Genomic DNA, 72,089 nt, shown 5'->3' on the forward strand with positions numbered 1-72,089 from the left:
TATGAACATATAGGAATACAAGTGGAATGTATATTAATGTAGCAGTAACATCTCCATCACCAACTTTTCTAAGGTTACATACAGGGAACTGTACTAATACATGTAGGGGATATATATCTGCATCTAGTAGGAATGTACAGTATACGTTTAGGTATTTTAAGTTGTTAATGTAATATTTTACCACCCTACGTTATGTTCACAAATGATGCCATTCCACACCAAACTGGGTATGTGTATTCACAATTAATTCCTATGGATATTTGTTCTGTTGGTTTATACATATCTGCATGTACGTTGATGCATGTGCCCTGTTCACATATCAAAACCTGATGGCCTGTTGCCACCAATCAACCCTGCATGCTGTTGGAATGTCCACTGTTGTTCTAAATATGCATGTGTTATGCTTGCTGTTCAACGTTTGGAATTCATGTGTGTTTGGTTAATGGGAATACTAATGCATGCTGTTACAACTAATTTGGAATGGTGTTGTTTGTTACTAACCCAAAATGCCATTAAATACTGCTAAACATAGGACAACTGGGAAGGCGGGTCCCAGCGGACCCACCTCTCCCACCTCAGCTGGTGATTGCACCTGGCACCAGTGCCCAGCCCGGGACCTCCTCCTCTGGTTGCCCTGTGCCACCTTTGGGTGGAAGCACTGCAGGGGATGGGGCTCACCCTCCTGTCTGCAAGCGTGTCCGGAGGAGAGCCTCCACTCACCCTCCAAAGGGTCCGGTCTGTGGTGCATAGAGAGATCAAGCGTTCCGTGACTGAACCCTTAGGCCAGCTTGAGGCGAGAGTGGCACAACTCATGGGTGTGCCTGCCCCTCCTATCCAGCCCACAGCACAGCCCCGGCCTGGGCTGTGAAGGTGCATCGGTAACTGCCCATGGTTGGGGATCCAGTTCCACTGTTGCCATCTGTGGGCTCATGGGCTTGCGATATCCAAACATCCATCCCTATCAATTGTGTGTACCCACCACATGTCATACTCCGCCCCTATGCTTCTTGTTTGTCTTGTCTGTTAACCTCCCCAACCCACCTCCCCCAATATTCCTACTTCCTTTACCTCACATTCTACTCTTACCTGAAAAAAAAAAAGAAAAAGGGCAATCTGTATCCGCAAAAAAATTACGCCCCATACATAGCTTCCCTTTTCGCACACATGTCTGCTGGATATGTAAACTGATAATTACAATTGGCTGTACAACATACTTTGTTGTTCTCACTTCTCTTTCAGAGGTGGAAGGTTTCAAATCTCACTCTAAATTTCTAACATGTGCACAGCTGTTGCTAGTAAAGAATTGGGCAGCTATGGGCCTTCCCTACATCCTGAGCTTGTTTTCATACTGTCTTACCCTCTTTGTGCCCCCTTTTTCACCACTTTCCTATTTCCCCATTTTATTTTCTTTAAAAGAAATTAGCACGGATGTTAGCGGGACTAAGCACTTTTAAGCAGTAGTCAGCGGGTGTGCGCTTGTGTGCGCTTAGCCAAACGTAGATAAGCATAACTAAGCATCACGCAAACCCACGCAAACCCGCTTACAACTACTTAAAAGTGCCTTAGTCACTCTGTATGACAAGGCCTGTAGTCTGTTCATCAGCAAAATAAAATACCCCTGTCAGTCTCGAACCCCGGACCTTGGACACACTAGACTGCATGAATTACCACTGAGCCTTAGCAGATACACAATAGCTTGGTGCTGTAATAAATATATCATGTATTACTATGAGGGAATGTAAAGGGAAAATAGGAATGCCATAACACAAATCTTGTTCTGTGGGTCTTTACCAGCAGGTTATGTGGAATGGTATGATATGACCATTTTGATTTGATATAAGGATTTAAGCAGTGCTTTACCTAGCTAAATACAGTTGCCCAGAGTTTAGCAGAACTTTACCCAGCTAAATAAAGTTGCCTAGAGTTTAGCAGCGCTTTACCCAGCTAAATAAAGTTGCCCAGAGTTTAGCAGTGCTTTACCCAGCTAAATAAAGTTGCCCAGAGTTTAGCAGCACTTTACCCAGCTAAATAACGTTGCCCAGAGTTTGGCAGTGCTTTACGTGAGTGCATGAGTGTGAGCTTGTGTGCGCTTAGCTAAGCATCGCTAAGCGTCACGCAAACCCACGCAAACCCACTTACAACTGCTTAAAAGTGCCTTAGTCACTCTGTAGGACAAGGCCCTTGTACTGCTCAGCAGCTAAATAAAATATCCTTGTCAGTCTCAAACCCCACACCTTGGACTCACCAGTCTGCATGACATACCACTAAGCCACACCAGATTTACAATAACGTGGTGCTGCAAGAAATAGAACATGCATTAAAAGGAGTGAATGTAAAGGGAAAATAGGGAAGCCAGAGCAATACATTCCAAGAAAGAAATGTAACATGCATTAAAAGGAGTGGATGTAAAGGGAAAATAGGAAAGCCAGAGCAATACATTTCAAGACAGACATATAACATGCATTACAAGGAGTGAATGTAAAGGGAATATAGGAAAGCCAGAGCAATACATTGCAAGAAAGAAATGTAACATGCATTAAAAGAAGTGGATGTAAAGGGAAAATAGGAAAGCCAGAGCAATACATTTCAAGACAGACATATAACATGCATTACAAGGAGTGAATGTAAAGGGAATATAGGAAAGCCAGAGCAATACATTTCAAGACAGAAATATAACATGCATTACAAGGAGTGAATGTAAAGGGAAAATAGGAAAGCCAGAGCAATACACTGCAATAACCAATGTTGTATGCTAGTTAATTCTCTAATTCCAAAAGAAAGTACATACTCCCATGTATCCAGTGTTAGCATTAGGAGGTGTGAGTAAACTGACACACTGAGAAGAGTGTACTGGAAGAAGCAACAGTCAGGTTTCAGTACAACATGCATTTCACTGGCTACAACCCAGCTTCAGATATGAGACATATACCAACCTTCTGACTCACACAACAGTGTCCACAGCAAACAAGCATGGTCCCCACCTTACAAAACTGAAAGGCCTATGCCTACCTAACCTATCATTTCATAGCAGTGTCCTGAAATCACAGTGAGAACTGCAATTAGCACACAGCAGGCTGCATGCAATTACTAAATGGTGGGCACCAATTGGTGCAGAGGCCATCACATGCACATGTGCAGATACTTACAAAAGCAGCCTGTACTTGCTGTCCACACATGCAATAATATCATTGCAGCATATGGAGAGAGAGAGAGCAAGCGAGAGAGAGAGACAGACAGACAGACAGAATAAACAGACAAACAAACGAACAAACAGAGGTGTTTGGAGACACCAAAAAAAAATATTTAAAAAGAAAAATAAACGTCAACAGGTACAACAGACAGAAGTAAGAAATACAAAGGTAAGGTATGTAATAGATATGTATTTGCTGGCATCCGAATTATGTGTCTGAAGGGTACTGTACATACTGTGAACCCTCCATATGTGGGCGCAGTCCGTATCTATATGTAAATGCAGATGTGCATAGGGCAAGGGACATACTGCAACTGTTAGTGAAGGCTAGACATATATATGTAGTTGAAGATTGCTATGTGCACATATCTATGTAGGTTGTAGTGTGTGGCATTGAAAACAGCAAGCAGTGTGGGTATATGTCATGTGGTGGTTAAATGCTGTGAGACTGAGCCAGTAAGTCCTACTATAGCAATACGGCCTGAAGACAGCAAAATGCATTCCGCACAACACTGAGCAATATTATTACATAATTGTATGTCTCACAACTGTTTAATGATTGATATTCCCAACATGAAAGGTGGCCAGTATATGTGCCTATATGTGCATGTATATGTACAGCAATGGATGTTTACAAGTATGTCTATATATACCTGTATATATGTATATATATATATATATATATATATATATATATATATATATATATATAGATATATATATATATATATATATATATATATATATATATATATATATATATATATATACACATACACATATATATATATATATATATATATATATATATATATATATATATATATATACATATATACAGATATATAGATATGTACATATATAGATATGTAGATATATAGATATATAGATATATAGATATATAGATATATGTAGATATATAGATATATAGATATATGTAGATATATAGATCTATACATATATAGATATATACATTTATAGATATATACAGATATATATGGATATATCCGTATATATATAGGTATGTATATATATATATATATATATATATATATATATATATATATATAGAGAGAGAGAGAGAGATACATATATATATATATATATATATATATATATATATATATATATATATATATATATATATATATATATATATATATAGGGAGACATGGGGTCAGACATACTGCAACAGGTGCCTGGTGACCAACGCATTGACTGAACACCAGTGTTGATACTGCAGTACCATACCCCATTCCAAAACACTTTACCCACTAACTACCAGATAGGTGGTTGCCTGTCTAACACTGAAGGTGTCAGAAGGGAACATGGGACACAGGTGTACAGTAGCCTCCCCTCTGATATTTACAGTTCCACACTAGTCTTGTAATCCCTCTACGTGGTACGTGTCATCATAAAAGGTGTGTCATCTAGGGAAATATAGGTCAGTGTACCCCCTACTCCTCACAATGCCCCATGTGGCATGTACCTCACATGACAACCACAGCAAGTGGAAAGGCCACAGACATACCTAACAAAGTGTGACACTGCCCCAAACACATGCCCTATGCAGTCTGACTCACAAAACCACAGCTAGAGTGCATTGCATATGTCCTACACAGAGGTTACCACTGCCTGGCATACAGAGGTATGTCACACCTATAGCAGTCGGCCAACCACCATGACAACACCTCACAGTCCCTCCGGGCTACATGACCTAGGGCCCTAATCCTTGTCAACGCACTAAACAGCACATGCTGGAGGTACAGGTTCCTATACACAAATATGCCATACTCTGGACTAAACTACCCAGCATTAACAAACAAGGCTCCTCATTAGTAGATGTCATACATACCCCTGATGAATGTTATGGAGATAGGTAATATGCCCTGGGAGTCACCTCTGTGTATCCGTTTGACAGGAGCAAGTGTAATCACATTACATATGTGTCAAATGGCAGGGTAGCATAAGGCTAGGCTGCTGTAGGCCCCGGGCCAATAGCGTAGTACCTACCTATGACACAATGCGCACACACATGTACTCAGTGCAATACCAGCTATGTGAGGTGGAATGAGTGTGATACTGACTGTGCGCAAGGTCTGTACAGGTGTGATAGCTTAATGTGAGGTTGTGTCTGTCATTGTGTCCTAGGTGTGAGGGCAGAGAAAGATGTGTCAGTTATTGGGATGCAGACATAGTAGGATGGCATATGTTGTGATGTAGTACCTTATGTACGACTGTGGTGTCCCATTGTAGGCTGAAGCAATACATGTATGCTCAGTAAGTGGTACTGCTGGTGAATCGAGATCACATATGAACTGTTGTACGACCTGAAGCTGTAGACCTAAACACCACAGTATGGTGTATGTTCACATTCCCTGGTATTACTGTCTTGTGTGTTTCCTGTAGTCTGCACAGATTACATTCCTCAGACAGAGGTATCTGTAAGTAGGGGCACACAGCACTATAAGGTACACAGGTAATGCTCATCTGTGTTGGCATACATTTGTGTGTTGTATGTATGTCTAATGTGTGTGTAATGATGCCTGTACCATGGCCGCAATCACATGTGTGTTACAGGGTATGTGTGTGTACCTAGCAACATGTATACTCTGTTACAGCAGTATGCCAGCTATATTAACAACCATGCACATATGTTAGGTAGGGGTATGGCATCAAAGACTAGGGTGGTTTACTGTTAATACTGTAACTGTACATTACATTCATTGCATTGGATGACAATATACATCATGCATTAGCTTGATATATACCCCCAGTGTGAGGTTGTGCATTCTATCCCATACAGTGTGCCAAGTACTGGTGTATACTGGTTTGTTGTATGGAGTGCGGCAGCCACTGTCAGGCAGTTGTGGGCTGAGCACTGATATGTGGTATTGAAACGTGTGTATCCTCTGATAGACAGACAGATGCTATATCTGGCAGTTAAGTGATATCTGTACTTCATAATGTTAAGTGTGCCCCATGACTTGCTCACACATATTGTTTAATTGTCTTCCAGGGCTATGGCTCATCAACGCAATCCTGCATATACAGCTGCAGAGGAGGAGGTCATACAGGCCAGCCTGTATCAGCACTATGCCCTGCTTTTTTCCAGGGCCAGCCAGCACCAGCATGAGCGTACTGCACTGTGGCAAGATCTTGTTCGCCAGGTAAATGACATAGGCATGCATAACTGGACATATGAGCAGGTACGCCATCACTGCAGTGATTTAATTAGACATGTCAGGTGGCATGCATCTGATATCCATAGGCAACAGCTTGCCACAGGTGGTGGGGTGCCCATACACCCCCCCCCCTCACCAGAGTGGAGGAGCTTCTCCTAAGCATGGTGGTTCCTGGCCTACAGCAGCAACAACATCATGCATGTGTCATCATGGAGGCCGGAGCTACCCAGCAGGACAACATGGAGCATGCAGGTAATATGCCCTAGCTGTAGACTACCGTTACCTGTATTGTTAGAATATGCTTATGTGAGATGTGTACTGTGTGTTTAGCAGTTGTGCTGCCTCTTGTGTGCAATACTGATATTCAGAATAGTATCTCCACACCTGTGACTGTTGATTGTTGTTCCACTGTAGATTAGCGCACTCACTCACGGTAGCAATGCCACAGTTGTGGCCACTGATAAACTGTGTCATATTCTTGTAGGTCCCTCTGGTGTGACAGCAGGGCAGACGGTACATGCTGGTGAGTGTGTTAACACTTTAATATTGGTAATGAAATGTGCATGTCATAGGTGAGGTGTAGGCCATGTACACATAACACACCTACGCATAATGCATGCTGTCCATGTTTGCTGTGAGACATTAATCATCTCATTTTAAGTCAGTAGCTGCCTCAATCACATACACTGCACAGTGCAGCAGACACAAGTGTGGCAACAAAGTACTGCACCTTAGATATGCATAGTTGCTACAGCTGTACACAACAGAACACGTTTATCATACGCAGTACATGAAAACATGCTACATTTCCCATCACACCCGCTGTAAGGTCACACGTCAGTATCCCACATGTCTTGCACACATACATGCTGCACCTCAGGGGTAGAGTCCTATCATGGGTGTGTGCAACACTCTGCAACACATAACACAGTCATGTTAGGCAATGCTCCCTATTGGTCACCTCACACACCCATGTACAAGGTGTCTTTGTAATTGTGAATGTAGCCACGGCACTGCAGTTCAGGTACAGCATGCTAGGCTGTGGTCTTGCACACATTAGTAGCTGTGAGTGACCACAGGATGCATGTTGATGATGGCACAGGGTACTACATCCCATCCAGTTACAGTGACCACAGTACTACTCATAGCAGTCATTGCTTTGCACCTCAATGTTGTGCGTGTGCAAACATATGCACCTATACACAATATGCATAGCATGTTGTGTGTGTGTGCTTACATATGCCAGTATACACAATATGCACAGCAGTCACCATCCAAACAAAGTGTCACATATATGTCCTGGAATGCTAGTGGGTGTATAGGTCACTTGACACACATTGGGCATGTGTGGTTTTTAATTTTGTAGTCGTGTAGCATGCCATGCCATATCTGCGATATGTCCCACAATCACCATAGCCACTGTACACTGGCCATGTAGAGCATTGGGTTACCTTCACGTCAACATGCAGCAATTGTCCCATGTGTGTACATAGCATGCATGTGCTACACCCATGCCCACTATTATCTGCTTTGGACACAGACACTGTACTCAGACATTGATATCTATGTGTCACACAGATAACACATGCAGCCATGGCATGTATACTTGTGAGTGATGGTGCACAGGGCATTGCAGAGCTGATAATACCTGCACAGCAATGTTGTGTTCATGTACAAATTGTGTTCCAGGGTGTAGCCAATCACTGAACAATGACACAGTTGCAACAAAGCCATGTATACTGCCATTACATTGGGGCATCTACACTTGCACTGTATGGTCTTGTGCAACACATATTCTGCATGCTGATATGTGTGTGGGGACTGTTTACCTTGTGATACTGACACCCACCTTCACCCACTATAGAGTATGCGTTGGATTGCTTGTGTGTGTGTGTATGTGCTGTAGTGAAAAGTGTATTACTGTTCATGTGTGCATGTGTTCATGTGTGCATGTGTGCATGTGTTCATGTGTTCACGTGTTCATGTGTGCATGTGCTCATGTTTTCATGTGTGCATGTGTTCATGTGTCCATGTGCAGACCGTAAAGTGTGTTTCCTGTCTTCTTCTCACAGGTGCTGAGTTAGGGCTGGCCAAATGCAGAAGGGAACCTGAAGCCACTGCCATGAATAGTGCTGATGATGAGACATGTATTTTGACACAGGAAGGTTTGACAGGGTCTGTCGTTGGTCCACCAATTGACAGTACACAGCGTTCAACCCCATCTATGAGCACACTCATACTGCCAATACATCCCTCACCACCAATGGCTATAGGCAAGGGACAGCATACAGTTGGCACTGACCAGGAGAGTGTGGTACTTATGGCACTTGCATCCCCTCACAGCAGCCATAGCCATATTCCTGGAATGGTACCACATAGGCGGAGGTCCAGGGGTTCTCAGGGGAGCACCGCTGGTCATATTGCCCCTGGCAGCTGTGCCCTCACTGGTCTTATGACATCCAGTATGTTCCGGGCTGTAATGCAGGCTCAGGCACGTATGGAACGGTACACCAGGCAGGGACTTAGGGCGCAGAGGGCACATTACACTGCTATCAATGACAGCATCCATGACCTTGCCGGTGCCATCCGGACTTACACCGAGGTCATTGATAGACGTTGGGGGGAGACATTAGATGCCCTCCACAATATGTCATCCATGAGCCAGGACCATGCGGGACGGTTGCGACGTTGACGCGGATGCATGCCAGTAACAGCAACAGCTGGCAGTGGTCGCGGATGGCCCCCGGTTCACAGCCGCTCCCGTAGTGGCAGTACCAGCCCCAGCAATGTTGGGGCTGGCCTGTCCATTGACCATCCCAGTAGAACATGTGCACGTGGCTCTGGACATTCCCAGCAGGGACATGGGTCCAGTCGTCCCACCTCTGCCTCTGAGGACAGTACCCAGTCAGGGTTGATACCCGATACTGTCCGTAGCACCCCTGCCAGGCACAGGTACTGTGTCCATGGCCAGAGACAGTGATCTGTACAGCCTAGCAGGTACAGTCTGTGGCTGTCCCACAAGCTACTGTATATGGCAGGCACATGGTGGAGCTGTGTGCATGCAGACACACACACATTAACCAAACAACTAGGGCTCACACATACACACACACATTACATCAACATTAGCCCATGCTGTACTGTTGTCCCTCACACACACACACACACACACACACACACACACACACACACACACACACACACACACACACACACACACACACACACACACACACACACAGACATGTCGATTGGATGGGTCAATGACAGGCTCTGGCAAACAACAAAACGCCCTGTACATATGATGATACCTGTGTCGCCTCCTGTCATCTGTAACATTGATGGAGGAACAGGCTAACATGGTGCTGATGCACAGGGTGACACTATAGCAGTGTAGAATATTAGCAAGTTGTCAACAGGAAAGTGTAATGACATCCTTGTAGGTATGTCTCAGCAGACATTATTCATCAAAGCTCTGATTGTCAATGTAGCATTGCTTACACCACTATTAGTTCTGACTATGTATTGTCCACCCATGTGCCACTTGGCTGACATGTAATGTGTTGCCAGCATGTGTTAGTGAGTGGACAGTATGTGTGTGATGTGTGCAGTACAGACTAGCAAGTGTACATCTGTGAACATGGTGGGTGCACACTGTCTGTATGTACGTGCATAGTGGACACATGGGACATGTGGCATACCCTGTTGTACACATTGTTAACATGTCATAGTATCTTTCAATGGCCAGTATGCATTCTACTACAGTTATGTATTAACATGGGTAGACATGTGTGTATGACATGGGTAGACACCATGCTGTGGGTGATACTGTTAGTATCTGTCGATGATTTTCAGTCTGGTAGTATACATAACCTCAACAGCATGACTATAAGCAATCATTGGATGATGTCCTGACAAAACTCAGTAACAGTTGTATCCTTCATGTGCTACACTATAACACTAACCAGTGGTAATTACCGCTACCCATTCCTGTGTCCACACCTGTTTGGCATATAGCCCCCTTAGGTACATGCAAACACACTAGGGATGTGTCCATCCACATCTATTAATGCATGCAGTGGCCTACAATCCATTCCCTGGATGGGACACATATCCTACACAAGGGTATCATACAGACAGATGCCTGTCATGTGACACATGCTGTATAGCAGTAAGCCGACTATGGTATAGTCATCCACATGTACTATACTTACTATCCTGTCAGTACCACATAGCTGGTAGCCCTCAACATGTATGTTGGGTACCAATGTGTACATACAGCCTCATGTTATGTCATGTGTCCCTTAGTATCCACATATCCATAGGTATTGTGGAGTCCCAAGGTGTGTCACATGACATATTGGAGGCCTGGATGCATATCCACAAGGCGGTTGTACACCTATAAGGACTGTCCATTATTGGCAGTCATTGTTGTGTATGAACATGCCTGACATATACCCCAGGCATATACCCTCACTCACACTACTGTAAAGTAACTGTCATGGGTGTGTGTGGCACAGATGACCTTGGCCACGGATCATGACAGTGGATGGGCCTGTCACATACATACATATGTGACCTACGATCTGAGAAGCTGCGGCACAACTTGTCAATGACAACAAATGTATTCATGTAGTATGAAAGCTTCACACCTATGTACTGATTAAGGGAACATGTACACATATATATTTGCAACGCATATACCTGATGTGTTCAATGCACTTACTGTTGTAATCATAATATGCCTTAACATAGTAAAAGAAAGACCCACACCGCATTGACCAAGAGGGACACACACACAGTCAGCACTTGCAGGATTCAAACCCCTACCTATCTATGTTATGATACTAGAGAGGGGCGCATTAGCACAGCACGCTATTTGCTTTACTGGGTGGTTTCCCTTCTCTGTCTGTATTTCTAGGGTGGTGACATCATCAGACTGGACATGGTAATGTGTGTACACTTTATTTTATGCCATTCCAGGAATGGTCCATGTGGGTCATCAGGTGTCAACAGCTGTAACAGGAACTCATAATCCTTACCTTGTGTGATCTATCTGTGGACACATCGACATTCCTTCATATGTCAACACATATTTATGCACAGCTTGTTGGTTTTGTGGGTACTACATGTGTCTGGGATGTTGATAAAGGGATATTCAAAGTGTATGTGAGACATGTGTAGCTGTGTTCAGTGATGTATGTCCTGTGTGGCTGCCTTGCAAACAGTCTAGCATGTTTGGGAACCATGATCTGCACATGAACATACCACGGTTAGTAGAGTTGTGTGTATGTCAGCTTCCAATAGCTCAGTTTATGACTTCAACCATGATGGACTCCATGGCCTTGCAGATCATACTTCATAGGCATACTGGACTGTACTTCCCATGGTGTGTTGTGCATCAACACTTGTGTGGAGTGCCATATGTTGCCATAACACATGCAACGGTTCCACATCCTGTGTAGGGGGGGAGGTTCAGCTGACTGTTCAGGTGCAGGATCTGTTTGTTCTGTAGTTTATGCATGACACATATTGGGAATCAATGTAGTCCACTTGATGCCATGCTTTTAGCATTGGGGGTAGTTGTTCATCCATTCTACATGTGATATCTCCTGGTATGATGATATGGACTATCGTCGGTGGGAGGTGGGTATGTATATATGGGCCTGTCTGTCAGGATGTCGGCATTGTCAGTCAGGTACAGTTGGCCCTGAGTCATGACATATATGTGTGTACATTGCTATATATGACATAGCTGTCGGAGGTGTCGTCATTCAGTCTGGACTCCTTCCCAGCTACTCTTTACAGAACACCAACTAACCTGAGCACTAATCCCTGTTATACTCCTTTACACACTTAACACCCTACTGATCCTTTGTCATCTGGCTACAGAGTATGTCATGGTGATATCCCGGCATGTCCAGGGGTCATCTTTGTGTGCACTCTCCAGTCCAGTTGGTGAATATTGTGATGTAGACACAATGTCACATCTGCCTCATGTACACAGACAAAACTCTCCTCCTCACAACAAACCCAGATATGTGTGAGACATACAGGGTGCTGAACTCTCTCGACCCATGACTGGCATAGTCTATCAGGTGGTGAGGATAACCACACACACCACATATCAGTCTCACATATCCTCTGGCGACAGCACTCAAACTACATTATCACACATACACATACTCGGATGCTGTAAATGAACTCTGCCTAACAGCAGAGACCTCCACAGCAGGCACACACACAACTGCTACCCCACTACAATACCCACATCTCACATAGTTCACAATGTCAGTGTGCCACACAGTCACTTGCCTTCAGGCTAAACAACACACATAATACACTTGTGATAGGCGACACTTATTGTCAGACACACTGACGTACCACTCACCAGCCCATACAAGGGAATAGTCCCTTTGTGCTGTCTGTCATGTGCCAGGATCTGCCACATAGCACATGCAGTCAGGTCACTACAAAGCAAGTACAGGACTGGCACCATCATTGTCCATGCTGGTGCGTAAAACCTCAGACGTTACTCCCTGGACCACATGACATGGTACATGGAGGAACAGTGTCATCATATAGCCCAGGCCAGTATGGCCTTGACCTTGTCTAGCATCTTACACCCACCAAGTATGATGTCACAGTATACAGACAAACATATCATGTTTAACACTTGGCTAACAGATTGGTGTCATTCATAGGGGATACAGTGTCTGTCAGCCTGTGGTGACATGCTCAACATGCCACGTAGCTTCACTATGGACAGCTTGCATCTGTCACCCTTGGACCTTTGAATGCTGGCTAAGGCTCTTGCTACCACCATAGTGCATTTGTTGATCAGGGCTCAAAAGACAAACCCACCTACATAGACATTACAGGTTAAATAACGCTAAGGGTAATGCTGCTCAACACCAGATGTGTTACCCTCATATTGCGGCCACTCAGGACTCCCCTCAGTATGGGGGATAGCAATATATGTGCACTAACAGACGCCTAGTTCAGGGTCACATATGCACAACAGCACTACCAGGTTATGTTTCATACCATGCTTTCTGACCACAGGACTTGGAACGGACAACACAACTAGGGGGTGTATCCATATACATCAGAGATACACACACCTCCGGGTTAGTGGCACTGCACTAAGCATCACAGACCATACATATACAACTACCATTGTGCGAAGCTGCCTTTCAATTTGTTACCTACTACAGACCACCCTCCCATACTCAGGAACCACACTCGGCTTTCCTGGGAACAGTGAAGGATATGATGGTCTCCACAAACACCATTATATTGGGTGACATCAGATACACGAATATTGACTGGGGATACTACTCAAGCCACAACAACCTCGCCCTACAGTCGCTACAATTTGTAAATTCATATGCTATGGCACAACCAGTCACCACAGCCACAAGGGGGAATACATATTGGACCTGATCATCACCAACATGGGGACTCTATGTTCCACACCAGCAATATACCCCTCATTGGTAAGGTCGGAACATACATCTATCTCACTGGACATACATATATACTCCACACACCCATCCTGGGTAATCTTGGTGAACTTCTGATGAGCCAACGTCTCAGTTCGCCAAAGCAAGGTGGTATCCTTCAGAGACCCTGAGACAGTGTCAAATACAGCTCCGACTGCTGAATCCTTTACATACACATTCTATGGACTCCTAGTGGACTGCATGGATTGTGCTACCCCAAATAACAACAAGACTCACTCCTCCAATGGCAGGGGACCTGTCTGGTAGACACCAGCCATTAATAAGCTGTACAATGTCAGGAGGAAGCTACTACATGAGAGAGCACAATCCCAGACGGGGAAAGCATCTGTGATCTGTACTGGCAGACAGCTATGATCACTCATGTACTTATCTAAGGTCTTCTTCTCACGGACAATTGCACCAGACACGTAGGACTATCACAAGGCCTTTGTCAGTTATGTCAGGAACCTGGGTGGACACTCACTGATATGCTATGAGTTACTGCATACTGACTACACTTACCCTGAACCCACTGGCATAGCCAACATCCTGGCAAACAGGTTCAGTGCAGATGTCTCCCCCCATCCCCCCTAGGGAGCAACTATCCATCCCAACAGAGTGTAACCTCCCTGACACCACACAGTAACAGGTGAGTGCTGCCCTCCCCAAAGCATACATTACAGCATCAATGGGACCAGTTGGTGTCCCGGCCTGCATCTTACACGAGCTTCATGACAGACGTAACCCTCACATTACATCACTGTGTAATATCGGAGTTACTACAGGATATGTACCCACGGAATGGCGTACAGCAACAGTGGTCCCACTCCACATAGTTGGTGCCAGAACGGACTACAGACAATATTGCCCTATAAGCCTGACTATCCTGTTATGCAAAGCTATGGAGCGTATTGTCATGGGACTCTTAAACATAGACATCAGGAACCTACAGACACTATGTCCTACACATTTTAGCATTGTTGTGGGCAGATCTTGCCTCTTGAGCATGTTTGTATTCTTTAGACGGTTAACAGGTCCTTCGACATAGGGACAGTTGTACATGCAGCCTACCTGAAGCTTGCTAAACCCTTCCACACTATAACCCACTGGGCCATTATGCATAGGCTCACCAGCATCGATATGGACACATATCTCACATGATGGATTGCTACCTGGATCAGGGATAGCACCCACATGGTCAGAATTACAGGTGCCATGTCTGACTATACACCAGTTACACGTGGCATCTCACACGGCTCGGTCCTGGGACCTCTCTTGTTCAGTATATATTTGTCTGATGTACAGGCTACCACAGGGGGAATATGGCTGACCTTTGTCACACTTGACTGCAAACTGGGTGCTATAATCACCTCTCCAGCTGCCACATGCATACTCCAACAGGGTCTCACAGAGATGGATGACTGGTGCCTGAGCCATGGCCTACAGCTAAATGCCATTAGTTGCATAGTCATCCCCTTTGGGAATAACAACATACCCACACATTAACACATAGGTAGTACTCCATTACATACGGTAGGTGTTGTTAGGTGATTGGGGACATGACTTATTTGTACTGTCGCCTTTGACATTCATGTTGCCACAGTGCTTGGACAGACCTTCTATATAAGCAACCTTATCCCATATGGTTTCACATCTAGATCGAGTGATGTCATTGTGCCCCTATACTAATAACAACTGTGCTTGGTTACAATGCCACCTTTGGGGTGTACCTTACCCAACACCTGCAGCAACTGTACTGGCCACAGATACCCAAGCAACAGCCACCCCTCAACAATACCCATGAATCACATATCTCACAAGATCAGTGAGCCTCACAGTCACAGCCCTTAAGGCCAAACAACACACCAAATACACTTGTTATAGGGGACTCTATTGTCCGGTACACTGACGTCCCGCTCAACTGACTGAACAAGGAGAAGGTCACTGTAAGCTGCCTGTCAGGTGCCAGGATCCACCACATAATGCAAGCACTCAGGTCACTCCAAAGCAAGTACAAGTATGACTCCATCATTGTCCATGCAGGTGTGAATGACATGAGACGTACCTCCCTGGACTACAAGAAAAGAGACATAGAGGAGCTCTCTGATCATGTAGTCCAGGCTGGTATGACCCTGACCTTGAGTAGCATCTTGCCCTCACCAAGAATGATGCCAGAGTATAAAGACAAAATGATCAGTTTCAACAATTGTCTAAAGTATTGGTGTCATTCAATGGGGATCCAGTGTCTGTCAGCCTGGGATGACATGCCCGACAGTCCATGTTGCTTCGCTAGGGATGGCTTGCACCTGTCACCCTTAGGCTTTCGTATACTGGCCATGCCTCTTGCCACCCCCATAGTGCATTTTTTAGGCGAGGCTCAAAGGACAAACCCACCTCTATAGACAACCCAAGGATACAAAATCTAAAGGTAATGCAACTCAATGCCAGAAGTCTAAACCTCAAGATGCACGCACTCGAGGCTCTCCTCAGTATGGAGAATATCGATGTCTGTGCAGTAACAGAAACCTGGTTCAAGGCTCCTGAGAGCACCCCAGCACTACCAGGTTATAACTCATACCATGCGTTTCAGACACAAAACTCGGACCGAAGAAGAAAAGGAGGGGTAGTATCGATATTCATCAAAGATACCTACACCTCCAGGTTAGTGGCACTGCGCGAAGCATCAGAAACCTTCCATGTGCAACTAACAGTGTGCCAAACTGCCTTTCAGTTTGTAGCCTGCTACAGAACACCCTCCCTATTACAGGAACCCCACTTGGCATTCCTGAGAACACTGGAGAATATGAAGGTCTCCCCTAAAACTATGTTATTGGGTGACTTCAACTACCCAAACATTGACTGCGGCAACTACTCATGCCCAAACACACTCGCCCAATGGTTCCTTGAAGTTATAAACTGTAATGTGATGGAACAACTGGTCAGCACTCCCACAAGAGGGAATAACATATTGGACCTGGTCATCACCAACATGGGGACTCTATGTTCCACACCAGAGGTAAACCCCTCATTGGTAAGATCAGACCATTAACAAATTTCCATGGACATCCATATCCCGTCCCCACCCCCAGCCAAGGAAATCACTGTAAAGAATTTCTCAAAAGTCAACTTTGCACTTCTCAAGACTGAGGTGGAATCCTTCAAAGCCCACTGGCCAGACGATAATACAGGACAATCCGCAGAATCCTTTACAAATGCATTCTATGAGCACATGCAGGAATGCATGGATCGTGCTATCCTAAATAAAATGAAGACTCACTCCTCCAAAAACAGAAGACCTGTTTGGTGGACCACGGCCATAAATAAGCTATACAACAGAAGGAGGGAGCTACTACATGACAGAGCAAAATCCCAAAAATGGAAGGCATCTCTGATCAGTATTAGCAAGAAACTTTGATACCTCATAAAATCATCAAAGGCCAGTTTCAAAAGGGAAATTGTCCTAGACACTAAAGATAATCACAAGCCCTTCTTTAGTTATGTCCATAATATGGGTGGAAACTCCCAGATATGCTCTGAATTATTGCATAACGGTACAAAATATACCAAACCTACAGACATAGCCAACATCCTGGCAGATAGATTCAGCACAATCCTCTCCGCCCCTTCACCCCCGAAGGAACAAATGCCTATCCCAACTGAATGTAACCTCCCTGACATCACAGATGCACAGGTGAAAGCTGCCCTCTCCAAAGCAAAAAACACAGCAGCTATGGGACCGGACGGTGTCCCAGGCTGTGTCTTACACAAGCTCCAAGAAGAACTGAACCCTCACATTAAGTCACTGTTCAAACTTAGCCTTACTACAGGATATGTACCCAAATAATGGTGTACAGCTACAGTGGTACCACTCCACAAAGGTGGTGCCACAACGGACCTTAAGAACTATCGCCCCATAAGCCTGACTAGTCTGGTCTGTACAGCTATGGAGCGTATTATCATGGAACTCATAAACAAAGACATTGGGAGCCTCCAGACACTGGGCCCTACCCAATTTGGCTTTGTTAAGGGCAGATCTTGCCTCTTAAACCTATTTGATTTCTTTGAAACAGTTACCAAAGCTATAGATGAGGGCAAGGTAGTCCACACAGCCTACCTGGACCTCACAAAAGCCTTCGACACACTACCCCACTTGGGCATCATAAATAAGCTTACCAGCTTAAATATCAACCCCTATATCACAAGATAGGTTGCAAACTGGCTCAGGGATAGAACCCACATGGTCAGAATCGCAGGTGCCATGTCCGAATCCAAACCAGTTACAAGTGGTGTCCCACAGGGCTCAGTTCTGGGACATCTCTTGTTCGGTATATACTTTTCTGAGGTTCAGGCTAACACGGGGGGATTATGGCTGACAAAGTTCGCAGATGACTGCAAACTGGGGGCCATATTCGACTCTCCAGCTGACACAAGCATCCTCCAGAAGGGTCTCACAGAGATGTATATTTGGTGTCAGAGCCACGGGCTCGAGCTACATGCTAAAAAGTGCATAGTCATCCCCTTTGGGAAAAACAAGGTGCACACAAATTACCAGATAAGTGGTAATCCATTAAGTACAGAAGTAGTAATTTGAGATTTGTGGACCAATCTAGATAGTAATCTCTCCTTTGATAATCACATTGCCAAAGTGGTTACAAAGACCTTCTATATATGCCACCTTATCATGAAAGGGTTCGCATCTAGATCAAGAGAGGTCATTGTGCCCCTCTACTCGTCACTCATCAGCCCCATACTTGAATACAATGGCCCTTTTGGGATGTACCTTACCCGACACCTGCAGCAACTAGAGAGACCCAAAAGTACCTCTCCAAGAGGATCATGGGCTACAAACAGATGTCATATGCAACTCAACTAAAGAAACTCCAGCTCTACTCAGTTGCTTACCACCTACTCAGAGGCGATCTATGCCTGACATACAAAGCCATGTCAAACCCAGAATTAATGGACATGCTGCACCTCAAATATCCAAGTCCCTTAGAGATACACACTCCAGGGACTTAAACCTCAGCACAAGAATAAAAAGGACATGCTGGAGGGACAGATTCATTTCCCAGAGGCTCCCCTCACTCTGGAATAGATTCCCAATTCATATTAGACATAGCCCGTCACGTGGATGGGAAATCACAAATTTGCCCCTGGGATCTCTTCTGTGTCCCTGCTAGACAGAGTCACAGCAAACTAATCTTAAAGGGTACCTTCTGTGACCTAATTTACAGAGGCACAGTAGACTAATCTAATAGGGACACGGAAGCCAAATACACTCTGGCTAGGCTTATAAATGCCCTAGGGCAGATAGCCAGGCTTATAAATGCCCTAGGGCAGATAGCCTACTATCTACCTATGAACCTATAAGTTCCACACCAAGCCAATGTAGGGACTCACCCAGATGACCTGCACAGTGCAGATGCAGTAACTCCAGCTCTACTCAGTCACTTACCACCTACTCAGATATGATGTGTGCCTGTTGTTTGCAGTAATACCCAACCCAGAATTAACGGACATGCTCCACCTCAGGATATCCAACTCCCTTGTAGCTACAAACTCCAGGGACATATACCTCAGCACAGATGTTAATAGGACATGCTGGAGGGACAGATTCTTATCCCAGGGCCTCCACACACTCCAGATTGTGATCACAGTTTCACATAGGCAGAGCCACCCACTAACCACCTACAGGGGACATCTTGACGGCTGTATGGGTGATAGTATGTTTACCCATGGGATATCTTCTGTGTCCCTGCTAGACAGAGGCACACTAGCCTAAATGTACATGGGCTATCTTGTGTGACCTACTATTCACTGGCACAGTGCAGTAATCTGACAGGGCTGCAAAAGCCAAACACACTCTGGCTAGGCATGTACATACCCTAGGGCAGATAGCCTAGTATCGACCTCTGAACCTATGCTTCTGCTCGGGATGCACAATATTTATTGCTAATACTGTTTGCAGGTCTTTATTGTCTTTGGTTTCCCAGTTTCTATGAACAACTTAGGTATTGCGGAACATGTTTGATCATGACAGGGTTCCACTATATTATATAAGTGTCTGCTGCCATGTAACTGTGTGCACAAGGCGGATTGCTGGATAGTGAGAGGTTACTGGGTTAGCACATGCAACTGCCAGATATGTGTGGCCCACTGCTGTAGTCAGACATGGCCTAAGTGTGTGAGCATGGCTTCCATGTTTTGTTGCCTGACATATGTCTCATTTATTCGTGTGTGTGAGCATGCCCAGTGTGACCTTTCAGTATGTTGCGATCTGAAGTCCACTACATTTGTGGATGTGTGTGAACATGACCAATATTAACATTTATACTGTGTGTGTTGGAAGTCAAGTTCTGTTCTTACTGCAGGACTCACCTTTGTGTCATAACTCAACAGGGATTATGCTGTGCCTGCAGGGTTGCCATGAGATACTTTGCATAGACTTATCAACATTCCTTCATACTGGCTGAACAGTGCAATGCTGTCCTGGTTTAGTGGTTCAGTACTTTACCTATGGTGCACAGTATCCTGGGTTCGAGGCCCATCACTGCTTTATATTTCCATACTGAGCAGACGAGACTGCTTAAGGGCCAGTTAAGCAAATATAAGCATGTTGGCTTTTGTTCTGCTATGCCCTACTTAGACCAGGCTTGTCCGACATTGCTGTATATTCACCAACTTTGCTGGAAATTGCCCAATATTACTCAACATTGACCACAGTTGTACTAGTTGGTGTGTGCGATTCTGTTTGCATATACTACATGGTGGTAAATGCTGTTTAGCACTACCTTAAATTGCTTGACACATGGCAATCATGGCAATCATGCCTCAGGTGGTGCTGCAGGGCTGCCTATGTTGGATGCACATACTACACTACTACACTACACTCCCTGTACATGTTTGAAGCAGGTAGCGTCAACTTAGGCATCCCTTTTACTATATGTGCAGGTCAGAGAGAGGTATAATTTCCAGGGTTCCTACTGAGCCAGTGTATGTGCTATGCATTGCTTCTTTGCCAAGGCCAAGGCATACTGGGCACGCCTCCTTCTGCCTACTGGGGTAGGCTCAGGTTATTCCTCCTCCGAGTCACGCTCTGCCTGTGATGACCTTGGCAATGGTGGAGGGCTGTTTGGGCCAGGCCTATGCTGGTCCTGCTGCAGTTGTTTTTGCAGGATCATATTATGTAGCATAGCACATACCATGACAATTTGGGTACATGTAGTTGGTGAGTACTGCAAGGCTCCACCAGATGTGTCCAGGCACCGGAACCATGACTTGAGCAGCCCAAACACATGCACGATTACATTTCGTGTTTGTGCGTGTGCCTCATTATCACGTTCCTGTTCAGGTGTGTGTGCGTTTCTGATGGGTGTCATCAGCCACGGCTCCAGCGCATAGCCAGCATCCCCCACTAGGTGACCATGTGAGATGTCCCCATTGGCAAATGTCTGGTACAGCTGCGTCAGATGCCAGATATGGGAATCATGGTAGCTTTCAGGGCAGCCAACACACACATTCAGTATTATGCCCTGGGCATCACACACTACCTGGCAGTTGATGGAGGGGAAGCCCTTGCGGTTAATGTAGGCCCTACCCCGCTCACCAGCTGGTGCTTTGATGCATATGTGCGTGCAGTCTATTACACCCCCTACCTCAGGGTATTCTGCTATTTGCTGGAAGAGACGCATATTGCTGGCCAATACCTCATGGGAATTGGGGAAATATACATGATCACCAACATGTGCTGACATGGCATCCAGGAACTGGTGCAGTACCCTGGATGCTGATGCCTGTGATATCCCCATCATATCACCAGTTGGTCTCTGGAAGGTACCTGTTGCTAGTATTCGTAGGCCAACACATACCTTTGTTTCCACTGGAATGGGTTCCCCTCTGTTGGTTCTGTGTGTGAGGCGTGGCCTGCACAGCTCAACAATTTGCTGCAGGAGGTCTCTGTCCACTCTATAGCACTCCACTATCTCCAGCTTGTGTAGCCCCTGGTAGGTTACCCTGGGCCTGTACACTCTTCTCCGTCTTCGCACTGGGTGTTGATCAGCAGCATTACCATTGTCACCACCCTCAGCATATTGCATATGTCGCCTTATGACAGCAAGGGCAGCCCATAACATTTTTTTGTCTCAATACAGCTTTTTCAGTATTCACTTCTCTTAGCTGACTGCAGTGCTGCAGTGTCTCTAAGGAATACATGGTGAAAAGTTGTTTGCAGAGTTTTAAGTGCTGGGCTGGGCTGGCCTGGTTTACTGCCTGTGTAGTTGCCTGATTCTGATTATTTCCACCTGCTAGCTCTGCTGACTCTCCCTGGTTAACTTCTTACTGTTTGTTGTGCTTCCTTTTCCCTTTCCATTTCCTCAGGGGGCAGTGCCGCACACACTAGCGCAGACACGCACACATGCGCTAACACACGCACACACAGGCTTAGACAGAGTTACACTAGCTAATTCCTGCCTAAATGCGCACACAAGCGCAAAGGCACTCACAAGACTTTAAACTGCCCTACACTTGCTTTAACGTGCACACAGGCGCAAATGTGATAACAAAGATTTAGACAACATTACACATGCTAACTTCTGCTTACACGCACGCACACTGTCTTACTCGGGTTAATAGGCACACACAAGTGCGCATACACGTTGCAAGCATTTTTACAAGAAACTTTGGTGATACCCACAGTGTGCACCTTCTATTTCTTGACTTTAGCTAGGATATCTACTGACACACCTCTTCCAGTGATGAGCAACTGACAGCTAACACATGCCACTCTGCTCCAATGAGATTAGCTACTGTCATACATACCCCCCTCATGATGTCACCTATATCCTACTCTGTTACTCCCCTTATCCTAGTCTTGCACTCCACTGACTGTGTTCATTTGCTATGTAGACTTGGGATTCACTATCCTTACCCACATTTGCATAGGGTTGCCTAGTAATGCTTGGTTACATCTCTTGGACTGAGTTCCCCCCTTAGCAAACCCTACTCGGTAGCCATGTTGTCTTCAGCCTGCCATTCACTTGCATTGTATATTATGATATCTTATAAAATGCCTATTTATGGCTTTTATTTTCTTATTTTATGATTTTTATAGTGCACCCCATTTGCACGGCGCTGCGCTAAGCTTAAACCTCGCCGATCGAGGAAAAAAAAATATTTTTATTTTTTGCAACGGGGAAATTTGCCAATGGCCGTATATTTGGCCATTGGCATGCTTCCTCAACCATATGCAACCTTTATTTGGAGCTGTCACAGCTCCATTGTGCTATTTGCAGAATGGTACTCAGTTGTCAACTGAGTACATTTCTGCAAATAACACGGCTCCTACTCGGACAGGTTTGTGCTTCCTGGATCGCAAATTTACTTCATTTGCATGCCTTTCAGCTGCAAGTGAGGTAATTTGCATATCCAAGCCCTGTGCATGTAGGAGCAGTTTAAGGGGCTGTTTGCAATGCTGTTCCTGGATCGCTCGTCGGACATGTTGGCTGCATGGAGTCTTACTCTACTCTTAGACTCCGTGCAAGCCTTCATGAATCCGGCCCTTTATTTTTCCTCTGAGTTGTTTGTTTAGTTTGATGAGAATGCTTTTATCTTGCTGGATGCTGCACCTCCTAATTTTTGCCATGATTTTTTTCCTTCTATTATACAGCCTGTTGATGTTGTGATGCCACCAGTGTGGCTTGCTTTTGGAGTTAGTTCTGTACTTCTTCCTGATGGGTACAGCTGCCACTATGAAGCTATTAACATGCTTGCATAGAGTTTCTGTGAACAGTTCTTTATAGGCAGCAGTGTTCTCAGGGTTTATTGGAGCCTGAAATTTTGCCAGTTTATCACTTAATAGTAGGACATTAGCCTTAGAATAGTTTCTTAATATTCCAAGGTTAGCTGGCATTTCAGGTTTTTATTTTTACTTCAAAGGAGATCATTTTGCCATCTGACCTTACCAAAGAAGACATTTTCACTAGGGGGTTTGCATCACCCTCCCATATTAGTGAGGACCGAATCCAGTATAGTTGTACCCCTTGTTGGTGTATTGACAATCTGGTTCAGGGAGTCTGTGTTCACAAAATCCAGGAATCCCTGTGCCTGTATGTTTGGTGTCATGTATGATTCCCAGTTAATAGTGGGGTAATTAACGTCAGCCAAATATGGTATTGGGTGGAATGGTGAGTGTTTCCATTAAGCTTAAATACATGTTATGGGTTTTCTGGGTCATAGAGCGGGACCTATAGCTTGCAAGGAAGTGGTATGGGATTTTGCCTATGGTGAATTGAACATGGAGAAGCTCAAGTGCATCATCCTGTTTGACCAGCCTTGAGGTATATTTATTTTTTGACGTAAATCAAAGACACCTCCACTGTTAGCCCATGTCTGTGTAGTAGCTAGTCTAAATGTGTTGAAGGCATTATAACTTGACATTGTTGTTGTGCTGTCTGAGGCTTTAAACCATGTCTCGGTGACCACACTGATGTCAGCATTCTCTAGGGTGAAGAGAGTTTCTAAGGATGGAGTTTTTTGCTTAGACTCCTAGCATTAAGCAATAACACCTTTATATTTTCTTGGCTTTAAACTCTTACCACATAAATATATATTTTCCTCAATTCTGACAGACAGCAAAACATTTATATATATATTTATAAGGGTAGCTATTAATATTTTTAGATTTTAAGGTGTTAGAATTCTCATAAAAGTGCTGCGACAGACTGTGTGTACATAAACGACATCCCTTATATTGCATGTAAAAACATCTATTTGCTCCATAAGTCCTATTGTAATTTCTTAACTTCAAGAAAGCACCAACATTGCATGATTTCCAATATTTACAAAAATGATGAAAGTTCATTACTAAAAATACAAAAATACAAAAAACAACAACAAACAAACAAGAAACCTAGTCCTGTAAAATTCTGGTAGGTTGCATGATGTCCATTTAACTCATTATATCTGAGTAACGCCTCCAGGTGCATCTGCTGTTAAATCCTACTGACACCTCTAGGCATCAAGTATTGCTTGTTAATATTTGCATCAATAATTCCAAAACCATGCTATGTACAGGGTTTTAAAACATTTTATCTTAAAGCTTACAGAATCGCAGACTCAACTGCATTAATATTTTATCTCTGTCTAGTGAAAGTAAAGATATATTAACTGTTGTTTTTATGATATTAATGTATATAGATATAATGTTCACATTTTTCTAAATATCTCAGCAACCAAGTTACACAGATAGAAATCCTTAGCCTCTTATGAAAGCTCTCAGCTAGATGAATAAAATGTTGCTGACACTATGTATAACCTTGAACAGTTGCTGAGATATAAGTTGTTTACAAAATATTACAAATGTAATAGTTACTGTGCTTACTGTGACTTATAAAATTCAGTTTAAGACCTAGAACCTAAAGAATACTACCACTGTAAAAATAGTTTGTGCTGAAGAGTTTGCCATTTATACTTCTTTCATAATCCTTACGGTTCTAAAAATATGAACATTTGTTTGAAATGTGAGGACATAATTTGATTCTGTCAAAAGGCTTAGGCTCTGCCCATTGGAAGTTAAAATGTAAACTTCCTGAGCTCCATTAGAGTGAATGAGTTAAGAAGCCCTATTTATTAATAATTAATTGTTAAGAGTACCTGAATCAATGCTGAAATTTTGATTGCCTTTCTAAAGTTCTTACTAGGCCACTAAGGCTTATAGTTTGTACAGGATGATATTCATTACCCATCTACATCAGTAAATAACAATCTCACCTAATTAAACATGAGCAATGCTGCAACAATTTAATAAGATTTGCAACAATTCATCCTGCTAAATCTCACCACTGTCTTCCTCTACAAAAACCTGAATAGCCGGAACTACCACATTGCCTTTCTCAAACATAGCTGATCATTCTCAAAAAAATTCTCAATAGTCTTCAAACTTTCTTGCCATCCTGAATGACCAAATAAAGCCAACCGTGGGTAAATCCAGCATTACCCACAGCCAGCCATGTGTTATTGCTCTTATAAAACGGTGTTAGTTTTGTGTTGTGTTATGTTTGTGTTGCTGTTATTTAGGATTTTGTTTGCTTTAGTTTGTATTCTCCCACTGTTTATTTTATTTGCCTTTTAATTTAAATGCAAGTTATTATTAAATTTTCAAGAGATCTTAGGAAATAATTATATAAGTAAATGCAGGTTTTAAAGCTTTTGGTATGTTTTGTTGTTGTTTCTTTTATATTTCTATACTGCTTCTACTTGATGGTTGTCTATGTTGAGATGTTGACTGGAGTTCTTGTTAGTGTAGTACCTGTAATGAGAGATTGTGTTTTTAGTTAGTTTTATATATATATATATATATATATATATATATATATATATATATATATACAGATATATATATATATATATATATATATATATGTGTGTGTGTGTGTGTGTGTATGTATATATATATATATATATATATATATATATATATATATATATATATATGTATATGGATCTACTTTGTTTCATTGAAAGCTCAGTTCACTGAATTTAAATTCACCCTGACCAAATCGCTGAAAGTATATAATATATGAGTCCACCATGAAAATCATTATGGAAATAGGTGAAACAGCTACTTGTACAAAAAAACTGTTGTTATTTTAATAAAGTACCAGTTTTTTGTACAAGTAGCTAATTCACCTATTTCCATAGTGATTTTCATGGTGGACTCATATATTGATTACTGTGGAACAGTTGGTTTTGAGTTCTGTGTTTGGTTATCATAGTCAGTTTTTCCATGAATTCACTAGATGAGCTTCCCTCTATTTTTTCACCCATCAGGAGGGATGAAATTCAGAAGCTTCAATCGGAAATGGTAATTATAAAATGTGAACTTATGAGATTGATCGAGCTGTGTAGTCAGCTCAGTAAAAAGCTGATCTTGGAGCTGAACGCACATCTACGCTACTGTCATGTGACTATAGCAAGTCTCCTCAGGAAGGAAAGAGCAATGGCGCTGGTAAAGCTTCTAGCTTTACACCAGAAAATATCGGCACCTCTTATAGTGCAGTTGTGGGCAATGAATGATTGAAAGAGCTTGCAAGTACAGGTTCTAAGTACTGAGGCAACAGTACGGAGGACGAATATTTGATTTCTGGCGCCAAACCGAAGAGAGTGGTACCTAAACGAACTTATTCAGTGGTCGGTAATGCAGTTTTGCAAGGTACTGTTTCTAATTCAAATATTATACATGCGGAGAAGTTGAGTGAATGAACAACTAGGAATGTTAGAGATTTGGAAGGCTTTAAGTATGATAACAATTACTCTTTTACTGAATCTGTGTTACAGGACAAAGTAACACCACGTCCGGATAGCAGTGGGACCTGAAAAGACTTAAGTTATGACTTTGGACACAAATTAAATTTGATCAAATGTTTGCAAATTGAGAATTCATATTTAAACAGATGTATAGAACTTAAAATTGTACCCATGGGGCTACGCTTTTTCAAGTGACCCATGGGAATCGAGTTAAATGATGAATTGTTGACCAAATGCAATACTCTGTTTGGTAGCTTTGGTATAAGCTTCATGAAATTTATTATGAAATGTAATGGTCACAAAATAACCAGTGTCATTAAGAAGTTGATAGACTAAATGGGGTTATTAAGCAAGATTTGGTATTTTACCAGTGGCAAGGTCTATTTGACAAGCAATTTAAGGTAGCAGATAATAACTCTCAAAAAATGTTTAAAAGGAAATGTGAGAAATTAAGAAGAGGCTTGAAACAGTATAAGGAAGGAAACATGTACAATTGGAATAAGAAAAATAAATCTTATAATATACCCAACAATAAGGGTAGAACCAATGATGCAGCAAACAATGGAAAGATATATAGGCAGGATAAGTTTAGGTCTTTTTTAGACCAAGAGATCTATTGGGGGGAACAATATGGGAAAAGAATGAACAGTCGATGGAAACAACAGCCACCTCAGTACAGAGACAACAGGGACAATTGGTAGACAGTAACAAGGATTGCATTATCAAATATAATGATGTACAATATGGTCAATATAATTTTTTTATTTATAATTGTACATCTTTGGAGTTAACAGATGCCCATTTTGCCTTATTTAGAAGGGGGATGAAATTTGTACCCCACACAAGATTTAACTTAGTAGATAATATCATTCAATTCAAGTTATATTTAAGGAAATGAAACCTCTCTGCATATTTCCAAGGAACTAAGAAACAAATAGTACCAACACCCCTTTATAAGAAAAGTGTGTTTATACCTCATTTATACCCTACCTTAGCCAGTTTTGAAAAAGTAGTTATAGATCAAATATATAGATAGAGGAATAATAATGGACAACAATCTGTACATTATAATTTAAGTAAGGATGAGTACAAAATCATGTGTGACCTGTGCAATGATTCCAACATCAGAATTATGCAACCTGATAAGGGGGGGTAGTGTTATATGACACTACTGATTATATGAATGAAATACAACTTATATTACAAGATTCTGATAGATATGAGATATCCTCCATTAATGAGTTTAACATTGCTTATGGAATAATTGATGCTCTATTGGAAGAATATCTCATTGAGGACAGAATTGATATTGATTTATATAACTACTTGGAAGTTGAATATCCCATTTTGGCTACGATGACAGGTATTCCCAAGATTCACAAGGATATCTTCCATCCACCCTTTAGACCTATAATTTCTGGTAGTAGGTCTAAGACTTTCCCTTTTGGGAAAGTGGTTGATTCTTGGTTGAAACCTATATAGTTAAGGATTCATGGGATTTCTTGGGTAGGCTAACCCCCTCATTATGGCAGCCTAATTTAACATTGGTCACAATAGATGTTCTTGATTTATTTACCTGCATCCCATGTGAGGATGGGATGAAGAGATTCATCAACAGCATACGTAGATGCACTGATCTAGAATGGGACAGGTTGACATTAATTAGTGAATTTATGAGTTTGGTTTTGGATTATAATTTCATATTTTTTGAAGGTGAATTTTATAGGCAGAGCAAGGGTGTAGCTATGGGGGTGGCAAGTGCCCCAATATATGCTAATTTAGTTTTATTGGATTGGGAAAATGAAGTAATTTTTAAGAGCGAATATTACAAACAGATTAAAGGTTATGTCCATTTTTTTTGGATGATGTATTTATTACATGGGAAGGGGATATCAATGGTATACAAAATTTTGTTCAATATCTTAATACATCCACTACATATTTAAGATTCACTCATCAGTTAAGTTCTGAGGGCATAGCATTTTTAGATACTTATATTTCCACTACAACTAGTGGGTTCAAATCTAAGATATATAGGAAGAGTACTTTTAGTAATTCCTATTTGGAATACAATAGCTGTCACCCCCTCAAGTTAAAAAATAACATAGGCAAAGGCAGGGGTGTAGCCAGGATTTTCAAATTTGTACTCACAGCTCCCAGACTGCTGCCCCCTCAGAAAGCCACACCCACATTAATACTGCTGACCAAGCCACGCCCCCTTCATATTGTTGATCTCTGAACAGATCACTTGCAAGTATATGCCAGGGTAGTAATTACTTACATGCTACATGAACACTTCATTCCAAAGGTACATCTTCCATAAGTCAAAAAACAAAATACCTTTCCAGTTATACTAGGACAGATCAGTTTGCCCTCCCCAAGATTATCCTTTTTCTCCTTGCAGCTCCTAAACCCTGTAGTGGCTCATTAGAGCTCCAGCAGTGCTGCCAACTAAAGAACTGGCCGGTTCTAGGCAGCACATTCTCCGCAGTATTGTAGTCTGAGGTACAAAGTAACCTCCCTTCCACCCTCATGGGTCACCTGGCAATCGCAGCTCACTCCTATGGCCTACACTCACACCCTTGCACCCACATGGGTTACCTGGCAATGGCTGATCACTCCTATGGCCTACCCTCACACTAAGCCTTTTGGAATGGTAAATTTACATTCCCAACAACAAATATATTTTAGCTGGGCTCAGTTTATTTTTCTATTTATTTTTATTTTACATTTGTTGACCAGGCTAGTCCACTGGATACATGTCAATTTTCAGTAGCGGCCTGGGGAGATAAGCTCCAATTACACTAATAGTTCAGGAAAATAAAAAATGTAATACATTGTCAATGGAGATTAACATCAAGAACATGAGTACAAAGATTACAAAACAATATACTGCTAGAAACATATTTACACAGGAAAGGATTTGACATGAAGATAAGGAAGATTCAAAGTAATTATTATGGTAGTTTTGAAGAATAATGCTCAAAGAGGAAAAAAAACAAACAAGTTAGTGTGTGTGTACATATATATATATATATATATATATATATATATATATATATATATATATATACGTGGAACACATGAGGTGACAGCAAGTTGAATATTACAGAATACAGTCATACTGCCACTGACATAAAGATGTATACCCATGGGAGTCAATCAAGCAAAAACTAAAGCTGTTGAAAATTACATCCTTACTACCCTGCTTACATTCTGTAAATCTCAAGCCTTTGCTGAAAGGAAATTGGTTAAAGCAAGAAAATTACCCTAGGCACCAGAACCAGTGGTATTGTTACATGCTCTAAGGAACTTGTTTGGAGTTTTTTCTAGTCTTATGATCCAGTGATAGTCTGAACAACATTACTGGAAAGAAAAGAAATTCAAGAAACAGGTTTTGCTCAAAGTTTAATGTTTAAAGCTGACATGATACCATCCAATATCCTGAGAAGGCAACAGCTGGAAAACACAAAAAAACATATCAGTGAATGCAGGCCGCCTCCCTACCCTCCCACAAAATGAAAACAATTACTTTATGTATAGCCCTATGCTGTTACATGCTGAAAGAACAAATGAAAGCAGTCACTTTATGTATAGCCCTATGCTGTTACATGCTGAAAAAACAAATTAAGACACTCAGGTTTGATTGTGGAAAATGTCAAAGAAAATTACCACACCATTCTCAGCCCCCTTGTAAGCTAGTGTAAGTGATCTCATGTGCACATATCTGAGTAGTGCTGGTTTCTGACTATGTTGGGTACTGGGCATTAGTTGGGGATGGAGTCCCTCTACTAAGTCTGTTTCAAGCTTCCACTGTAGAGAATAACTTACTGCCAAGCTCTATGTATATTTAAATAGTTCCACAGACACATCTTTCCCCATCAGAAATAAATGCAACACCAAATTCAAAAATCAACTCCTATGGGCAGCATAATCAAAGAAAAAATACTCACTGCATGTAAAAATAAATGCAACTCAGAAAGCTAAACACACTCTCGCTAAACTAAACAAGGAACTCGGGACTGTGATCAAATCAACCAAGGCCTGATATGAGGTAAAAATATAAACCCAGGTGAAAGATAAACCACAAAGTATTTTTTTTTAACTGTGCTAGAAATCTCAAACAATGACTGGCACTACAGTGAGCTTATAACAAACGATATCACATACTTGGACCAGAGGATATGGCCAATCCACTGACCAACTAATTCAGATTGAACTTCATCCCACCAATCTTCCAATATTCTCACATCAAATACCTGCATCTATAACCCCCTCAAACATCTCAACAATTTCTGAAGTTAGTACCCAAGGCCAAGAACATAATGTCTATTGCGACTGGATAACATAGGAGACTGCCTACTTGTTAGTCTGAAACCTGATATGTCGAACCCTCTACAAAGGCCATTCAATACTAATCTCAAAACAGGTTTTGTGCTGGATGAATGAAAGACTGCAACAGACATTCCCTTGCATGAAGGTGGGACTTCAAAGGGCCCAACATACTCACTATTGTAGGGAAATCCTTTTTCATTGTACAGCTTATATCTAAAGATATATCATCCAGATCCAGGCATATAATTATTCCCCACTACTTGGCACTCATTAGGCCAATCATTTAGTGATTATAATGCCCCTTTTAATATGTACCTTTCCAAACACTTGTCACAATTGAATGCCATCTAACCCTCAGACATTTATGAATTATTCCAAAGCAAGCCTTGTACTAATGACTTATACCATGCTAAAATTTCCCATCCCCCAAAAAGATGTGAACTCTGCTACCACAATGCAAATTGTTTACAGAAACCCTATACCATCATGTAAGCAGCTGCAGTGAGGTGGCTGTACCCACAAGGAATAAGCAGAGAACCAACTCAAATAGCAAGCCACCTTCGTGGAATCCCTATATCAACAAGTTGTATAACAAAAGGAAGAAAAACATGGCTAAAACTAGGAAGTGATATACCCAGAAAGGTATGAAACCCCTCAAACTAAATAAGCAACTCGGAAATCTTATCAAGCCCATCAAAGCCAAATTTGAGGCAGAAATATCCTCAAAGACAAAGGATAACCACAAGGCCTTCATCAGCTTTGTTCATAACCTCAAAGGTAACACAACAGTGTGCTGAACAAACTGTAAATGGAGCCACTTAAAGAATCAGAGGATATAGCAAACCTATTGGCTGATAAATTTAATTCCAGTTTCACCCCCCTTTTCCCATCAGGACCTCTCAGGAGACACCTCGTACCATAACTCTTCTGATTATCACTAGCAAATAGGTCTTCAATGCATTGTCCAAGGCAAATAATACCATCTCAATGGGCCCTGATAATATCCTGGGATATCTCTTGGATAGCATGAAACATGAGCTATCAAGTACTCTAAAATCACCGTCCAACATTAGCCTACTAATTGGCTTCATCCTTAGTGAATCGAGGACTGCAGCAGTTAATCCTTAGCACAAGGTTTGACCTTTTACGGACCTGGATAGCCACAGACCATAAGTCTGACTGGTCTTGTATGTAAAGCCATGGAAAGAATTATCATAAATATTTTAAATAAAAATGTAGGGAACGCATTTTCTTATTTACTTCTACAATGATTACAGATATTGAAATAAAATATCGCTAACACTGATAGCCATTTGCTAAACAATCCAGGCTCACAATGAAAACAGACTTAGCATGAGCAGTAAACTTCTCTGCCCTTGAAACTCACATTCTCTGAAATGGCATGAAACCCACATTAAAAGAAAATGCATCTAACAGCGGAGGATCAAGTTTAGCTTTGAACTGTTTTTAAACCATAGGCTCCTTGCACACATTTATAGGGCCATGCGCACATGTATGTGTTCTTTGATTCACCCTCATTATGAATTATATTCCTTGTACAATACATTACAATTTGTTAGAATGGTGTTTTAAATTTGTACTTATGAACATTCTAGAAAGCAATGAAACAATAATGATAAAACTACCCATTTCAGAAAATTTCGACCATAAAATGCCACTAAAACTTCTGTCATTAAAATCCACCAATATTATTCAAAAAGCACAATCTTTGCAGAAGTAAAATTTGTCCAGATAATGCTACATTAAAGAGATACGTAACTAATGAAGAGGTTGCTACTGGCAAACAACTTTGCATTTCAGGTGTTTCATCTACAAATTCAGTGCCTGCTGCCTTTGAAAAATCAATTGCCTATGTTACATTAAAAAATGGTAAGCTGGTAATATTTCAATAGGGAATGACTGATAAACCAACAAGAAGTTTATAGTTACCAGGCATCTTATACAAAGGAGGATACACTCAGGAGGGTAGAACCCCTATACCCCCTATGTCACTAGATGGATTGCACCCTATGTCACTAGATGGATTGCAAACTGGCTCAAGGACAGAACCCACATGGTTAGAATTGCTGGAGCCATGTCAGACTCCAAACTAGTTACAAGTGGTGTCCCACAAGGCTCAGTCCTGGGACCTCTCTTGTTCGGTATATATTTCTCGGAGGTACAGGCCAACACGGAAGGACTGTGGCTGACCAAGTTCACAGATGACTGCAAACTGGGTGCCATAATCGACTCCCCAGCTGACACAAGCATCCTCCAAAAGGGCCTCATAGAAACAGACAACTGGTGCCAGAGCCATGGCCTCAAGCTAAATGCCAAAAAGTGTATAGTCATCCCTTTGGCAAAAACAAAGTGCCCACAAATTACCACATAGGTGGTAATCCATTAAGTACAGAAGAAGTAATTAGGGACCTGGGGACCCAAGTTGATAGCAATCTCTCATTTGACAACCACGTGGCCAAAGTGGTTAGAAAAACATTTTATATAGCCCACCTAATCATGAAGGGATTCACATCTAGATCAGGGGAGGTCATCATGCCTCTTTACTCATCCCTCATCAGGTCCATAATTGAGTACAATGCCCCTTTTGGGATGTACCTTACCAGACACCTGCAGCAACTGGAAAGACCCCAAAAGTACCTCACCAAGAGGATCAAAGGGCTCAAACAGATGCCATATGCTGCCCGGTTAAAGAAACTCCAGCTCTACTCAGTGGCATACCGTCTGTTCAGAGGTGATCTGTGCCTGACGTATAAAGCCATGTCCAACCTGGAATTAATGGACATGCTGCACCTCAGAAAATCCAAATCCCATCGAGCTACGCGCTCAAGAGACTTGAACCTCAGCACTGAAATAAATAGGACATGCTGGGGGGGACAGATTCATAACCCAGAGGCTCCCTTCACTCTGGAATAAAATCCCAGTCCAGGTTAGGCAGAGTCCCTCATTGACTCTCTTCAAGAGCAATCTTGATGAGTGGATGGGAGATCGTAGGTTTACCCCGGGTATCACTTCTGTGTCACTGTTAGACAGAGGCACAGTATACTAACCTCGATAAAGGGCATAGCAAAATAAATTTAAAATGGGTGGCGAAAGCCAAACACATTCTGGCTAGGCTTATAAATGCCCTAGGGCAGATAGCCTAGTATGAACCTATGAACCTATGAACCTATAAAATGCATCAAATAATCAACGATCAAAATGGCACTGCAATACCAGCACTCCATCCAAATAGTGTGGGAGTAGAATTCACAGCCTTCTGCACCAAAGGCAATTATGCTACTAACACTGCTTTCAAATTCTACAACACAAACAGTGATGGCCATTTGATAAACAAAACAGTTAGTGGCACACTGAAAACAGACTTAGCATGAGCAACAGTAAATTTATCTTCCCTTGAAACTCACAATTCCATGAAAATGAAATGAAACTCAATCCCTTGAAAATGTACTGAAATCCAAACTCACAATTTCGTAGGCAGTCTGGTAGTCAGGCTCTTGTCTTCATTGGAGTTCACAGTTCCTTCAGCAGTCTGGTAGTTGGTACGGAGAATTCAGGCTTGGTCTCCTGTAACCAAATTACAGGGTCAAGCCTGATCAAGTTAAGTGACTAACCTGCCCTCCCCCTTTACTAGAGCATTACACACCATACCGTCATACCTCTCAACCTGTTAGCATAAGAAATCTGGGCAAAGCCTAAAACAGGGACAGATTTTAAATATTGCTCTTAAAGACTTAGAAGATTACTAGAATAACATAATTTGTCTTAGCATGCATTGTCTAAAGGAAATGAAGTCCAGCTCAGCTGTATGACATTTATTTCAATTTTCAGTGATTTGCCAGAAAATATTGAGGAACAGGGCAAAAATTAGGAAATTCTGTAAAAATCTGGACAGTTGAGAGGTGCACATATCTCTCACTCTCTTAGTGCAAGAAATCTGGACAAAGCCAGTAGTTATGGGGGGACAAAGGCCTAAAAATAGGAAAACTTTTTAAATATTGCCCTTACAGGCTTAAAAAGTTGATATAATTCCAGGTTTTACATTAGCATGAATTTTCTGAAGCATGTGGAGTTTGAAACTCAAATGCCTGCCATTATTTTCATACTTCAGTCCTCAATGGTTAGCCAGTAATTTGCAAGAAAAGCACCAATTGTAGGAGAAATGGAACAAAAATATGATGCAAAAATCTGGACACTGTGAAAATCTGGACAGTTGGGAGGTATGATAGGGATATATTTTAAATATTGCTCTTTTTAACTAAGAAAGTTGCTAGAATAACAGTATTTGTACTAGAATGTACTTTATGAAGAATATACTAACTTCAGTCCTCTGTAATTTGCCAGAAACCCACAACCTTTATGAGAAACAGACCAAAACTATGAGGCTAAATCTGGACAGTTAAGAGGTATGTTACACACACACACACACACACACACACACACACACACACACACACACACACACACACACACACACATATGCACTTTATCTCTCATTCACACAGAATGGCTAGTTCAAATTACACACGCACACACACACACACACACACACACACACACACACACACACACACACACACACTTTCTCATTCTTTCAGAAACAAATAGAACCTCCAGAATAAATAATATAATTGTACACACACACACCTACTCTCTTACACAGTAAGTAACACACATGCACTTTATCTCTCATTTAAACAGAATGGCTAGTTCAGCTTACATGCACACACACACACACACACACACACACACACACACACACACACACACACACACACACACACACACACACACACACACTTTCTCACTCATACAGAAATGAACAGAACCTCTAGAAATGAATAAATAACATATAAACACACACACACACACACACACACACACACACACACACACACACACACACACACACACACACTTTCTCACTCATACAGAAATGAACGAAACCTCTAGAAATGAATAAATAACATAAGCGTACCCAGACACACACACACCCACCATTCCTTTTACATACTTACCTTCTGTCTCAACAAAATGACTATTTTAAATTGTGTGGGAGTGAAAAATAAGCTTACTTCAGCGTTAGCGTGCGTACGACGCACACCTGACCTTCCTTAAAGGAGAAGACACTGTTTTAGCTTTTTTTCCTAGATCCTAGTGCCTGCCTTGTGCTAGCCCCTCCATGCAAACACTGTACTGAAATGCGTACAGTGAGTATGCCTCCCTACGTCCCTGGTCAAAGGACAATGTATACATGCATTCATGCATGTATTCATGCATGTATGACATCGGACCATCGGGAGATGCTGCAGGAGCTGAATTTTATTGGATCTATGTTCAGGGAAAGAGGATATCCAGCATATGTGGTTGATGACGCTATTGGTTATGTTAGTAGTCAGTGGGGTATTAAGTATAAACCATTATTAGGTGCCTACAATAGGAATGAAGATTTTCCCATAACTAATAAAGATAGTTTAGATTATAACAGGGCTTGTATACTACCTTACAATAGTCGCACTGAACAGATTAAAAAGATCATTAGAAACAACTGGAATATTTTAAAGTGTGACAATAGGTTGTTTTCTTTAATTGGAAATGAGCCTAGATTTGTACATAGTGTGGGTAATAATTTAAAAAAGAGGTTTGAAAAGAATGGTTCTTTTATAAAGGGACATAAGAATGTAAATGTGGACACTGTAATCAGTGTGGAGCAATATTTGAGGACATGACAGTTGAGATAGGTAATATTAGTAAAAGTGTTGTACAGTTCAGCTATGGCAACTGTCAAATGAAAAATGTTATTTATTTTGCGTTGTGTACTTCATGTCCCAGTTTTTATGTTAGACAGATAGGGAGACATTTAAAAGATAGAATTTATGACCATCTGTACGCTATTAGGAGAAAGGATGAAAACAATGCCTTATATAGGCATATTAGGGACAATAAAAGCTGCACTTCATTTAAATTTGCTTTATTAGAAGTAGTTAATATATCAAGTAGAGGTCGTAACATCAAGGCAATTCTGGGTGAAAAGGAGGTTAGGTGGCAGATTTAGTTGAATGCCACTACACCTCCTGGTATTAATGAATATATCTCTATCAAACCAGTGTTGCAAGCTAGGACATGATGTACTAGTAATATAGGAAAGTTTAATCCTTTGACATGTATTTGCAGTTTTTAAATAAGTATAGGTGTGTATTGAGTATATCTTATATTGTATGCAATGAACAGTTAATAGGGTCATAGTAATTGATTTTATGAACATATTTGTAGCACAATTTTTATATATTAGAATTTTGGTAGGATGAATGTTTGGAAGTACTTGTATTTTGAAATTTTGAAGTCTCATGAATTTTTAATTATTACTGATGACATGTGTTGTGATTGGTGGGTTAATCTATTTAAACAAGGTCTGGCTCACAGACGGGTTTCTGATGAAGTCTAAGGTATTTTTAGATGAAAGCACTTAACCTATTGTTATTTTAATAAAGTACCAGTTTTTTGTACAAGTAGCTATTTCACCTATTTCCATAGTGATTTTCATGGTGGACTCGTATATTATTTACTGTGGAATAGTTGGTTTTGAGTTCTGTGTTTGGTTATCAAATCGCTGAAAGCTCAAATTACTGAAAACTCATTTCACCGAATCTCATTTCACTGAAGTACTGGCACTGTGTAGAGTACTCTAAAGCAAGTAAAAGGTATATGCCCTTTTCCCCACTGTAGTGTGATCCAGGAGTTAGTATATATAGTTAGGGGGGTACATTCCCCCACATTGGGGTTGTGGGGTGCACAGCCCCCCTCACTTAGTTTGGGTATATATTGTCTTCTGGAAAGAGTTAGTAATTGATGTTGTACGTATGCATGTCTATGGTTTAAAATGTATTGCTTTTAAGATTTCAGTGAAATAGAATATAAAACCAATCTAGATGGGGGGATACACCCCCACCCTCCCATCTATATATACTAATTCCAGGATCACACTACAGTGGGTAAAAGGGCATATACCTTTTACTTGCCTTACAGTACTCTACACAGTGCCAGTACCTCACTTCAGTGAAATGAGATTCAGTGAATTGAGTTTTCAGTAATTTGAGCTTTCAACGATTTGGTCAGGGTGAATTCAAATTCAGTGAAATGAGCTTTCAATGAAACAAAATGAAACAAAGTAGACCTATATATATATATATATATATATATATATATATATATATATATATATATATATATATATATATATATATATATATATATATATATTCTGTGTTATGGAGTTTCATTTTCTTTTTTTGGTTCTTTATTTATTGTATTATTGACATTATCTTAATTTATTGGATTTTTTGGTGTTTCTTGTTATGTTCCACAGATTATGTTTCCCCATTTTTTGAATTCATCTAGTGATGATTGGTAATAGGAGCATAGTGATGTTTCACTTTTATGTCCTGTAACTGTCATTATTTGTCGTGTTTCCAGTCCAGATTGCAAGAGCAAGGTTACTGCTGCTGCTCTTAAGGAGTGGTTTTTATATCTTATTGATAGGTTTGCTAATTTGCAAATTTCTGGTAACATTTTTGAAAGATAATTTATTCCCATAGGTTGTGTTGAGTACCATGTTTCCATTTTGTCCAGTATGTGTTATGGATGTCCTTTTGGTTGGAGAAACACTGCTTTTGCATTAGGTGGCACTTTGCGAAGATATTTTTTGAAACTTTTTACAGGACACAAAGGGTTTTCAAACATGTATCCTCTTAGTAAATGTTTTGTGATGTCATAATGTTCTGTGTGTTTATTTGTATGTTCATTAAACTTTTTTGTTACATGTTCTATGCCATCTGTATCTTTCTTTATTGTAAAACTGTCTTGTGTGAGGTACCGTATTCCTTCATTTCCACGTCTTCCAAAGTGTAGTATTATATCAAACCAGAATTTTCTGCAAATCCATCTGCTGTGTTTGGGGAACATATTTGGCTGTTTCTCAGTAGTGTTATTTCTTGTATTGTTAATGAGTGGTAGTGTTCTGCTGTATCTTTTCCTTGTCTTCTGTAATTTTTAATTGCTGATTGAAATACATTATTTATTTATTATTTATTATATTTTGTTAACCAGGAATATCCGACTGGGCCAGAGGCCCATTTTCAGCGGAGGCCTGGGGAGAAAAGCTCCACAGAAATATACAATCAGGCAGTTTTTGCATTCAAGCATTGACAAAAAATACAAATGCATGATTACAATATTGAGAAAATAAACAATTACATTCAAAAACATCAGCAGAAAAATACAATCCATGTTTACAATATTAAGACAAGAATATTACATACATTAGTCTAAATAATTACAGATGTCGTTGCTGCAGTAAAAAATACAGGATAGTGGGAACTGAAGCAGACCTGCAGATAGAAACAGTCCACTCCACAATAACACAGAAGCTGAGAGTAAAGTACAGTTGGGAGTTGAGTGAGCTACTAGGATGGTAAACAGAGAACATGGTGCTAATATAGCAAAAATCAGCAGGTGATGAGACTTTGTGGAGAGAAGGTAACGGGAAAAGAGAGGTGGTTTAACCTGGGGAGTGACAGGAGCATTGCCAGTGATTGCTAAGGTGGTGTTTTAGTATGGATTTGAATTGGTCATGTGAGGGTGTGTTCATTATAGTTTCTGGTAGGGTATTCCAGAGTTTGGCTATATTATGGGAATAGAGGGAGTCACCATGTTAGTTCTGAGAGTTGGATACCTTTAGTAGGAGTTTGCTGGAGGATCTGACAGAAAGACTGTTGGGGTTAGGTTGAACGAAGGAGGATATTGCAGGGCAGTTATTGGGTTGATAGATTATTTTGTGGGCTAAGGCTAGATGATTGTGAGTCAGAAGGTTTGGTAGCTCTAGCCAGCTTAAAGCTGAAAGAGATGAACAGTGGTGGGATGTGTGTGGGATGTTGGTGGCAAATTTTGCAGTTTTGTGGTAGCATGATTCCAGTTTATTGAGGGCAGATTTCTGGAGGTTAGTGAAGTCAATGGAACCACAGAGAAGGGTACTTAGGAGGTGTGTGCATGCTGTGGCAAGCCTGGTATTGGGTGGTAGGAATGGTTTAGTTCTATAGAGGCTACCTAATTTGATGTGTACTTTTTTGATGGTTTGGGCAATATGTATATCAAATTTAATTTTCATCAATGGTAATACCTAAGAGTTTTGTGTGGTTAGTGGGGGGCAATTTTAGTACTGTTTGCAGAGGTGATGGATATAGGGAGTTGTTATGTTTTGGATTTTTTATTATTAAATACTATAAGCTTGGTTTTGTTGGGATTTAAAATAAGTTGATGTTGAGAGAGGTAGGATTCAATATCCTTTAAAGCTGATTGCATTCTTGATTGGAGTTCTAGGGTGGTGGGAACAGAGCAGATAAGGGTAGAATCATCAGCATACTGTACTATGGAGGCATAATGGGTTGCTTTACTGAGGTTATTAGTGAAAATGATAAAGAGAAGTGGACCCAGAATGGAACCTTGAGGGACTCCCAAGGAGATGGGGAGCAGTGGGGAGAGTGAGGTGTCACAAATAGTAGCTTGTTGGTAGGAAAGACAGCTATGGAACCAAGTTAGTGTGGGTAAGCTGAGGCCGTAGAAAGATAATTTATTAAGAAGCAGATGGTGGGACACGGTATCGAAGGCTTTTGACATTTCAAGAAATATGAAATAAGAAATATGTCCATTCATATGATGATGGACTGCATTTGTTAAATGTATATCTGTAATTATGTTAATCTTTCTATGTAATGGTGGGTTATTTATATATCTGTTGAGTGCTGCATGTAGGGATACAAAATGCACTTATCACATATACTTTTCCTTTTGTGTTTCGTACTGTAGCATAGAATTCTATTGTGTTTGAGTTTTCTGGTGTAATAGCATACAGTCTATACTGTAGTTTTTTGTTTTTGCCAGTTTTTAAATATGCCTATAGCGCACTGTGTTTCTTTTCCTGTACTTGCTTCTTCTTTTTCCAATTCTAGTATTTCTATTTCTTCAGGTGTTTTTTTCTGCGTGTTTTTTGTAAGGTTTCTGTCTGGTATTTGTTTGAATTTTATTTACCCTTCTGAAGTGAATGAATTGTCACATTGTTGTCTTTTCTTTGGGACTTTTTATGTTGCAGTACTTCCTGTTCTTGCAGTTGGAGAATTTCCTTGCTTGTTGACTGTTTTGTCATGGCTTCTGGTATGTTGTTAAATATTTCTTCTATTTCACTATCGCCTATTAGGTCAAAGTTTACTTCCATTTTTTTCCCCTGTGGTATCTTGTTTTGGCGTTTTTTCTGTCTCCCTTTAAAGAGTTTATATATAAGAAGGCTTGTGCATGCTTCTGAAGAAGCATGATTAGACAGGGGAGTGTTGTAATTAATGTGGTGTCTGTAGTGCTCTTTGATGTTTTGTAAGTGCAGGAAGCCGTTTTTGTACCTGTTAAATGCAGGGAATTAGAATTGACAAGGGGAAGGTACAGTAATTGCTTTTTCATTTGGTATAGTTATTTACGTTCTTTTTCTTTAGTGACTGTGTATGAAGTTACAGTGAGTATATAAACTGTATTTTTGAAACTGTTAGCTTTTACTTGAAGTCAGAGTTAGGGACATATAGAGGTTGACAGTCCATGGCGATATGTTTTCCAGTAATGCTTTTAACTTAGTTTTGCATACCAGTGAAAGTTATGAAGTCAAGCAGTTACTGTGTTGGCAGTATGACAGGAATGTGAATATCTGTTGTGGTTGCTGGTATGGTGTTTTAACCAGAGCAGTTACTCTGTGCTTCCTGTATGCGTGTGAGGTATTTTTTAAACATTTTTTCCCTTTAATTATGTTCTTTTTATTTTTAATGCTAAAATATACTTTGGAGTTGGACCAGAGTTTGATTTGGTATTAAATGCGCTGGTAAGTGTTTTTCGTTGGGTTCTCTTTATTGCAAGTCGCTGCAGCATGATACGTTAGAAGCCAGACTTCTTCATTTGGTTATGTTCGATTCACAATGTACACACTGGTAGGATTAGCCAATTAACATGCACATTTCACAGCTTTGCAGAGCTTCCATTGTATAATTATTAATAATGCATCAGTCCTGAGCTTATGGACTATATCATCCCATTCTTAATTGTTAATTGGCTTAGCACCTGAAGAAGGGTACAGGTATTCTGAATGCTCAAATAGTTGTATATTAAAATTTAGGTTGAACCTGTAAAAGGTACAGTACTGCAATTATGATTGGGCAAAGGGAGTAACTGTTGGTGGTTCCAGATGTAAACCAGTAGAGGGCAGAAGTGGCAGTGCTGAAGACCTGCTGATTGGATGCTGACAAAATGTATGGCTGATATCATGGCTATTTAAATTTTTACGCATTTTTCATCTTCACCTTTGGATTAAAAGGATATCAGGCTGAGCCTTTACTATGGTACTAAATGACCTCACCTTAGCTTTAAAAGGTATCACATCCCCACAGTGATTCAATTAGAATTTGTTAGCACTTGAATGTTCTACACACAAATGTCAAAATCACATACTCAGATATACAAACAGCAACCAAACAGGGCATGCTACTGCGATGCTCTAGACATTGATAGAACAAATAGTTAGAAATATATTTTTTATATTATCATCTATGCATTTGGCCTGTAAGTGGAAAACAAGATGGTTCAGCACCTATTTCCCCTTTCCAAATCTATTGCTTTAGGCACAAATTAAGTTAAGAAATAAAACAGATGGTATACACTAGGTTGTGTTAGTATAAAAGAAAATGTATTAGATCTATAGAAATAAATAAAAATAACTTATTGAGTAGACATTAAAAGTCCTGTACAGTATTAGCAAGACAGAAAAAGTCACTTAGATTACACCAGTGTCTCTTAATCAATAACAGGAAATAAATAAAAATCAAGGTCCAAAAAGTCATTTTGTATCCAGAAGCATGTATACAGAAAACAGCATTTGGGGTTAAGGTCCTTGATGAGCACTGGAGATGATGTTTTGAGTGTGTCTAAGTCTGGGAATCTGGAAAACTGAAAGGCATTATTTGCAAAAGCATGGTGATCTTCTTGGGGAAATATCCATTCAATCCATTCAATCACAAGCAGAACTTGGCTGGTTCCTTTCTTAGACAGTTCTCTTCTTAACTGCAAATAAATCTCTTTTGCTTCTCTGAATGACAGCAGGCCTAGAATCAGTAAGACAAAATATCACAGCTTAAATTCATTTACCAGAGTTTGACTGTATAGCAGTCCTGTCATCTGTCAAATACACAAGGAAGGCTCTTTCTTAGAACTCGTCTGCAGTTGCTATCTGTTCACTCAGATGAGATTGCTTGAATGCTCAGCAACGCTGAAGAAAGAACAAATAATTAATGAAGGGAGGAATATTTGAATGTCTGTACAAGTTTTTCTCCAAGTATAAGTCATTTGCAAAGTGAGCGAAAATTGGACATGCCTTTGTTCTCTTCTGAAGATTGATCTCAGCTATTGTTTTTGTCAACACTAACTCTTGGAGAGTAATTTTAAGTAGTTGACCTGATGAATAGGGTTACCACCTGTCCCACTTTGGGCAGTTGTGTCTTGCAAAAAAATTGAAAAACTGGCAAATGTCCTGAGATTTTGAGACAAAATTATTTCCTATAGTTTATGTAATAGTTGCATAAAACAGTTATTCTGTATCTGAAACACCTATAATAAAATGCTACAAGAATAAGCTTTTATGTAGGCAAAAAAATGAAGTTCTGTCCTTTGTACTGGCCGTGGGTATGTTTCACCCTGCAAAATCTGATGCCTGTACCAAAAATGTCCCACTTTGGCCATTTGAAAAGGTGGCAACCCTACTAATGAAAAGAGGCTTGATTTTCTCTGTGACAAAAAATATGTTTTGGGGGGAGTAAAGAATTTGATTTGTAAACTTTAAGCTTCTTCTAACATCCTCTATTTTTTTTACCTTCTTGACTGCTTGACACTTTAATGCCCTAGAAGATGACAATGCCCAACTCATATTGCCATCTTTTGCATGACTTTATTCACTATGTTTTTCAGGAAACTAAACATTGATTTATCCTGCAAATTTTTATATTTTGCTACATTATATATCAGAATATTACCAAGCCTAATGCATAACAATAGAAAAAGAAAAAATAATAAATGCAAGTAATACACATTAGAAGATACAATATTATCAACAACATCAACTACAATAATAATGATAATAATAATAATAACAATAATAATAATAATTATAACATTAAAAAAACCATGGCTCTTGATAGGTTCATAGGTGTGTACTAAGTTAATGGCCCTAGAGCCTTCACAAGCCTAGCACATAGAAGTGCCCTGGCATCGTGCCGCTTAACGTTGGTTACCAGTACCTCTATCAAGTAGAGCCACTGGAGTGATGCCCGGGGTGAATTTTCCATTTCCCATGCACTCATCAAGATTTCTCTTGAAGAGGGCCAGTGAGGTGCTCTGCTTGACATGTAAGGGAAGCCTATTCCAGAGCATGGGCAGTCTCTGGGTTATGAACCTGTCACTCCAGCATGTTCTGTTGACTGAGGTAATACGGTTGAAGTCTCTGGAGCATGTGGTGTGGAGGGATTGTGATTTCTTTAGATGTAGCATTTCTAACAGAGTTGGATCAGACATGGCTTTGAACGTCAAGCAGAGATCACCTCTTAGTAGATGATATGAGACAGAGAATAGCTGGAGTTTTTTGTCTGTCCATGTAGGACATGTGTTTAAGGTCTAGGATCCTCTTCATGAGGTACTTTTGTGGCCTTTCCAGCTGTTGCAAGTGTCTAGTGAGGTACATGCCAAATGGGGCATTATACTCAATTATTGGCCTAATGAGGGAAGAGTAGAGAGAGATGATGACCTCTTTCTTCCTTGGTAATGAGATGTGCCATATAGAAGGACTTTCTGACCACACAGGCAAAGTGGTGGTGATGGCACACTTTTTGGCATTAAGCTTAAGGCCATGGTTTCGACACCAGTCATTGTTCTCAATTAGGCCTTTCTGTAGGATGTCTACATCACTTGGGGAGTTAATAATGGCTCCCAGCTTGCAGTTGTCTCTGAACTTGGTCAGCCAGTGTCCCTCCGTGTTGGCCTGGACTTCTGAGAAGTAGATGACCCAGGATCAATCCCTGTGGGACTCCACTCGTGAATGGTCGGCAGTCTGACTTGGAGTCTGCTACTTTCACATTGTGGGTTCTATCTGTGAGCAAATTTGCAACCCACCTAGTGATATAGGGGTTGATGCCTAGTTTGGTGAGTTTATCAATAATTCCTGAGTGGGGAATGGTATCAAAGGCCTTGGCCAGATCAATGTAGGCTGTATGAACTGCCTTGAACTCAACCACAGCTCTGGTGACTGACTCAAAGAAGTCAACCAGGTTGAGCAGGCATGATCTACCTTTCACAAAACCAAATTGCATGGGATCTAGAGTTTGAAGATTCCCTATATCCTTGTTAATGAGGTCCATGATGATGTGCTCCATTGCCTTAAATATCAGACTCAGGCTAATGGGATGAAAATTCCCAGGGTCTGTAGTCGCTCCCCTTTTATGGAGAGGGATGACTGTAGCAGTGCGCCATTTGGTAGGGACAAAGCCTGAGGTGAGGCTGTGATTGAAGAGGGCACACAGATGTGGTGCCAGTTCACTTTGTAGTTCATTAAGAACACTTCTAGGGATATTGTTGGGTCCATGGAAGCTGTATTCTTGGTCTTGGACAATGCAGCTTTAACCTGTGCTGCAGTAATGCTGGGTGCTTGGCATTCATCCAGCATTGTGATTGGTCTTTTTTGGGGGGATGAGAGGTAAAATATATTTTTTTCTATCAAATGGTTTACTCTCTGTTTGGTATGTAGGTACCAAGAGAGGTACATTTTCATTCAATGCCAGTAGAAAAAGTGAAAGCAAAGTTACTATTGTTTATTTTTTTGGACATGCAGCATTATTATTATTATTACATTATGTTATCATTAGGTAGTTGTTCAGGGTTTCTTTTACATTTTCCAGACTTGCCTTGTCAGCTTCTAGGGTAGACAAAACTCCTTTGTGTTTATGGAAGGGCTGCATCTGATAAATATGAACCCTTTTAAATAAAGAATCAATGGTGCTTTATCTCTTTATTTCTTTCTGATAGGCCTCTGACAAAATCTTATTCATAATTAAAATAGTTCATCCTGACTTGGTAGAAATTCCTGTGTTTCTTTTTTAACTGCTGTAGCTAAAACAGAATACATTGTTACTCTTTTGGTATTCACTCTGAATGGCATTTCTCATACCAAATAACCACAACGTAGCACATCAATAGCACAAAGCACCAAGCAGCCACAAGCAGCAATTCAAACCAAAGATACGGCCAAAAACGTGGAAAGATATGAATATAGTTAAAACTTATTCCACAAAACTCCACAAGTACATATATTTAGTGCACTCTTTTGTAAAAAACTTCATCAGAATCATAACGGTTCAGACCAGCACCATATTTTAAATACCCCTCCCCATAAAACCTTATCCAATGAAAATTATTGACCAACTAATAAGAATTAATAAGCCCCATTGTTTAAAGACACATGAATACATTTTATGTCCCCATGATATTCACATAACTCATAAATAAACCTTGCAAACTTATTTTAAACAATATATGATTTTAATCTAGGTATACTAGAAATAGATAAACTATCATTCAAACCGGGTGGAACTGTGGCATTCAATCTTAATTGCCAGGATAACTCCTTGGCTTAAGTGGGCACTTAAGACACTTACCTACATATACAACCCCGATAGTATTACAAGTATCGTGAGAATTGGGCATGAAAATTTTGGAATTGATTTCAATCTGATCCCCTTCCAACACCAACCGACATTGGGGGCAATTGGTACAACTATATGTGCCCCATTTTTTATAAGCATTGATGGACCCATGATCGATAGTATAATGCTCAAGAATATTTTTAATAGTTCTACCCCTTCTAAATACTATAGGAAGTTTTACCTCCACCACATTGGCCGTATCTTTAAACAGAGAGAAATGTTGCAATATTTATAAATAATATCTTTAATGACACCAGCTTCATTGCAAAATTGAGTAATGAATGCTTCTTTAAGGTCCACCCTGCTTTTTTCCAAGATCTCTATGGAATCCAGTTTCCCCCTGTACCAAACTGCTATCAGTAAGAGGGATGATGTCCCCTCTGATTGTACTCTCTTTAATTTTGTTCATATAATGAACAACCAAATCCTCAAGGTAACCTCTCCCTTGAAACATAACCTTCATCTTTTCACATTCTTTTCCAAATTCAATCCAATCTGACACCATTCTAGCGAGCCGTATATACTGGCCCTTAACTATTCCAACCTTTTGTTGGTAGGGTTGGTTACTTTCAAATGGCAAAAGGTTATTACTGTACATAGGTTTACAGTATATAGTACTAACCCATCTACGGTTAACCACATCTTTGTAAATAGTGACATCTAAATAGTTAATTAAAGAGATGTCCACTTGATGGGTACATTTCAAGAAGGATGTAGAATTGTTCAAAAAAGAAGTAAAGCCTTCTAGTTTATCAACAGGTTTGTCGTACACCACAAAAATATCATCCAAAAACCTTAGGAATAAATTTCAAGGTTTCTCCCCATAATGAGGAAAAAGAATGTGTCTCTCCCACTGAAGAAGAATAATGTTGGCAAAGGTGGGGGCACATGCCACCCCCATTGCGACTCCCTTCCTTTTCCTGAAATATTGTCCATCAATAAACACAAAATTGTATTTAAGAACTACTTCCATACAAAACACCAAAACATTAACGATGTTGTTATCTAATGATATACATTCAATAAGAAAATTGTGGAACCAATCAAACCCCACATTGTGGGGAATAACATTGTATAATTCAATAGTTCAATAGTTATAAAGGCACATTTTTCTGAAAATTCCACCTTCTTCATTTTATTTAAAAAGTCCCACAAGTCTTTACATAAATGTTCAAAGGAATTTAAGCAATTTTTCAAAACCAAATCTACATACTTGCCAAGGGGTTGGAATTTAGACTTTATTCCACTAACAATGGGCCTCATAGGCAGATCACTTATGCACTTATGAATTTTGGGTATCCCAAAAATAACTGGCACAGCTGGGTATTTAACTTGAAAAAATCCAAAAAGCTTGTATGAAATTTCCTGATTATCCAGCATATCCTGCAGTCAATATGCTGAAATGCCAGTTTGATAATATCCAAGGAAGTTTCTTCATACAACTCACTTTGATTAACATGTGCCAACATCTTGTTAATGTAATCATCCTTCCCCATAATCACAATCCCTCCCCTCTTGTCGGGTTTCATAACCCTGATTTGCTTGTGTTTGGAAAGTTCCCTTAATAAGGCAAACTTGTGGGCATTCAGATTCTTATATAAAACCAGTTTGTCACAGTTTAAGTTCCTGAAATCATATTCCACTAGTTTTTAAAAAAAAAATAAGCGGCAAAGGCAATGGTGGGTTGAAAGTACTGCTTCGCATGAAAGCATTAACCACACATTGAACTTCCCCGTGAAACAATCATTTCAAACACATTTTCCTAAGGAATAATTTTAAATCAACAAATGAGTTCTCAGTTTTAAAACTGGTTGCAGGCACAAACAATTCCCCCCTACTCAGCAAGTTGGCATGCGCCATACAAAACTTAAACTCACTATCATTATACAACATAAAGTCCCCTGAGCAGTTCTGAACTAATTCAAAAGGTGCATTGGAAGAAACAGAGGGAAAACCCTCAACGACAGTACCTTGAATTCCACTTTCAGTAGAGGTTTCGCAAAAATTCACCTCTGCTCCCAGTTCTTGTTGAAGTAAAACTTCCCCTGATGGTAGTTCCCTTGCTTGTAATTCCTGTTGTTGTATTGGGCATAATTGCCCCTGTTTCTCTGATTTTCCAACCATTTGGACCTCCGAGGCCCACTCGCTGGGTCCCCCTCTAAAGGGACTGCTGATTCCTCAGCCGCCCAGTTATCCCATTTAGGAGAACCCTCCCATTGATTTACATCAGCCATATTCTCCCTCCTATTGGCTGAGGGTGGATTCGGGTATGCCCTACCTTCTGCGTAAGCAATGCAGTCCCTTTCAAACTTTTTAATTTTATTATTCTTCATCCAATCTATGTCCCCACCAACTTTTTTGAAAATAGTCAAGTAGTCATTCTGATATCCTGAGAACAAAAAGACCTTCTGAATAATATTGTCCATTTTTTTCCAACTTGGCAATCAACCCTTCTATCTCCTTTTGGTTGTGTTTCACCAAACATTCAATAAGCTCACACCCATGATGATCAAAGAGTTGCAACAGCTCATCATGAAAGGGAGACCCAACCTTAACCCCATTGGGGAATTTCCATGTCCGAAGACCTTTCGGCACCCTTTTAAGCTTAAGGCACTCCCGCAAATAGGCATTGTCTAATTGCAACCTTTTGCACTTAAAAATAGCCGATTCCAAGGAATTGATAGAATTTTTCAACATTTGGGGTTCAACCTGTTGTCCCTGTTCTTCAAAAGACACCACTCCAAGGAGCCACTGTTTCACATTATTGACCAGACAACTCTGGCCACAACCCAAAGTGGCCCCTGATGCTGATTTAGGCACCTGTGGCCCATTCCCCACATTGAGCAAACACACAGGGGTATGCAAAAGGTCTAAATGGTGCTGCATGTGGTTCACTTTACCAGTGAGTTCCTGTAACAGTTGGGTTAGCAAACCCACACTTTGAGTAAGATTCTCCACTCCATTCGGCTCGACTCCTGGTTTGGACATACCGCCCAAATAAAAGCCAGATAACCACAATGTAGGACACCAACTGCACAAAGCATCAAACAGCAACGAACAGCAATTCAAACCAAAGATACGGCCAAAACCAAGGAAAGATATGAATATAGTTAAAATTTATTCCACAAAACTCCACAAGTACATAGATTTAGCACATGCTTTAGTAAAAAAACTTAATCAGAATCATAACGGTTCAGACCAGCACCGCATTTTAAATACCCCTCCCCATAAAACTTTATCCAATGAAAATTATTGATCAATTAATAACAATTAATAAGCCCTATTGTTTAAAGACACATGAATACAATTTATGTCCCCATGACATGCACACAACTCATAAATAAACCTTGCAAACTTGTTTTAAACAATATATGATTTTAATCTAAGTATACTAGAAATAGATAAACTATCATTCAAACTGAGTGGAGCCGTGGCATTCAATCTTAATTGCCTGGATAACACCTTAGCTTCCAAAATATCCTCCCATGGATTCCCTCCCCCTCCCCGGTAATCCCTAGGCACACTATCCAAAACAAAAAATCCAAAGACTTGGTCCGGGAAGTTGGTAATATGCCTAGCAAGGGTATTTTTCAAGTCCCCCTTCCTTACATCTAACCCATGCTCATACAACCTCTCTTTAAATTTCTTTTTGGTCTTTCCAATATAAAATGGAGTTTGAATGAATGAAGTCAACCAGGTTTAGTAGGCATGATCTGCTCTTAACAAAGCCGAAATGGGTTGGGTCAAGTGTTTGGAGGTTCCCAATGTCTTTTTTAATGAGTTCCATGATGATGCACTCCATAGCCTTGCAGACCAGGCTAGTCAGGCTAATGGGGTGATAGTTACCAGGGTCAGTTGTGACCCCTCCTTTGTGGAGAGGAATAACCGTTGCTGTGCGCCATTCTATGGGCTCATAGCCTGTGGAGAGGCTGAGGTTGAACAGCGTGTTTAGGTGGGGGGTTAGTTCATTCTGTAGCTCATGCAAGACGCAGCTTGGGACACCATCTGGTCCCCTTGATGCTGTGTTTTTGGCTTTTGAAAGGGCTGTTTTCACCTGTGCATCTGTGATTTTTAGGGCACTACACTTTTCTGGTATTGTTGTGGGCCCTTTTGGAGGTGAGAGGGGGTGAAGTTTGCACTGAATCTATCTGCCAGGATGTTGACAATATCAGTAGGTTCAGTATATTTTGTGCTATTTTGCACTAGTTCAGTGCATATCTGCAAGTTGCCACTTAGATTCTTAACATAGTTAAAGAAGGCTTTGTGGCTATCTTTTGAATCCTTGGCTATTTTTCATTCAAAATTAGCCTTGGGTGATTTCATGAGGGACCTCAGTTTCATATTGATACTGATCAGGGATGTCTTTCCTTCTTGGGATTTGCTTTTTTTCTGAACTAGTTTCCTCCTTCTATTGTAAAGCCTGTTTATTGCAAGGGTCCACCAAACTGGTTTCCTTCTCTTAGAGGAGTGAGTCTTGGTTTTGCTAGGGATGGCATGATCCATGCATCCTTGTAGGTGCTCATAGAGTGCATTTGTAAAGGTTTCTGCATCTTGGGCAGTGTTATCCTTTAGTCTGGGGGCTGTGAAACTTACCACCTCTGTTTTAAGTAAGGTGAAGTTTGCTTTAGAAAAGTTTTTTACTGTGGTTTCCTTAGTTGGGGTGGTAGCGGGGTGTGGTCATCCAGGGTGATTAGTTTATGGTCTGATCTAACCAGTGATGGGTTGACCTCCGGTGTGGAACACCTGTCACCCATGTTGGTGATGACCAGGTCTAATATGTTTTCACCTCTGGTAGGGGAGTTTACCAGCTGATCCAGGGCATTTGAGTTGATGAATTCCAGGAAGTGCTGGGCCTGGGAATTTGTACTCGAGTAATTTTCCCAGTGAATAGTAGGGTAATTGAAATTCCCCAGTATCAGAGTGTTTGGTAAGACCTTCATGTTTTCCAGTGTCTCCAGAAAGGTGGAGTGGTGATCCTGGGTCATGGAGTGTGATCTGTAGCAGGACACAATTTGCATTGCAAATCTGCCCGATGTTAGTTGCACATGGATGATTTCAGAGGTATCATGCTGCGCCACTAACCTGGAGGTGTAGGTATCCTTGATGAATATGGATACACCCCCTCCTTTTGTGTTTCGGTCCATGTTCTGTGTGGTATGAGTTGTAACCCAGTAGTGCTGGGGTGCTCTCTGAAGCCTTGAACCCAGTTACAGTTACTGCACAGATGATGTTCTCCATACTGAGGAGTGCTTCGAGCGCACGCATTTTGAGATTTAAACTCCTGGCGCTGAGTATCATAACCCTCGTTTTTTTGTTAATTGTGCTGTTTACGGAGGTGGGTTTGACTTTTGAGCCTTGCCTAAAAAGGCACTATAGGAGCAGCAAGAGCCTTGGCCAGTATTCGAAAGCCTAGGGGTGACAGGTGCCAGACGTCTCTTGCGAAGCAATGTGGCTTGTCGATCATGTCGTCCCAGGCTGACAGACAATGGATCCCCTTTGAATGACACCAGAAGCTTACCAATTGTTGAAACTGATCATTTTTACTTTATACTGAGGTATCATTCTTGGTGAGGGCAGGATGCTACTCAGGGTCAGGGTCATACCAGCCTGGGCTACATGATCAGAGAGCTCTTCCATGTCTCTTTTCATGTAGTCCAGGGAGGTACGTCTCAGGTAATTCAGACCAACATGAACAATGACAGAGTAAATATTGTACTTGTTCTGGAGTGACCTGAGTGCTTATGTTATGTGGTGGATTCTGGCTTCCGACAGGCAGCTAACAGTAACCTTCTGCTTGTCCAGCCTAGTGAGAAGGACTTCAGTGTGCCTGACTATAGAGTCACCTATTACTAATGTGTTAGGTATGTTATTTCGCCTTAAGGGTTGTGATTGTGCGGCACACTGATTTTGTTTTTTATGTGTTGTCTGGTTTGTGACTGGAAGTGCAGGTTGTTTGGGTGTCTGCTTTGGAGGTCTCTGATGCTTTTGCAGGCTTTTATTTAGAGCCTCCGAGTATGATTTTGTGTATCTATGTGTATTTTTTGCCAGTGCTGTTTTAGTAGGTCTGTGTGCAACTGGAGTTGTGGTGCAAGTGTTAACCTTCTCCTCTTGACTGTCTGTTCCAGTTTTGGGTGGAGACAGGTTAGCTTCCAGTTTGGCTGTGTAATTGCATCTCTTGCATATGTTAGTGTTTTGTGGTAGGAGGAGAGGGTTGTCTGTGTACATGAGGCAGTTGTAACATTGCCTCAGGATACCCAGATTCACCAGCTGAACTGGAGAGTGCACCTGAAGTTGCCCTTTGGTCATGCCTGAATAGTAGGGTGAGCTGCTTAGTCACTTGGTTGGTGAGGGGTGAATAAAGAGCCTTGCCCTGCTGGGCAATCTGTGTCAGGGTATATTAGTGCTTGCTATTAGGTCTGAGCAAGTGCTGGGCTGTAAGATGTTTTTTGAGTGCTTAGGTTGAGAGTTAGACTAGTGTCAAGGGAAAATCTGAAGAGGAGACTTAGTGGAGCCATGAATAATTTAACCGTAGCTAACCGGCACTGCCTGGTGCACAAAACCATGCAAACGCATGGTTCTTTAGAGTTGAGCATGCCATTTACCTTCTAGCTTGGTAAATTTATGAGGAAATTATGTCTAGCACATCCAGAGATGTACACATTGCAATCTCCTAAAATCTGAACTGGTCTGTTGTTTGTAAATCTACATATACAGCGGCTAACTCAGCATAGTGATTAATTTTGTGCCTAAACTGGTACTTGATAGGAGACATTGTTATCTTCATGCTGTACTGTCCCCAAGCACAACAATGGTTTCCATCCTGATTAAAAGAGCAGTCATCATCATCATCATGTACTTTAGGAAGGCTTTTGCATACATTTATCATAATTGCAGTGTCTTCTTTGCTGTCTAGGAAGGTCTAATTCTGATTCACACTAAGGTGGTTTCCTGTAATCTTTAGACTCCATGAAGTCATGCTTTTACATACTTACCAATTCTTGGGCGATTGGGCTTTTATTTTGCATATTTTATTTACAAAGATTGGTCCTGGAAGGCTAAAGCTCAGGCACAAATCTGTCACTAAACACATTACTATGCCTAAGTTTCCGGCATTCTAGGAGAGCAATGCGCTAATATTGTGTCTGTATCACGACCTTTCTGACACAGATAAAAATTTTGGTTCTCTGTACTGGCCATACATTACAAAAATAGATCCTTTTCTGACTCAGATAACTTTTTTCTACCTCACTCAGTATACTATTAGCAGACCCATAGCATAGTGATCAGAATCATGTTTTTTGTAATAGGACAGCAATGATGTAGCTCTCAGTACACCCTCTTTGTAAGCTAAACTCATTATCTATCTGTGAAATGCCAGGCATGCAATTTGACTCAAGCTATTTTTTAAAGCTTGGGTGGCTTTTTACTACTTTCCTCCATATCTAGCGTTTTCAACTTTTAGCAGCTTGGTTAGGGAATATACCTCCCATGCATCATTCTGAATACACTTTCTAAAGTAACTGCAGACACCTAACAAACTACTTAGCTCTTTTAGGTGTTTTCGAGGGTGATCCAACCAAACCACCTTTATTTGGTTGTTTTGAATGAGCTGTGTGTCTGATATTGAGTGAATGTATGTGTTTGGTGGGTATGTGTCTGTGTGTGTGTGTGTGTGTGTGTGTGTGTGTGTGTGTGTGTGTGTGTGTGTGTGTGTGTGTGTGCATGTGTGCGTGTGTGTGTGTGTGTGTGTGTGTGTGTGTGTGTGTGTGTGTGTGTGTGTGTGTGTGTGTGTGTGTGTGTGTGTGTGTGTGTGTGTGTGTGTGTGTGTGTGTGTGTGTGTGCGTGTGAGTTTGTGTGTGTTTGACTGACAGTGAATGAGGCAGTGTCTGTACCATTGCAATGCAATGGTGATTACCACCTTAAAGTACATTTTAGCAGTGGTGGCAATAAAGGACAATTCAGATACATGTGGATTAGCTGATAATAAGGTCTTCCTCATTGCAGCTAATGCTGTCTCTAAATTGATTTTTCCATGATTACATACACTTGATGTACCTGTGGTAGGCAGTATATACAGTCATAGTGGATGTCACTGAATCCTAGTCAGTGTGTTGCTATGTAAATCTGGAATGAGACGCAGTGAAATCTTTGGAGACAGAATGTTACACCTAACTGTCTTTTGTGCCCAGGTATTATTATTAGACATATCTGAATTTGTATCTATAAATGCTTTAGAAGAAGAGACATACAGCCTCGTATATGATGCTAGTAAATTATTGTTTCAGAGTTCTTCTTTTTTCCCAGTCTAGCATGGCTTCCTGTTCCAGGGAAGTGTTGTTTGACCTCTGCTGAAAAGTATGGATGAAAGTGATATACCAGCTATATGTGTAGTAAGTTTTCATTATATCAAAAGTAAAAATTGTACATATTTCACAATTCTTTTTCTTTCTTTATAGGGTGCCATGGATACGATGCCAAGGTTTCAAACAGTTAAAGTGAGGGGACAAATTCCTTGTTGAAATGTCCTGAAAATTCCTCACATAAGAATAGTAGTCTTATGGACATTTTTATATCCGTCTGAAATGTTGATTGAATGTTTCATAACTAAGTCTTGAAAAAGAGTGTCTATGAGAGTTGCTTTTCTTCATCTGTTCCATAGAAATTGGTTCATATACTTTGACTGTCATTGTCTGATATTTTTCAATATACTTAATTTCTAATGTTGGTGCTCTATGAATGTCTTTCTAGTATGCAGATTACAAATAGAAATAGGTATTCAATCCTTTGAGGCAAAGGCTTTCACTGTCATAACCTGACATTTTCAAATATTTCTTTATTGACATCATTAGCTCAGAAATAAAATTCCTATGTAGTTTATATTTAACTAGAATATATATGATTCTCTCTCTCTCTCTCTCTCTCTCTCTCACTTTCTCTCTTTCTTTATAATATATATATATATATATATATATATATATATATATATATATGGGTCCCATACAGAATGCCAACAGCTCACAACACCGACACCCATATGGCCGACGCCATATGGTCGACGTTCATGATATCAATAATGGGAATGGGGAAACGCTATCTCCCAATAGTGCGGAATGGAAAAATTTCCATTCTTGCACTGTAGTGTGATCTCAGAGCTGGTATATTAATGGTATGAGGGAGCACAAAAAATTTTATTTTCCTTTTTTGTGAAGTTATGTTGGTGTCGATATTGTGAGTTTCGACCATATGGCGTCGGTCATATGGGTGACATTGTTTTGGGGTGTCGGTGTTCTGTAGGTGATCTATATATATATATATATATATATATATATATATATATATATATATATATAGATGTATATATATGTATATATATATATATATATATATATATATATATATATATATATATATATATATATATATATATATATATATATATATATATATATATTATCTATTTATCTATCTATCTGTCTATCTATCTAACTAACCTATCTATTTTTTTCTGTTGTATCATGTCAAACTACAGTGACATGATACATTGTTTTTTTTGGGTGAAGGACCAGTCTTGGGAGCATTAAGTAGGTGAACATTTTGTTGTTCATAGCTCTGGGATTCATAATGATATCCCATCGGGGCCTATTATATATAGCCTCTTTTGCATCAGTACCAGATGTAGTAGCTCACAGTCTGGCATTTGCTTTAATCTCAGTTCATCTTGATGTTAATGTCTATGCAGTTCACCAGTCTCTATCTATCAATCGATCTATATCTATATATATATATATATATATATATATATATATATATATATATATATATATATATATATATTGATATGTATGTATATTTTGACACACCCACAACCACAATCATATATTTCTATATCTATCTATATCCATGTGTGTAAATATATATATATATATATATATATATATATATATAGAGAGAGAGAGAGAGAGAGAGAGAGATAGTTATAGATATAGATGGGTTACTTTCACTTTGTTGAACCAAGAAGTTATTTCTTTTTGTATCTTGCTATTTAACAGTTGCACATTATCGCGTTTGTGCTATTTGTACATAGAATTGTTTAGTGCCCTAATCAATGCAGTTTGCCCATGTGATATACACTTGCCATTTGCTTCAATGTGGCTTTGGTGGACTTCCACACCACCCTGTGTGGTGAACACATGCATATGCAATGTGTCCCTTAGATAAGGTTGTTTTCCTGTATTGTGTACCTGCTTTGTGTTGCTGGCATTTCCTCACTAATGTGAGCCTGTGTTGTCTTTCTCATTTCCCCCTTTTAGCTTTGGCCTATATGTTGCACATTTTTATAGCATACATTAACCTTTCTCTACATTATCATTGTTGTCATGTAGTTGCACTGTTACAATAGTACTTTGTGACAATGTGTTGGCCATCATACACAAGCAAGACATATGCACACAGGGTGCTGCCAAATGCTTGGATTGCATCATTGTTTCTCCTATACTTCTGTGTTCAGTATTACCCAGGGATTGGTTTTCTTCCTTCCTATGCACAAGTTGGCATTCCTTATCTTGCATTTCTCATGCATGTCTTATCATTTATGTAATATTCCATGTCACTGATGTGTGCATCTGTGGTGACATTTCTTTCTGACTGGCTCATGTTATTCCAGTGCATGTCATATGTCAAATCATTTGTATTGCCTCTTACATAATACAATCCATTATGCCTACGTTTGGGTTATGCACACTTATTTCTGTATCAGACAGCCATATTCTTGCTTTTCTATGGCCCTGCTGTTTGGCACTGTGCTTTGTTGTTTGTCTTTCACTAGCAGGGTTGGAGGTTCTAGTCTATCCTCCACTTGTCTTATCCTATTTCCTCTTTCATTGTCTTTTCCACTCCTTCTACTCTCAAAAAAAAAAAAAACAAAAAAGAGAAAGACCTACTCCCACAAAAAAAATGCCCATGCTCCTCTGACTTTCCTTTTTCATCATACCTCTTGTGTGTCCCTCTTTTTCGGGTCTATATTAGAAGATCGAATGTTTAGGTGATCGAACATCTAAACATCAATCTTCTAATATCAAAAGCAAAAACCAGTGAATGGCTGATTTAACACAGGAGAAAGATTTCCCTTGGCCATTCGCCAGATTTTGTTGTTTTTCTGTACTGTAGAGTGATCTCACAGTTGGTATATTTAGTTAGGGAGGTGTGGGAGGCACTTTGGATGTAAAGTTATTTTTTTGTTTCAGTGGACAATGGACATACTTCCCTGGGATATTCAACGTTTTTATGTTTGATATTAGAAGATCAATGGTTAGGTGTTCGATCACCTGAATTTTCAATCTTCTAATATAAACCCTCTTTTTCATCCTCATGATGGCAAAGTTCCTGAGGTATGCTCACATCCTCTGCTCGTGTCCAGTATAAACATTTAGTACCTGGTTGATCTCCTCATCAGTCTAGTTCATCACCCAGAAATGCCAAAGCCTCATCTTCACCGACATCCTAAGCACTGAAGTTGAAACTGGTTCAAAAACATGCCTTTTGAAAAATGAAAACCGTGGTCCCACTTACATCACTGATAGCAATGGCATGAGCAGTAAATGTATCGATATCACATTTGAATGTTGGCGCATATAGGATGGTATCAAACCATTGGAAGGCATTAGGCACATGTTACAGGTAATCTCATTTACTGATATCTGTTGTGTAGTTCCTTGGATCACCTTCCTATTACGCTAAACTATTGGTTAATGTGCCAGACATTGAGAACTTACACACTTGTGCATAAATGGGATTTCAAGATATTGAATGTTAATGAACCTAATTAATTATGTATGGTGCAGATGGTACTTAAAAGCCATGCGCATATAGCTAAACTCACTCTTTTTTAATTTCTCCAAGTTTTTTTAAATTTCAAATACCATGACAGGAATGGACCCCATTTCTGTCAAAGTATGATTAAAGTTCATGAAATTAGTATTGTTTCATTCTTTGATGTTAGTCAGAAGTGCTCTTCTCAGCACCCATAATGTGTCCAGTAATGACTCTTTGTGCAGTTTATATGGAGTTACATGTATCGATAACATGCTTATCAGTTACTTCAGTATTATAGTGTTGCACAATTCCCAATGCAACAGTCTATGTGTTTCAGTATACAGTCCTTCTGCCATTAGTCTATCATAACCAGCAACAATATGTGCAACTGTTTCCAATCCTGTTAAACAAAACCTACATGTGTCAGTCTTTGTCACATGTTCAATGGACTTTGTAAATGAATGTGTACGTAGTCCACTGTCTTGGGCTGCCAGTACTAACCTGTCATCTTTTGGTTTAAATTCACCTCTCCTTCACCCTTCCTGTATTTGATCCTGATCAGCATGGGGTTGTTCTATTAGCTTTCTATACTTGCAACAATATTTATGCATTTTCCACATCTCTTGCCTTCTCATTTGATCCTTGACCTTATATTCTTTCTTTCATTTGTTTTTTGGCACATTCAGTTATTGCCTCATTTTTATCTACTTCTGATTTAATTTCCATTCCAGGTCAACACCGATATACTCTGCTAAACTAAGCAGGGGAGTCATCTTAGACTTATTCTCCTCATGTTTAAAACTTTTACTACATCTGCTGGGTCTTGTGAGATCAGCAGATATGTATGCAGTACCATGATTACAGATCTATAAATTAGTAAATTTCGAGGAGACCCATACCTCCTTCAGAACAGGGAATATATAGTCTTGGCATGCACTGATTTTTATAAGACATCCAATGAGCATGAACCATTCTTGTTTTCCTGTTTAACTGATACAACACCTTTTGTGGGCAGTCAATCACTCCAAAACTGTAAGGTAGGACAGGAAGGGCAAATTGGCTTATAGCTTTCATTTTGTTCCTAGATGTCAGCACTGTTTTCAGTATTAATTTTAGTCTTCTAAAATATTCCTTACTACATTTTATTTGCATTTGTTCATGTTTTATTGTTGATCCTTCAGCAATTCCCAAATATTTATATACTCTCTCTTGCCCAAGCTCTTTTATATCACATTCCTGTCTCAGACTGATGTTTTCTTGGTGCTGCAGCTTTCCTGCTTTAATGGTTGCATTTGCACATTTATCAAGACCAAATGACATTCTTATATCATCTGAAAATGTTTTGACCACTTACAGTTGTGCTTTCAGCTCCTCACCGGATGAACTATACAATTTTAAATCATCTACAAAAAGATGTCTTTACACTTTGTTGTTTTCTGGGAGCCAAATTGTAGCCATGACCTAATCTGTTAAGTAAACTGCTTAATGGGTTAAGGGCAAGACAAAAAAGAGGTGGTGACAAAAATTCACCCTGGAATATCCCCCTTTCAAATTTTTATCCCTGGAATAATTATTTGTCCTTTATCAAGGCTTAACTGCAAAGCGGTTTGCCACTGTTTCATGGTTGTAATGTAATTGATAAGTATAGGGTCTAGTTTATACTTTAAGCATTCTTTCATCCATGAATGTGGGATACTATCAAATGCTTTTTTGTAGTCTATCCATGCCATACTTAGATTATTCCCCCTTTCTACAGTTCTCTATTATGACTTTGTTTAGCCGCAAATTATCATTTGTTCCATATGACTTTCTGTCGTTACCCTTTTGTTCTATTGTCACAATCGAGTTTTTCTCTAAATTACTATAAACTCTGCCAGCATCAATTCCAGTATATATTTTACTCATTGTTGGAAAACAAGTTATTGGTCTATAACTTTTAGAATAGCTTGCAGGGTCACAGGTTAGTACTAAGTTAACTGCCTTTGTAAGCCATTTTAAGCCTAGCCCATTATCCCTTGTGAGACTCAAACCCTGCACTTTGTGTTTGTAAGGGAAACACCTTAACCATTAGGCCACCCTCCCATCCCATTGTTTTACTTGTTAACCAGATTGGTGTCTGTTTGGGGTGTGCATATAAATAGTTCTTACTCATGGCTAAATTTTCATGCAAAGATGTTAATACTTTTAGCCAGAAGTTTGGTACTACATCTGGGTCAGGGATTTTCAAATTAGGAGCTTATCTTAACTTTGTTTCAATCTCTCTGGCCGTTACTTCATCACATTTCATATTCTGAACTTCTGAACTTCTTATTCTTTTTTACTTCTTTCCTTTTTGCATCTTAATTTTGTTCCACAGAATCTTCATAATTATTTCTCCAAAATGTAACTATTTCTTCTTTTTTTTGGTGGTCTTTCAATTCCGTTGGCCTTGTTTCACAATTCTCTATAAAACCTTTTGGGTCATCAATAAATTTCTCATTTTGTACTTTTTATTTACATTTATCTACATATCTTCTAAGTTTTTATCCCTGTGTATTTGCAATAGTGCAAGATAGATCCTGATCTATTCTGATACTGTCCATTGCTTTTATCACTTTTATCTTTTGAGTATTTTTGTTGATCTGTTCTCTCTTCTACACTCATCTAACAGTGACACTTCTTGTCTTAATTGCTTTGTAGTTTTCTCCATTCAGTAGTTCCATGATAGCATTTGATTTCTCCCATTCCTTTCCCATACTGCCCTGTGTTTTTGTGGTGTAAGACTTTATCTGTTATTAATTTAGCTGCATATTAATATAGCCTATTTACTTCTGTTATATTACATGAATCTCTATGAATTGTCCTAGTTACTGTGTTTATTTGTTTTAAACTTCTAACTTTTTGGGGGTTTTATTAACTTTCTGTAGTCTGTTCCTTTCATTGATCTTAATATGTCTGTCCATCTCTATTAAATCAAACAACTCTTCTCTTAGATCATTTTCTTCTAAACTGAGAGCACATTATTTGTTCTTCATTTCCTGTGGGCATTCCACAGAAAGTTCCAGAGCATCTTCCTGTGCCACATTCTCCTCAGTTTCATCCTGTGTTGTCTGCTGCTCTTTCATATGGATAATCACTGGCCTATCACTTCACAACATTGACTTCATGAAGGTTGCCACAGTTTCCTGTTACTTCCCTTACTATGCAAATCCAGCTGAACATTTGTACTGGTTTTCTATGGAAGGCTACAAAGTATCTTCATATGGCAATTGATCAGATGTTTCCTAATCCACTAGTTTCTCCTTAATTTGCAGATCCACTGGTCTATCTCTAAACTGACTTTAAACTGTCACCTGCTGGCATTTCTGTGGTGGAATCCACTGCTCTTATCACATAACTATGTTATCATCAATCTGTATAAATCAACTCATACATGTCATTTTTTGGCTCAATTGTCTGTAATACAATCTGTATGTGACATGAAGGAGGGGTGTAAAATTAAACAAAATGCATAGAGATGGATTAGTGAGCATCTGTGGCAAGGAGTCTTTCCAGATAAACAGTTGTATGGATAGAAAGAAACAGCCCTGAGAGCAGCAGATAAGGATGATGGAATGAAAATGCATCTGTAGTAATTTCCAATTAATCTGCAATGTCTGTGGCATGGTAATAGTAACCAAAAAAGGGCTTCCATAAGTAATATGTTCACTGATTAGTTTACTGATACTCTCTGATGTTTAGTAATATAGTAGTAGTCATTAGTACATTCCGTTGATAGAAACAGCACGAAAATGGCTTTGACTGTTCACTCTTTATTGTGTTGAGATGTAGCCATGAGTCCATTACAGTTAATTTTCACATGATTGACTTTTTTCTTTACTGTTTCTGTATAACTTACATTATGTGTGTTGCATGCCATATAATGACAGTAACATTCATAATGATGTATGTGTCACTGACTGTGGTTGTAGCCAACATTCTGGAGTACACATGCTCATTACATTTGAATGTGCATGTAACTGTGGAAACTCCTTTACTAAAGCAATGGATGTGTCACAATGGTTGCATGGCTGTCCTTTACCTATTCGGACATTTACTGCCTTGGGTTCAAATCTCAGGTGTGACCTATACAATTTTTTTAATGGATTGTTGCATGTGATGATGTTGCTGCATGAATTACACGTTCAGGCACTGTTTTCATATCTATTCTGTTCTTCTTTACATAACAGTAATATACATGAAAAGGATTGTTTGTGAAAAGGATTGCTTTGGATATCTTTGCATTGTAAATGAGATGCAAGCAAGTCAATTAACTTATGCTGATAACACCATCATATCAATATGTGACTACCCCCTACAAAGTATAACATGTGCATATTACATGTCCTTACAGATGTCAAACAGAAGTGGGCCATACTATTTTTTGCACAAAGCAAATTAAATTATAATCAAGGCTCTACATCAGCATGGCCACAGCCCTCTTGGATGAACATGAAGTACTATGTGGAGGAATGAACTGTGGACAGACCTGACAAACATGATCAATGCTGTGGGTTGTCACAACAGATCCAGGAAGGCCTGTTGGTGATGTTGCTGTGACATGATCCTCCTTTTACATAAATGGAAGGCAACAGTCAAGGATATACACAGACGCTGGAAGATAAACACTTTATATAAAAAATCACAGAAACACGGCAAAGCTTTCAGGTATAAACCCTTCTTCAGTGCATTCATTTCAACAGTTAAAAACATAATGATTATATAGTGTGGGTCAACATCACATGACCTGCAGCCAAGTAGTCACATGACGTATGCATAAAACATAATACATTTCATTTCAATTTGGTTTGCTGTAAGAACTTAAGAATAGGTTTCAATGTTATAACATCATTTATTCCTGGTGGTCTATCTGCCTGTAGTCCGGTTATCCACTCATATTCCTTCAACTCCAATTTATTGTTTATATCACCTCCTCTTAATGTTGTTTCAACTATGTGTATAACACGAAACAAAAATCTATGTTCAGCCCCATGTTCCTCTATGTGCTTGTATAGAGAGTTAGTTTTTACAGCTCTGTTAATTTCTGAATTGTGTTCAATTATTCTATTTTTTAATTTTCTTATAGTTTTACCTATATAGAATGATGGACACTCAGAGCAGGTAGCCATATATACCACCGAGGTGGTATTACAGGTAGCCTTAACATTGAAATTATACACTCTCTTTGTAATCGGATGCTTGAACAAATAGCTATTTCGATTGTGGATATCAGGGCAACATGTACAATTATAACATTTAAATGTTCCTGGCTTAGTGTTGTTACATGCACTTAATGTGTAGAAATCCTTATAGCACAATTGCTGCTTTAATGTTCTCATATTTCTGAAGGAAAAATATGGTTTAACATCCAGTACTGTCCTTACATCCATACATGCCATCAATATAAGCCAATTCTTTTGTATAACTCGTTGTATTAGATATGTGTTGGAATTAAAGGAAGTAACAAATCTAACCTTCCTATCAGGCTGCCATGATCCTCCTTTGCAGATAATAGAATGTGCTGCTATGAGAGGACAAAAATTGCCACTGGAGGTGGGCCATCCTTGCCCCCTCTGGATGAGATTACAATGTTCCTGGCATCACATCAAACCACCAGTCATGATTGTCAGATACCCAGGTCAGGGGAGGTATTGAATCAGGTGTTCCAAGGCATACATATATGTCCTACATTCTATAAAATTGCATCACGCACACTGCCTCAGTAAGGATATTGATTTCACAAATATTTAATGTGCTGCTATATTTGTGTTCAAGCTGCTGAATTATGCCATAAATGTGGAAACACATATGAGGTGGAAGTACAATGTAAGTGTTATGGCATGTCATCTTATCATCACAGTACATGCATAGCACTCTCAGTAACATGTGATGTTTTTGTTTTTCAGTTGCATAGGTCCATCAACATCTGCACAACTGCAACACATTTCAAGTAAGTGTCTCCATAGGGTCTATATTATATGTTCAAAGGTTTATAACTTCGAACATCATAAAATTGTTAAATGGTCTTAGTCATAAAACTTCAAACATATGTACTAAAAAAACAAAAAAACAAAAAACCCAAACCCAAAACAAACTGTTGTAGGCAGGGGGGCTAGCCCCCCTGCATCCCCATGTGGGGGGCAGTGCCCCCCCCCGCACCCCCGCTTTTTAAATATGCCAACTCCAAGACCACACTACGGTACAGTAAAGGGAAATCTTCCCTTTACCGCATTATAGTGCGGTCTCTAAGTTGGTATATTTAAAGAGCGGGAGGTGTTTGAAACTTCGAACATTTAATTTTGATAAATTAACATTCAAAGCTTTCAAACTTCGAACATATGATGTAGACCCTCTCCATATGCTATTAGTGTGATCCATAGCTTTCTGTGCCTCTGTTTCCTGCATGACAGTGGAGTATACTCACATGTTGATTTTTCCCTGCTATTGTAACCTACAGGTACATCTTCATAAGACATCAGCATTGCAACTGCAATATGGACAGACCAGGTATGGTTGTTTTCCTTGGTTATAGCATACAGCAGTTTCTAGCACACCTGTGGTGTATGATATTCATGTTGCCATGTGCATCTGGAGAACATGGCCACATTTTTTTACATGTTTCCATATCTTGTTATTGTGTACCATATTTGTCCTGTGCCACTGCCTGCATTCATGACTGTGGAGTTTACCTTCATGTTGATATTTGTGTGGCTTGTCATACTACAGGATCAGCATTATGACAGATGATAAACTCCATAAACAGGGAGGGCATAAATGGAAAGATACTGTATTTGTTTACTAAGTCACTACTGATAATCCCATCTGTGGTCCTCATGACTACTGTATTCTTCTTCATCTCCAAGACACGAGCAGTCTAGACATCAGCTTTTGCCATCTGGTATGTATTTATATTATCTCCTGTGTGTCACACTTCTGCTGGAATGCTACATGGTGGTCATTATGTGCTTAATGATGATGTTTTGATGTTTCCCATGACAATTGCATTTCCATCCTTACCTTCAGCAATGGAGTCACAAAAGGACATGTCAGGTAGGTTTTAGTATTTTTATTATTCTCATTTGTCATATGTGTTTAATATGTAACATACAGTCATCGCTCTGTTACAGAGGGTCTCTAAACCATGCACAGACATAACATCCTGTTAATTCCATATCTCAATTAATATTATAGTTATATGGTTGTCCAATAAGTCATTACTGAGCTGCATCATTTGATTTGTGTGAATATGTGACTTTTGTCATTTGTCTCTTCTTGTAGCTTGTCCAGTACCTGTCACCTTCAGGAGACTGTCCACTGATCCTTAGGTGGAATGTGATGTGCCTCACTGTGATAGCATGGCCCAGGGCACACTGCCCACTGATTTGATTTTATTGTCTGGCACAGAAGAGGGCAGCTATGTGGGTCATGCTGTAGCATCAGAGATGGAGGAAAATGTGGCCAGCCATTTTGATGATGTGGGGACATCAGATGCCAGACATGGTGATGTCCATGACCCACTGTTCCACCTAGCATTTGGTAGTGATGGTGAGTCTTCCCCATGATTGAGCACAGCTGTTGATCGAAGTACATATGGGAGTGCAGCTGATGTGTATGAATGCATGTCAGAAGGTGTATACATACTATTACAGGCAAATTAATGTTTACAGCAACATCATGGATCTGACCTTCATACACTTGCCTGTGCCACCAATCATGTGGTGCACAAGCAAAATGTGTGATGCTGTTGTTTTTCTACAAAACACACATGTATTACATGAAGGTCAGAAGTGCAGACATGGACAGGTCATGGGCAATGGCTGCACTACACGACAGTGTGGTAATTGTTGCATGCTCTGTTGAAAGCCTTACCATGGCAGTGCTAGATATGTGCTGTAATATTAATGTGTGGTATGTGTCTAAACTGTACAAAGCAGATTAAGTGGGGTGAAGCAGACATGTCTCTCATTAAACCCACACTTGGCCATCGGACATCAACATTTGTGCTGCAACATGCATGCACATCTGCTGCTATTGGCCACTCCACTGTGACCTCAGCAGTCACATCCAGAAGGTCATATCTCAGTCATGTTCCTTCCCACACTGTGTCCCCACAAGCTAATGTTACCACAGCCAACTTCTTGGTAGAGCAACCTGAGCCAAATGTTTCTGGATGTGCCAAGGGCAGCCAGGACCATGATGTGAGCCATCAGTGTGGGCAACCCAGACTACATTAGACTAACACTGACAGGTGATCCAAAATGTGTTCTGTTGTATCATCCTGACCCTGTGGTAATAATGACTGCAGTGCTCACCACTGACAAAGTAATCTGTAGGTGGTTATTCAAATGTGTGATGCCACAAAACTTTCTGATAATTTATTTGACCTAGGTGCCTATCTTTAATTTGTGATATACATTACCTCTTTAATGTTGGCATATTTTAGTAATGATACTGACAACAGTAATGCAATATGTGAGGTCATGCTTTCATATTTGCATCATTTCACAGAGGACAGATAAGAGTAATGTTTAAATTACACTTTTCCTTGTTATTTGTCATTCCTGCATGCACAGTTATGCCTCTGTATGCATAATGATGTCACTTATGGCATTTTAACATGGTACTGCACATGCTTCTTCCTCAGCACCACCTGCATTTCTATGTACCTGTTTCCATTTTCAATCACTAGGCTGACTTGTATTTCTTATGTGTACTGTCCTATATATGACTGAATCTGCATCTACATATATATATATATATATATATATATATATATATAGGTCTACTATACATGATCAAAAATTCAGAAAGCCAAAACCCATATGGCCGAGACCATATGATCGACTTTTGAAATTTCGATCATGCAGAACACGCATCTCTGTATAGTGTGAAATGGGAAGATTCCCATCTTCTGCACTGTAGTGCGATCTTGGAGTTGGTATATTTAAATTGCAGGGGTTGTGGGGGGGTGCAAGCCCCCCCTACTAACAACGTGTAAGTAAGTTTTTTCTTTCTTTTTTTTTTTTTTTTTTTGTTACATGTTTGAAATTTCAAAAGTTGAACATATGGTCTCGGCCATATGGGTTTCGGCTTTCTGAAATTTCAGTCATGTATAGTAGACCCACATACCCACATACACACACACACACATATATATATATATATATATATATATATATATATATATATATATATATATATATATATGTTGCTCTATCCCCAATATTGATGTATGTTGCATGCATGTTCTGTGGTCACTTTCATTGAAGCTCTGCATGATTGCACATATATTAATATATTACCTGGAACTGAGTCGCGTAACATTGATAACATGTGCAAGTGATGCAGCGCTGTTAGTGTACTGCCCGTGTTTTTGGATAGTACTTTCTTATACATTCCCATATACATCATGGAATTAGATCTTTTCTGATAGTGACTGTTTTGTGAGTAACATTACATGCTATTAATCTATATGACGGTATCCTACTTGTCAAACGACAACTTCTGTTGTGCACACCACATGCACCCTACACATATTCCTGTGTGTTCTTCTTTGGTGATGTGCCTTGCAGGCAGTCTTCCTGCATTAATGTTTCCTCTCAAGTGTTTTGTATATTTCTTTACTGGTATACCTTAAGCTTATGTTATGTATGATGTTCAATGTGTACACCTGTTGTGATATGTGCTGTTGCTGTGGGTCAACATATGAAAATCAATATTTACTCTGTGACTTATATACCTGTGGCTCGGCATGACTCATATGTGTGTGTCAGATGCTGCCATGTTGCCTGAGCTAGGACACACACACCTATTTCTTATCCTCCAGTGTCCTCCTTATCATCCTGTGGCAGCTGTGATAGATCATGTTCACACATCTTGGGTTGTTGGGTTTGGTCACCCACACCTGTAGCTAGTCAGCCACCATGTTTTTATGTTAATATGTTGTGCTGCATGACGCATGCAGTAATCATCTATGCTGCTTTTTCAGGTGTGTATTTTAGTGTGCCCCCAGACGTCTGATTCTGGATTTAAGCATGCCAAAGACATGCTCAATTTTGTTTCATGTCACATGTGATCTATTGTATGCATCCTCAGCAGGGCTTGATGGGGCTCTGTATGATATCAGCCATGGCTCCAGTGGATAACTGCAGTCACCTGTTTGTGGTAAGAAGATAACACATATGTTGCATCATGCATACTGTTGATGTGTGAGGATTCTGATTACATGATAGCTGTGGTCCTGTATTTATCAAGTAATAGTCCCTGAGATATTTCACCATGTTGGAAAATAGCTCTCAGACCACTCTCTGTCCCTATAGCAGCATTTTGGACACTACCAGGCTGTGTCGCTATGACATTTATAATGAGGCCATCTGCTGAACACACCTTCTAGAAATTGAGTGATGGCTACTTCTTTATGTTTATATACAGTTATGATTCAGGTACAGCAGGGGTTTTAAAGGAATGTGGATATAGCCTTATGCACTGAAGACATGGGGGAAGTTGGCTATGGCATAGAATTGTTGCATAGGAGTTCTTCACTCTGTGACTGTAGATGGGAAGTGGATGTAGTCATCCACCTTATTGCACTTTACTGCCAGGAAATATGAGAAGTTGTGACTTGCAGCTGTCTGGGACACTCATATAGTATCTTCCATATGCTGTGAAATGTCACAGAGGCCCAGTATGCCTAGACTCAAACAAACTTTGATTTATACAGGTATAGGGTTACCTCGCACTGTACATGCATACATGTGTGGGGCACACATCCTACACACAGCCTGCAGTAGTTCTCCATCTAATCAGTACCTGTCGATTATTTCCTGATCAGACAGTTGGCTTAGATGTAGCCTAGCTCAGTGTTTAGCAGGCAGGCTTCAGGGATGCACATACATATCTTTCAATATGGATTGCAGTACCCCAGCCTGCTTTAATTCATTAAATGCCAGCTGAATTTTTTTCTTTCCTTATGTAAAGCTGTAGATTCCATAGGATTCAGTAATGATCTGATTACTATTGGAGTGCTTAAATACAGCACATATAGCCTCTGCTGAGTGCTTTCACATGGGTGTCGGCAAAGCACTTGGTCACATTTAAGTTGCTTTTGGTGCGCATGCTGTGTTTTGGAATCCTATGTGAGTAAGCAGAGTCCCTAATTATCCTTTGCTGAATACATAATTAGTTTTCAGGTTTTTGTGTATATTATAAAGTTATGTCTGCTGAACTGTCCGCAACTTTCTGAATGTGTATAGATATATACTTTTAAGTATAGATAGCTATATACATATATATATATATATATATATATATATATATATATATATATACAATTTGACAAGTCATTGCATTACACTAGGATATCTCATGCGCATTTTATAGCTGAATATCGGGTTACAACAAAATTTTATGACAAAACCTCAAAGTGGGACAGAGATATGACTTATTATACAAGGAGATAGAAATGCCCAAGTGACTTCACTTTTACAGTCTGGAGTTCTACTTTATGCTAAGTTGCCTTGTCATTATATCAGAAATAATAATGTGGTATATTTCACCATAAATATATATGCTTCTTCATTTGTACAGTGCCATAGTTACTGGACCATAGTTTTGAAAGGCTAAGCTTATGCAGTCAAATTCAGTATTCTGCTGCACTAAAATCCCTATGTGCAGAACAGCAATCCTTTTTATAATGTTTCTTGGACCAAGATATAAGGTTGTATACAGAGGCACTCAACCCTTGAACTTCTGGTCAATATGCAGAGCACAGTAATGTCCTAGAGTAATTATTTATTGAATCATCATTATATTAAAACTAAAACTCCTGTATATTGTTCTGGCAAACACACACACATGCACATAAACACACACACACACAATCACACACACACACACACACACACACACACACACACACACACACACACACACACAGTAATTTGTCACACCTTTGAGCAAATGCAATAGGTGAAATTCAGCACTGAACTGCACTAAAAATCATAAAGAGAGAATAGCAATTTTAAATACATTTTATAGCTAAATACCATGTTGTTACTGTGGGAAAGCTTCAGGAAATGTGAATGGTGGGACTGAGATATGACCTTTCTAAACACATGTTAATGATGTAAATGCTTACATGCCTTTACAGTCAGTCTTACATTTAGTATTACAGTAAGTTTCCACTGAGGGGAATTGCTGAATGTCTGCTAGTATACAAAGTATACTTATAAGTAGCTTATAAGACTTCTTTTCTGATTTGCCCTCCTATTAGATGTGAAAATCATCTTCACAAGGGCAGAAACAAATGTTTTTCATTCATAGCATGTCATAACTAACATGTGTAAGTTTGATCATCTAAAGAAGTAAGATCAAATTTAGTGTTGTTCTGCATTCAACCCCCTTAAGGTTAAATAACAGTCTAAGAGGCATTTTGATGTTACTTCTAGAATGTGCTATACTGAAATCTTAAAAGTGGTTTGATATGTGACTTTTTATACATAGCCATTGGCTCTACTGGTTCAGAGTCTTTCACAGCATTAACCAGTTGAGCTATACTCAGTTTGCACTGTGCTGAGCCTCTGCTCATTATACAGAGAACAATAATTCCTTAATATTCTACTGTACTGTCATACTGCAAGTAAAAAATCTAAATTTCACTGTAAAAGTTATTTTCAGTATTGTTATTTGTAGCATGTCAATTTAGTATAACATTATTCTGAGCAATTAAAATGGTGGAGTCAAATTCAGCATTGATCAGCAATGAAGCACCAACTAGTAGAGTAACAATATTGGTTGCACTTTATAGATGAGCACTCCATTGTTTCTGCATGAAGGTTTCATAATGTAGTATCAATGACTGACCAGTTTATAACCTTATAAATAAAGGTTCCAAATGTTA

This window comes from Protopterus annectens, chromosome 3.part1, assembly GCF_019279795.1.
Source record: "Protopterus annectens isolate FY-2018-M chromosome 3.part1, PAN1.0, whole genome shotgun sequence".
Classification (NCBI taxonomy): Eukaryota; Metazoa; Chordata; order Ceratodontiformes; family Protopteridae; genus Protopterus; species Protopterus annectens.